The sequence below is a fragment of the Lycium ferocissimum genome, chromosome 7 (genome assembly GCF_029784015.1).
Source record: "Lycium ferocissimum isolate CSIRO_LF1 chromosome 7, AGI_CSIRO_Lferr_CH_V1, whole genome shotgun sequence".
Taxonomy (NCBI): domain Eukaryota; kingdom Viridiplantae; phylum Streptophyta; class Magnoliopsida; order Solanales; family Solanaceae; genus Lycium; species Lycium ferocissimum.
The window spans coordinates 25924751-25990466 of record NC_081348.1 but is presented as its reverse complement, the minus strand read 5'-3'; the positions used below and the strand labels follow the sequence as shown (position 1 = coordinate 25990466).

Below are 65716 nucleotides of genomic sequence, written 5' to 3'. Positions count from 1 at the left end.
ACTATGTGTATTCTAAAGTATGATGTATTAAGATACAGTATCTTTGTGTATTTCGAAATATGATGTGATACGAAGTCCGATATGATATATGATAACGTGACGATATGATGATCTTATTCGAGTCCCTCACTGGAGGGCTGGGACATGTTATATTTTATATGTATGGATTCTGGAATATGATCAGTTGGTATCAAACCCAGTGGTGGGACAAACCCAATGATGAGGCAAATTCCACATTGGTTTAGGCAAATCCCACATTGGTTTAGGCAAATCCCACATTGGTTTAGGCAAATCCCACATTTGGTTTAGGAAAATCCCCTACATTGGTTTAGCAAATCTCACATTGGTTTAGGCGAATCCCACGTCGGTTAATGTCGGCTCATATGATAGGTTGTGATGTTATGATGTGTTACGGTAAGCATACGATGATCATTTACTTATGTCACTCGGTCTTATTATGGTAGGATACGATACATGGCATTGATACGCATGATTTGTATTTCGGAGTAAGCATTTGGCATTCGATTATTATAATTGTCTTCCGTACCTCGATGTACGATTTGTGTTTCGTATACAAGCATTTTGGTATACGGTTATTATGCTCACTTTCTTCGTACTCCTTACTTCGGTTATGACCTCGTTTTCGTATGCCATGCTTTACATGCTCAGACATATTCCGTACCGACCCCCTTTTCTTCAAAAGTGCGTTTCACGCGCGGTATATACGGTATAGTGAAGATGTCCACTGGATTGGCGAGCTCCACTTCCTCCCGAGATCCGCCGAGTCGAGTGCTTATGTTGTGATATACGGAGTTATGTTAGAGACTTTGCGAACTTACATGCTGTCGTGTGTGTAAGATGTCAGTTTTGTAAGCGGTTATGTAAGCCGATGTATCAGTACGCCTTATGTTACAGATTTGTTATGATTACAGATTTTATGTGATTTGATAAGCTGAAAGGCATGTTTGTTTTCGGAAAATTTTCATTATGTACTTATGTCATGTTTTGCGGGCCCAGTATGATTATGAGTATTACGAAAGTCAGCGGGTTCGCCAAACCCTAGGTTGGGGTGCCCATCATGCCCTATTGGAAATTAGGTGTGACGGAAAGGTATCAAATTGGGACTAATTTCCAACAAAGTGAAGAATTCGCTAGGTGCAAATCCACCAAAGCTACTTTGGAATGTTGCAAAATCACCACCTCCACCAATAATATTATAATTGCAAAATTAATAATTGAAACTATAATAAGACTTTATAATATTTAATTGAGAGAAATTTAAAGTGGCTAATTGTTGCAAAATAACTATAATTGAGAGATTGAGAGAAAGAAAAGAGTGAATTGGTGTGGATTAAAATGGAAATGGAGAGGGTTTATATAGGGGTGGGGGATGGGTTAAAGTGTTAAAAAAAAAGTTTGGGGGGTTGGGGGGGCCAAAATGTGGGTTTGGGACCGTTTGGCAACGACCATTTTTGCAAATGGACCGTTGGCCAACGGTCCAACAAAGCGACAATCCGCTACATTTAAAAAAAAAAAAAAAAAAAAAATTCAATTCGACTGGTTTTACCGGTTTAACCGGTCCAGTTGTAGTTTTACCGGTTTAACCGATTTCGATTCCAAAAAAATCGAAATTGGACCTGTTCAACCGGTCCAGTTGTAGTTTTACCGGTTCAACCGGTTCAACCGGTTCCGGTTCCGGTTTTACCGGTCCGGTTACCGGTTTGAACTGGTTAACCCGAACCGGTTGACGGGTTTATCGATAACCGACTAAGTTTCTATCTCAACTAACAATCATGTAACTAACTGCCAAGGGTACCATACTGAAGAGCTGCACTGCTCTCAGACTGTTAAACGAAGAGTTTGGGAACTCCTTGAACTTGTAAATCGTGAACTCCAAATCCAGTGCCAAAAGAGACAATCCAAATCTTAATTTATATTGCATTCTTTTGATCATTTGAAACATTGCAAATGTCTAACGTCATTTCATTTTATAAAACAACCGTAACAATTTTCAAGTTTCAAATGCATATTTACGATCAGATTACATTTTCAAGGATCACTTAATATTTTTCTTTCACAATTACTAAATATATATGTTAATTAAAATCTTAATTTTTAACGTCCAGCACAATAAAATAAGAGAGGAAGGGAGTAATAATAGAATACTCCCGCAGCTTTATTTTATATGACAAATTTTAATTAGGTACGGAGCTTCAGAATAAAGATTTTTAGAATTTATGAAAAATGTAATGATATTTCTGTAGCTACAAGTGTTTCTGCATTTTTTTAGAACAAACTAGTGAACTTTGTCGCGCTTCACGCGATCATAAGTATTTCAGTAGATTCATGATTGAATTTCATCTAATACTCAGAATGGTGAAATAATCACAAATTATATTTTGTGAAGTCTAAACTTTTAAAAAATTCCTTTCATAAGATAACTATATATATAACTTAGATTCTCAAAAAAAAAAAAAAAAAAGTAAAAACATCAGCTACATACTTGGTGAAATTAACAAAGAAGTAAGTAGTTAGTATCAACAAAAAGCCTAAAGCAAAAGTCTATGTCAAGAGAAGAAGCCCTGGCATAACTGGTAAAATTGTTGCCCATGTGATCAGGAGGTAACGGATTTGAGCTGTAAAAATAACCTCTTCTTAAATACGAAGAAGATCGCTGCATTAATGGCCTTGTGATCCACCCTCCCTGCACATGAGACTTAGTGCATCAGGCTGCAATGGTTAAGGTTAGGAAGTGGTGTTTCAACAAACATACATACTTGTATGCGAATTTTTTAGTTGGATCACAGTAATAATGTAGAATATGAGATTTTCCTTAAATGATTTGTAGAGTTTTATGATTTACATCAATCATATATTTAACTTTATCATGTTTATTGTGCTCAACCACACATATTTGTGCCATGGTATACTTATTGATCTAAGTAAAGTAGTTATTTTGCATGTTCAATGTAGTTGGATCTTAGTTTCATGCTTAACTTATCTCATCCCCGAATAAATTTTAATCTTTTTGTTTTTTGTTATAATATAGAAGAAATAGTTGTCAGTGTCATACTCCCATTTTTTTCTGAACCAAATGTATGTTTCCTTTCATAAATGTGTCTGTGCATAGCTATACCCTTACGTATCCTAATATAGTACTAATATTTTTCTTAAACATTAAATTTGTCGATGCCAACCTAATAGTATCTGTTTTTTTCCTTTTAAAAAAACAAATTAAATAAAGAAGAAGTGGTAAAACGAAAAGGACAAATAAAGTAACTCTAAACATCAATTTCACCAACTCTATATATGGAACAAACTGAATATGAATTATTTTCTCCAGAACTTCAATTTCGGCTAACTTTATAATAGAACTTCCCTTTCCTTTCTTTTTCTCCTTCCTTTTCCTCTTTGTTTTTATTTCCCTTTTTATGCCATACATTTTCTTCCTAAATTTATGCCAAATCCCCAAAAATCAGTATTTTCCTGGAATACTTGTGTCATTTTCCCCTATAAATTCTAACTCTTGGTTTTGTCTAATACATAAACGTACAATTCTTCAATAAAAAAACAAGGGAGGACAGAAGAAAAGATTAGAAAAACACTACATTCACAAAAGTTCATGCGGAAAAATATATCAATGGTTGTAGCTTCAAAAAAAATCTTCTATAAAGCTTCGATTCCTGCTTCCTTTCTTCTTGTTGCTTCACCCTATGATATCCGTCAAACACGCCTGTCTCATTTCGCCATGCCTTGAAATTAAAGATTGGCCTTGGATTGCTAATGGCTTGGTCTCTTGACGTCATTCATCTTAACAATAAACTTATTTGTGCTGCATTGTACTGCACAAAGCTTGGATATGGTATGTCTGTTTATATAGTGATGTACAAAATATAATGGTTGATTCCTTTCAAATTCTATAATTAAGTACTGATGCATGTATACTGGTGTAATTGAAAGAACGTGGAGAAAGTCATAAGTACATAATGCTATAACTGAAAGAATAATTAATTTTATAATGACCTTTATGTAAAGTCTTTTAACATCAGAAAGGGGGTGATTACATGAAGAAAAAGAGGAAAAAATAATTAAAATTTAATAAAATAGATATAAATAAAAAATGTGGCTCAGGAGACGTGCCATAATGAGACATTTATTCCTATTAGGAATGATTTGAGTAGCAATAAATGGGACATTTATTCTTATATGAATAAATAGAAAGCACCACATTAAATTGGATAGGAAGAAAATTAGGAAAAAGATGAAAATATCAGAAAAAAGATAAATATGAATATTTGGTAGAAAGGGTGCTTTGCAGACATACATCTTGCCCAACTTTATATTATATATACATATAGATATAGATTAAAAAGTATAGTGTGCCGCAAATAAAAAGGATGGGGAAAAAGAAAAGAAAAAAGAAACGGTGCCTCTTGTGGAGGGATATCGGTTTCTCAAAATCAGTGTCGTGCCATTACTCAACACAGAAACGCATATTTGTATGCTGTGATGAAGGCGAATTATAGCCATTGAGGAACCTGCGCTCCTCTGGGTATGTCTTTCTAAGTACCCTTACCCATTACTCACATTCAATCACCGACGGATACATGTAAATTCCGATCCCTTCATATATCTATTGCATATACTATAAGGAACTAGTACAATTATTAACCAGGCTTACAGCGGTAAAGCCATGAGACTCGTAGCGGAGTTAACTCTAAGCTAGAGGATTGGAGACAGACGTTAGAGTCTAAAGGATTCAAGTTGAGTAGGACCAAGACAGAGTACTTAGAGTGCAGGTTCAGTGGCGTACCTCAGGAGGCTGACGTGGAAGTGAAGCTTGGTACCCAGGTCATCCAAAAGAAAGGAAGTTTCAAGTATCTTGGGTCTATTTTACAAGGAAATGGGGATATTGACGATGATGTCACACATCGTATTGGTGCAGGATGGTTGAAATGGAGGCTTACTTAGAGTCTTTGTGTGACAAGAAAGTGCCACCAAAACTTAAGGGCAAGTTCTACAAAGTGGTGGTTAGACCGACTCTGTTGTACGAAGCAGAGTGTTGGCTAGTCAAGAACTCTCACGTGCAGAAGATGAAAGTAGCGGAAATGAGAATGCTGCGGTGGATGTGTGGGTACACTAGGAGAGATAGGATCAGGAATGAGGACATTCGGGATAAGGTGGGAGTGGCATCGGTGGAGGACAAGATGCGGGAAGCGAGGCTGAGATGGTTTGGGCATGTGAAGAGGAGAGACATAGATGCCCGGTGCGGAGGTGTGAGAGGTTGGCTATGAACGGTTTTAGGAGAGGTAGAGGAAGGCCGAAAAAATATTGGGGAAAGGTGATCAGGCAGGATATGGCGCGGTTTCAGATTCACAGGGACATGACCTTAATAGATAGGAGGTTGTGGAGGGCTCGGTTAGGATAGAAGGCTAGTAGGTAGTCTCGCTTTTCTTTCGCACTAGTAGGCGTAGTTTTGCTCTACTTGTTTATTGCCCTTTGATTCATGCTTTTATGTGTTGGGTCTTGTCTTTTCATGTTTGTTTTATCATGACTTCTTTCTTTCTTGTTATTTCCGTTTTCGCATTACTTTGATTTGCTTGTACGTGTCGACTCTTTTTCCTTGTTTTCTTTTGAGCCGAGGGTCTTTCGAAAAGCAACCTCCCCTTCCAAGGTGGGGGTAAGGTCTGCGTACACTTAACGCTCCCCAGACCCCACACTGTGGGATTCAACTGGGTATGCTGTTGTTGTTGTTGTTGCTTACAGCGGTAAAGCATGCATTTTTACAGTCATTTGGTGTGCCTACCATGCATTTTTACTGCTATTGATCATTGATGTAGTTACCACTTACCATTACATAATGCGGATATAGAATTTAAAGGCATTGGATGCACCTGTTAAATATACATACATATCTTTGAAATATTGTTGTTAATTTTCTATGTACATGTATAATAGTCCAAGTCTTAAACAGTTAATGCACTTACATCCACTGCATATATGTTGGATCCACCTGTCTACATCAGGAAGGGCTTTGTATATCCAAAGAGTTTACTAGGAGCAGTAAATGCTTTATTTGTTTAGTTTTTACATATCTTTTTGCATTATTAGTGGCTGCGGGGCCTAAACCCCGACAAGCTTTCCATAATATCCACTTAATCTGCTGGTTAAACAGCTGTATGGGACTTAAGTTAGACAAAGGCGTAACGAATGTTTATTCTATAAAGTAAAAGGAATAATTTCTTTGCATTACAGCATGGTACTATCAAAAACAAGATTAGACTATCATGTTGCCTAGCATTGAACTTCTATGTCTCTTGACTATGTTTACAAATGAACAGGACTGTGCCTAGGTCTATATTCGTCTCAAAAGACAAAAAAGAAAAAGAAAAAAAAAAGAAGAAGGAATAATCCCTTAACCCCATATCGATTCGTCTGCACTGAAAGTTGATTATGAGTAACTAGTCCTGTTTGATGCAATCCTAGAATGCTGCTTTGTAATATTTTGTATCTTTGTGAAGGTTTGATGTATAGACTGCCTACTCTTTGTACTGTTCCTTCACTTATTACTTCTTGTTCATGGAGCTGACTGCTATCTTTGCCTGCTAGCACCAAAATGTTAATGTCTCCTTGAAGATGTGAGACTGCTTCAGACTAGTGTTACTTTCCCCATCTTCATGCTCCTCCTGTACTTGTCCATTAATGAGATTGAATTATTTTCACATAAATCTCATGGTGATAAGCTATCATCATCCGAACTCCTTCCTTGTTTCACATTATATCTGTTTAAGACTGGTAGTGGTGCACTAGCAGCTATTCTGAATGATCTTGCACCACCTACCACTGAATGATCCTGCATCCGCCTAACATCTTTACACACATTATCCAATATGGAGAGGAAGTCTCGCACGATCACGAATATTCTGAGGGGATGAGCTTCCTCTTTTGCAGCATCACCATGAAAGTATTCTGTTACCTGTTTGACCATAGATAAGGCCTTTCTTTCTTCTGCCCTTATCCTCACTATTCCATCTTCTGCCTCCTTAAGAAATACTTTCATCGATTCAAAAGCTACCTTGCATACCTTCCGTTTCATATTGCAAAATTGATCTTGCCTTATCAAGTCCTACTTCAAGCTTCAAGACATAGCTTCCCAGCACATCTGAGTCCATTGCTGCTGCTTTTTTGACATTACCAAGCTCTCTGCTTAATCCAGAAACAACTTGCAAACCTTGCTTCTTGAAATCCACCTCTTTGAATTTGATGTCTACTTTATTAGAAAGACCGTCGCCTGGGGTTTCAGAATCCAGCTCTTCTGACCTGATAATCTCCTGGACCACAAAGTGAAGCAAGGTCGTCTTCCCATCTGTTCCTTTTATATCCACCAATTTCAAAAGAGTGTCAAGTTTGAAAGCTCTTGCATCACCACGATAAGTTCCAACATTCATGCGGTTTCCTGTCCTTAAAACAGCTTCAAGTAGTTTGAGGAATAGTCTACTATTCTTCAATTCTTCACTAGCTACCTGTTCATATGATGTGCAATGCACCAGAGTTATTATGATTCTTTTAAATTATTGTAAGGAAAGTCTAAATCCAGGTATAGGTGCAGAAAGAAATTTTAGCCTAGCTAATGTATTTTAGGTAATTAGTGCAGTATTTCTTCAAGAGTGGCTCAAGTTTACCAGTGGAATAATTTGTTGTAGTCAAGATTCTTAGAGAGGTAATCCATGCTAATAATCTCAGTGAAAGTGTTAAATTCAACTCTAAATTAAGGCACAAAGAATGCCAATGTAAAAGTTTTAGTGCAGTTAACCTGGGACATCAATATATAACATATTTATGTCCCACCATTCTGAGAAATCACAGTCATGAGCCATACTAATACTTGTTTAAAGGAGGAGTTTAAACGAGATAATAAAAGGATAAGGGTACATCTGAACAATTCTTGAGGTATCATAGTCTAATGGAGTCAATCTTAATGTACGTTGGTGGAAGAACTTGCCATTATAACGGTTATGTGGGTCGCATATGGAAAGTCCTCGTTTAGCAAACAAGCATCAGAATTTTGTCCTAATCAAAATATTGATGTATTGTTAACATGTGAATACAAATGACTTTTAAGCTCTTCGGAGACAGTACAAAGTTAAATAGATAGTCGATAGTACCTCCAAGGTTTGGAAGGATTTCCTCAAATCATTTACTTCGCCATCAAAATTTGCTCTGTAAAGCATGGCTTCTACTCTTTTGAAGGCAAAAGGTATATCAAGCACTGTCTTGAGGAATCGTTCTGCAGGCCCTAACTTTGAGGTGTCTTCACTGTACTCTCTTAATTTTATCTCTTCTTCTTTTGTTGGAGCCATCTTGACCAAAGTCTCCAGAAGCTCAGGCCCTAGTCCTTCAGGATTTCCTGCACCACCAAAAGACATTCCATGTATGATGAAGCTGAAAAAGTTCTTCCTGAGTGATAATGTACTGGTGTCATAGGTAAATTGTTTTGGCATATAAAGAACTGAAAAATATGCAATTAATTACTCCTAACTATTAGATAATTAGCTTCGTAATGGCATATGATGTCCTCTGGTGCACTTGCTGTGATTAAGCCTCTTTGTTCAAAGATGGCACAACTTGAGACAATCTACTGATGGTCAATGTACATGCATGTCTTAAAAGTTTGGTTCAGCAAAATGCTGTTAGAGTTTTCAGGGAGATTTACAAAGTCATTAAGTAAGAATGAAAATAATATGCTGCTTCTAGATAAAATTGTTTATTAAGTTGGATACATATTTTCTGACAAGATGAAGCACATATATGTTTTCAGGAATACTGAAAACATTATAAAAGATGAAGGGATGCTCTGTCAAAATGCTTCAAAGTGTTTATTGAATTCAACAGGAGCTTGTGTGTTTGGATATCTGTTGTTTTCTGTTTTCTTGCTCTTCTGAAGAGGTTGGAGTTATTGTAGGAAAGTTTTCACCTTTGCAATAGGAAAGCTTTCTTTATTTCTGCTGAGATAATTTGATTATTCTTGAGACACCGAATGGTATTAGGAAACTCTTGAGACTACTATGGATTGGATGCTTGAACTCTATGGTGCAACTGCCATTAGGAACTTACAGTTGGAGAACTAGAAAGATATGCATTTGAAATGGCTTTCTCGTTACACTAGAGAATGGAAGTAGGAAGGAAAAATACCATATGAAAAATGCAAGTTCTCACTGGCTATTTCTAGTAATGGACTTGATTCAACTTTCTAAATGTTCTCCAATCTAAAGGTTCAAAACAATTTAGAAGCTAAGCCTATGCTTGTTATCTACCAACATTTACCCATTTCTACATTATGCAGAAAAAGATTGCACTTTCACTTGTTTGGACAGATCCTGAACTATGTTAAAGATACTGAATACCAATATGAGAGATTACATACCATTTAGAAGGGCTTCAGAAACCTCGTCCTTAGTTACATTCAATGCTCGTAACATTATGGCAATATTCTGTGACTTCTTGGGGTCAAGTACCTTATTCTCCCGCTCTACTGGAGGAAGGACTGATTTTCTTGTTGCTTCATTTGGTACAGAATTTGCTGAATTACATCCAAAAAGTGACTCCATCATGTCCTCATTCAATCTGCAATACAAAAGGTACTTCTTTGGTAAGATATTAGTGTTGCTGGTAAATCGAACCATAGTATATTTGATCATCTACTTACTGAAAGGAACTCGATTTTAATTGGTCCCACACTGTGGCTCGATCAGAGGTTGCTCGCACTTTATCCCAGTGCAAAGGCTTCAACTTGGGCTTGGATGGATCTGTATCGCCGGAATCATGTCTTTCTAAAGAACTGACACCTTCATTTTGTTCTTCAGAAGAACTTGTCTTCTCACTCCCTGGTGTTGATTTCGGAGTGGGACTCCTTGATTCTGTCTTGACCATTTGAGGGTAAGCTGTTGAAGGAACATTTCTTTGTGATCCTTCCGGTTTACGGGGTGTTGAGAATGGAAGTGGGGGCGGAGGAGGAGGAGGAAGAGGTGGTGGTGGTGGTGGTGGTGGTGGTGGTGGTGGTGTTTTTGATATTTGTTGGGCTTGGTTGCTTATCAATTGGAGCCTTGTCATATCTAGTGGAGGAGGTGCTGATGAAAACTTAGCCCTTTTTGGCACATATGGCAATTCCGGCTTAGTATACTGCAAAGGAGGCTCAGGCGGAAGTTGTTCCAACTGACCCCCTTGTTGTTGCCGCGGTGGAAGTGGAGGAGCTGGAGCTTGCTTAATGGATGGTATTATAGTATGTTTTACATCAGGGGATGAATCAGAAAGGCGTGATCTTGGAGAAGTTCTCTTTGAATAAGGGACATAATTCTTGTTGCTGCTTGGGTAACTCGGAGTGTAACAATAACCTTCTTCATTGCTAACAGAGGAGCCTTGTGGAGTATGAAATGCAGTGTCATGACTCTCCTCATCGGATGATGACATTGCAGTTGGTGAATTCATACCAGGAGGGGCTGGAGGTTTGCTCAGTGGCGGAAGGGGTTGAAGGTCAGGACTTGGCCTATACCTAGTATCCAATCTTTTTACAGAGCTCAATTTTCGATAAGGTGACTCATTAGCATCATTGGACTCAGTCACAGATGATGTCTTGGCGGGTGGCTCAACTGTCCCAATGTAAAGGAAAGTAGAAGGTGGCATTCCTGATTCCTCATTGATCCTCTGAGAATTGCCCCCTACTAGCTTTTGACTTTCATCAGGGTGCTTGACGTGGCGTTTGTAAAGGAAAAATGCCAAGGCGGATAACATTCCCAAGGTAACAATTCCAACTGATATTGCAATTGCCACTTTCTTGACTGGCTTTGCAGTCTGCGTGGCAACTGAGTTTGACACTGGATTTCCATTAGCTGGAGCTGATGGTGGTTGATGTGTCTGATCTGGTGTAGTCCCAGTTGGGACTTCTGGAAAAAAAGGCTGTTCTGGACTGGAACTGACCGGCTCGGCCGGCGGCGGCGGTGTTGAACTAACTGGAAAGAGTGGTTGATGCAGAATTCTCCTGGTGTTTTCCTTGGCAACCAAATCTTGAAATTGAGATGTGAAAGATGAATGCAGTGATAGTATGAAGAAGATGCTTAGAGCTACTGCTCTCATGGTATTAGTTTGAAGGTCTCTCTTCTATTATGTTCTTTTCCCAAATTCATCTCTGATTTTTGTTCCACATATAATTCTCAAGAGAGAAAAAGACAGTAAAGAGAAGCTTCTGTTTGCTGCAAGATCTGGTTGTTGTAGTGTGGACTGGGGTGGGTGACGTGAGCATTAGCCCGCACTTTCTATAATTATGCACTGGAATTAAGATTTTGTTATGCTTAGTTGTTTACAGTTAGTTGTGTTTAACCGGATATGAAATTATAAAATGTTAATTCAAGTTGAGTAGGAAAATAGATAAGCAATTTGATTTAAAATGAAAATAGAAATTTAAACGTCTGAACTACGGACGCATAAAGGCACAGAATGTCACAGGGGTAGTGAGAATCTACTTTTATGATATTGGGGGCTTTTTTCCACGTTAATGGAACGATGATGAGGGGATATGACAATTACTGCTGGGGCTATAAAGATCACGTTCCATGTTGCTTTTAAATTTGTCCATATAAACTTTTTAAGATTTTGTTTTTTTCCCCTAAACTTTGCCTTTTTCGCGACAGAGTGGAGGGGACAAAATAACGTTCCATCCTTTCTTCTTGGTGTACTGTTAAATATGTAGTCGAATGATGTCAATTTTAGCTTCAAAAATGGGTAATTGAAATTTATACTATTTACCTGTAATAGTCATCCCATCCATTTGCATCTCATTTTCATGTGTTTACACTTTACACGTGTTGTCTCGGTAATGAACAACTTTATTACACGGCTTGGATTGACGGGTAGCCTTCCATAGTGGAGAAAATATGAACTCTATGGTGTCTCCTTGTTTATTAAGGCTGTGAAAGTCGCCTTCACAATTGATTTAGAAAAAGCAGGCAAAAAATTTCTAAAAGAACGGCTATGTAATTCGTATTATAGTATCAATTACTGTTGGTCTTATTTAATTTTTGTTCCCGTAAGAACTGTGGTTTCAATTATCTCTCCTTTTTCTTTTTCTTTTTTAAAAAATTAAAGTGGATACCCCGCCTTCAAAATTGATTTACAGAAAGAAAAAAAAAAAATGAACAAGAAAGAGAAATCCTCAGGTACCTTGCCAAGTGAATGCTAGAGCACTTTCTTTAGATAAAACGTATCATTATTGTTTTAAGTAATTTCCCAGAAATTTCAAGAGAATGCTGGAGTACAGTTTTAGCCAACAATAACCATCACTGTAATTAATTAAGGGGACAATGGTCGTAATTTGAAAGAGAAAGTTAACGTGCCTTGTTAACGTTATTCTCCTTTTTTCCATTTTCTGACAGCTAGATCCACCGACGACTTATACATTTGATCGAGCTAATATTTTATGGGATAAAAACACGTCCTTCGAGCATATGCTTTAATCCTTTCTTCTTGCCAATACCTTTTACTTTTAGTTGTTCAATTATTTATTGTGGTTAGATCGATCTACAAGTACGCAAACGACAGTGCAATCCTTTTCACCTACCACACCAAATTCTTTTTACTGTTTCGGTAATATTGCTTATGATCTATATCTTTTATTTACATTAAGACCAGCCTCATGACATGGACTTTAGCTTCTGCTTATGATTTTTCCATTTGTACATTTGTAACGAGATATTAGAATTTTCATTAAAGAAATTTAAAATATAAAAAAATTAACACATGAAGAAGTTAAGAGAATTTATAACTTTTTATATATGCATAAAAAGAATCTTTTTTATATATACAAGATAATTAAAAAATTAATTCATTTGAACCCTTGCGCTCAATTCCGCCCTTGTTATAATGTCCCAACGAACATTTTAGTGGCAATTGCAATATTCGAATCGTAGTGAAATTTGTGTTTAATGGTATCACAATTGATCAGCATTGTCCAATTTACTTTTTCCTACTTCCTATTAATTATGTGGAAAGGGAAAAGTAATTTAATTAATAGAAAAATTCTTTCGGATAAGAAAATTATTTTGTGATTTGTGGGGACTTTACCATCGCTGGAAAGAGCAGTGAGGATCCATGTATATTTAGTGATTAGTGTTAAACGTTACTCAACCGTATGATATAATTAACCATGTCGACCATTTCGTAAAATTTTATAATTTCTATCTCTCATCATAATAACTTTCACTAGAATTTGCCCCATTTTTTTTTTCTTTTCTATTACGCCAAATTGGGCATAATCATAACAAGCTCATGGTTTCCCTATTCGCAAATGAGTACTATCCCCACTTCTTTGAATTTCTTTTCCTGTTGCACTTGTAATTTAAATTACACTTTAGTGTAAACACCATACCCATTAGTCGTATGTAGAATGCAAATACCGTACACATTGAATATTTTTTCACTTAAGTTTACTTCATCTTCAAAATTTGCCAAACTAACCCACGTTCAGAAGTTAAAAATATTTGCTTGCTTGCAGATTTTGTTTATAGAAAGAATTTGAGGAAGGGAGTTGCCTAGTGCAAAATTGAAGTGCGCTAATTTAATTAATTTGGACTAAACTCCAAAAACGCAAAAACTGTCGGCGTTTAGTTCAACAAAAGATTACATAATTAAGAAAAAGGAAAGCTTACCCATTTTTTTCCAACTTAGCTAGGCTACAATACATTATTTATCATAGGGCCATAATTCAACTTAAATTATTTTGATTAGACTTTATCAATGACACACTGATTTCTCTTTCCATGCCCAATAAAGCAACAAGCTTGGCCCAACTCCTTAATTACCATGATTCATAGATTCTCTTCTCCCCCTAATCCCTATGCATGAGAATCTCAAACCTAGCCTTATATTTACGACTCTGAAAAACATAAATTGAGTTTCAGCATCACGTAGAAGAATACAGTTGTTGATACACGAAAACTAGCCTATTTCTTTTTACATGTTGTATAAATTTATTTTCAACTAACTATTAGGAGTACTTATTTAGATCAATTTCCTTTTTTACTGTACATTCAAAAGTTACTGGTTTGCAGTAAATGAAACTTATGATTGATGGCTTGACAGATGCCCAATCTTCTATTAATAAGTTTGGACTTGCTGGACTATATATGATTGAGAGAGACTGACATTTTCGATTGTTTATCAGCCTTTCTGATTTCTCTCTTTAAATCAGGAACCACACTTAGATTGTTCAACTGAACTCATAGTTTAACTCATAAAAGTCGTCCTAAATACGCCTTTAAGTATATAAGGTAACATGACTCCTAACAGAAATACTGAGAACCAAACAAGGTGTAATTTGGAATTCTAACGGATGAAGATATTATGCTAGATTACAGTGGCGTATTTACATAGGGTAATGAATGGTCGTTAAACTTCATTCATTGAAAAATTATAGTCTTTACATCGATTTGTGTGCAAGACGTCTTACCATTCAAATCGAGAGTCGACGGATTTAATATTGGCCGTGAATTTAGGCATGAAATTTTTATGTTTTTTTAAAATAAAATTTACATATTTGAAAACTACGTAAAAAACTATGGTCATAATAATTATAATTCAAAATATTTAAAAGATAAATAAAAAAAATAATCGAAAAAAACTTTTTAAATATCGAAATCAAACGATCGCAACATAAATTGGGACGGAGGAAATATATATATGTATAGATAATTAAACCTTAAATATTCTTAGCAGAAACTTGTAGCTTTGTCATTGTTAAATTGCATTGTTTCACGAGTAAATAGTAAAACCATTGAGGAATACCAATTTGCCAGGCAAACCGAGTCATTTGCCCGATCGTGACACACACGTTATAAATGAATGCTAGCAGATGAGGTCTGTGGTGGGGCAGCAAAATTACTCAGTACGATTAAGGGCGACTTGACTTTAGACACCTTTGAAATATTTGTGGTTTTGTAGCTTACTTGCCATTGCAACATTTGATACTTGTTTTGCGAAAACCGTCCACTGTCCTTTGACGTAACGATCCTGGGCCCAATGATGACCCCAGGACAAAAACAGGAAACAAGGAATCTTATTATCCTATTACTTTCAAATGTTTTGTTGAATATTACTACTTCTGATGGATGATGAAGATATATGATGTTTGGTGGTCAATATTCTTTGCATTAGACGGTACTTAGACGGAAACGAAGGAGAGTAAATTGTACGGGAGGTATAATATAAACTAGAAGAGAAAGTATAACAAAATATGGTGCTAATTCTGAAGTACTCATACTATAATATTAATGACATTAAATTCTATTTACTGATGATGTAAAAAATAATTACACATCTAGTTGCTTTATAGCCTATAGGTAAAGACATATAAATTTTTTGATAAACATTAATTGGTCATGGATAAAAATGATAACTAATCTGCTATCATATTAAAGTTCCTACTCCATTATTATATAAGAAATTATATTATCAATGCAATTAATTTAAATTCAGTATATTAGTTTCGTTCAACCATAGAACAGACAAGTGGAAAACGTTTACGCATATGACTGACTGTACTGAAAATATTTTTCCTCGTTTCCTTAAGAAAGGCAGAAGAAAATGGGCTGGACTGCATGTTAAATCCGGTCGTAGTAGTATCAAACCCTTTGAGATGGCCCTTATTCGAAAAGTGGAACTAACCTATATGGGAACCTTAACGGAAGATGTGTAAATAAAAAATAATGTAGTATTTTGGAGTTTCAATTTTTACATGAGAAATTTCAGCATATTATCATAGAATTTCATTTGTAAAATTTGAAACTCCGGCATAATGATTATTTTGTTATTATTTATAAATGAGAAAGAAGGACGAATACTGCTGCAAAAGTTGTACCATGTGCAGCACAAAATGGTACAAACAGGGATATTGTAAAAAACTGTCAAATGTAAGATACATATGGAGCCCACATGTCCAGGGAATACTCCAAAAGCCAGCAGGAAAAGCAAGTAATTAGGTGGGGCCCAAAATTTCATAGAAAGCTGTCAAAACAAGAAATAGTACATACATGACATATTGAGGTACAACAGATTAAAAGCATATAAATCTTGAATTTCCAAAACTACCCTCATTAGCAAGAGCAAAGAACGTAAGAAAAGCCTAAACTACCCTGGTAGAAGCGCATATGTCAACGAACATGTGGGTGCTTCTAGACTCTTATATTAAGTACTAGATGATGGAAGCCCGTCTAAAGATGGCCAACATAAAAAATAATATCACATTTTTTTTTTTGGTGAATTATGTAAATATACATATTAACAAGAAATATTTACGAAACGCGACGATAGTTTTATTTACAAAATATAACATTACAAACCCTATAACAAACATATTTTTTAAAAAAAATATTCTTTTTTTGTTTTAAAAAAAATATTTTTTTATTTTTTAAAAAAATATTACTTTAAAAATATAGTTTTATTTTTATTTTTTTCGCTCAAAAATTTATGTATGAAATGTGTATATCTCGCTCAAAGTTTAAAAAGTTCACTCAAAAAGTGTATGAAAACTGTATGAAATGTGTATATCTCGTTCAAGGCTTAAAAAATCACCTCAAAATTGTATGTATGAAAACGGTATGAAATTTGTATCTCGCTCAAGGCTTAGAATTTCGCTCACATTTTCGTGTATAAAGTTCATGTTAGATTTCTCTAAAATTAATACAACTACAACAACATTGTATACAACTTTAATACAACATTCAAGACTTAAAATGATCACTTAAATTTTTGTGTAAGAAATATGTATATCTTGCTCAAAGCTTCAAAAATTCGCTCAAATTTTGTGTATGAAAAATGTATGAAATGTGTATATCTCGATCAAGGCTTAAACATTACGCTCAAAATTTTATGTATGAAAATGGTATGAAATGTGTATATCTCGCTCAAGACTTAGAATTTCATTCACATTTTGTATATGAAAAACTATATTAAAAATTTCGCTTTCACATACACATTTCATACATTTTTCATAGAGCTTTCATACACTAATTTTTTAAGCCTTTGAGCAAAAAAATAAAAAAAAATATAAAATTGTTTTTTTAAGTTTAAAATAATTGTTTTTAAAATAAATTGTTTTTTTAAATAAAATTATTTTTTAAAAATAAATTCTTTTTTTAAATAAAATTATTTTTTTTAAAAATTATCTTTTAAAAAAAAAATATTTTCTGAAAATAAAATTAAAAAACGAAAAATATATGAGAATCCGTCATGTTTCGTAAAATATCGTTATGTTTTGTAAATAAGGAAAAATATCATCACGTTTCGTAAATATTTCTCCTTAACATGTATATATACGTAGCTTTCCCTTTTTTTTAGACTGTCTAAAAAAATGATATATTTTTATGTTTAGAAATCATTTAACTTGAAATTTTCCGTTTTACCTTTAATGAAATGATTTAAATTCACACAAATATCTATGATTTGTTTTAGACCACAAGTTTCAAAGATCTTTCCTTTCTTTTTTAAACTTTGTGCTTAGTCAAATTATGTCACATAAATTAGGACAGAGAAAGTACATTTTAGTAATATAATTATGAAAATTTTATTACAGAAAGTATTATAATTCAATTAATTGAAAATATCAATAAATAATTTGACTTAGTCCGCTTCTCCCATATATGACTTTCCTGGTTTGGTTCTCCAACTGAAAGATTTGAAATACACCTTCTCCTACCGAGTTTCATGCCATCATCTCTTTCTACTCAATAACACTGAAAAGCGCTTTCATGTGTCAGCATCTGTTGTAGTCTTAGACTTTTAAATATAGACAAACTTCTTCATTTTAAGAAAATATGTGTATACGTTTCTTGACCGTTTCTATTTCGTCTTCTCGATATTATTCCTCGTTATTTGTGTGAGACGTTTGTGTCTAAACTTATACCTTGGGTATAAGTTTTAAATCTTTTGGTTTTATGACATCTTTAGCGGTTTTTGTGTTCAATTTAAATCGTTATTTCTTTTTTCCTGAAGTTCTCTTCTTTAAATTTTCTCTGAGCGTACCTTTATCATTTTCTGAACTTATTATCATTATTTAAATGTCCTATTTTTCTCTCTCTCTCTCTCTCTCTCTCTCTCTCTCTCTCTCTCTATATATATATATATATATATATATATATATATATATATATATACACATATTATATGTACGTTTTTAATATATGTACGTGTCAATATCTCTTTGGTTATAAACTTCTTCACGTGGATCCCATCTTAATTTTTTTTTATCTCTACTATTATGGAAGAATGGGCCTCACCTTAAATTTGATTTTTTTAAAATTTCTACTATTATAGAAAAGTGGAGCCTAACTTAACTTTTTTTTTTTTTTTAAATTCTACTATTATAGAAGAGTGGGCCCCACCTTTTTTTTTTTTTTTTTTTTTAATTTACTATTATAGAAGACCGTTTATATTTCGATTTCTTGATGTTATTCGTCATTATTCGTGTGAGGCGTATGTGTCTAAACTTATACCCAAAGGTAAGGGTATAAGTTTTAAATCTTTTGATTTTATGACTTCTTTAGCAGTATTGTATTCAATTTAAATCGTTATTTCTTTTTTCTCGAACTTCTCTTCTTTACATTTTCTCTAAGCGTACTTTTACCATTTTTCTGAACTTATTATCATTATTTAAATATTCTATTTTTTTTGTTGTTGCAATTGTCTCCTACTTCTTCACGTGGACCCTACCTTAATTTTTTTCCAAGCAATTGTCTCCTACTTCTTCACGTGGACCCCACCTTTTTTTTTTGTCTCCTAATTATTCACGCTGACCCCACCTTAATTTTTTTTAATATGTGCTGTTATACAAGAGTGGGCTTCACCTTAAATTTTTTTTTTTTCATTCCTACTATTATAGAAGATTGGGCCCACCTTAATTTTATTTTTTTAATAATTTTTCTACTATTATGGAAGAGTGGGGCCCACTTTTTTTTTTTTTTTTAATGGAGTGACTGACGACGAACTATATAGAAACTCATTTTCTATATAGTGATAATTATAACTAGTAATAGTAACTAAGCACTTGTACCAAAAGCTATATAAATTGTACACTTTAACCAACTACTTTTTTATCCCACGTGGACATATGTCATAGCACTGAATATTTATTCTCTTCTCATGTATACACGTATACACTTCAATTTTAATTCTTCGACACATTTATTTCCTCCGTGCACTTTTACTTGTTCACTTTTGACTTTTCACGTTCTTTAAGAATTAATAAATAAAGTACTCCTTCCGTCCCATATTACTTGGCCACATTACTAAAAATTTCTAATATATATAAGTGTTCAAGAGGGGCGAACACGGCAACAAGAAATTGTGCAAAAAGTTGTCTAAGTTGTACACTAAAATTTGGACTTATTTCAATTGTACTTGATTTCTTTCCTTTTTTTCCAGTCGTGGGTCCACTTCATTTAACAAGTACTGCTACTTGGTTTGCCACCTATTCTCTGTACACGTGTATTCCACTTTTAAGTTATCATATTTCTTTACTTCTACACTTCATTTTATTACTCTATTATAGAAATACATGAAATCGTACTCTGCAGAATCTAACATGTGTACATTTCAGAAGTTTAACATTAATTCTACCTCTTGTGTGTTTACTTTTTAAGTTCTCACGCGTCCGCAGTGTCTCGATTTTCCTTCCATTTCCTTCATTTGGCATATAGTCCCTCTATCTCAATTTAAGTGTCTAAGTTTGACTAGATATTGAGTTTAAGAAATAAAGATAGACTTTTGAATCTTGTGGTTCTAAATTAAAAATATGTATAATATAATAAAATATCCTTTGAATCTTGTGATTATAAACTTGACGTGTAGGATATTTGAATTGTCGACTTACTAAATATAAAAAGAGGAAGACAAATTTTAACAACAATTGATAAATTAAGGGGAAAAATAAGAGGAAAAGAAACAAAATACTGCTTGGTGGTTCATATAGTTGGTACTCTAAATTTGAGATCTTCTTTTAATTTTTTCCGTTTAAATTAGAGTTTTGCTATTAATTTTGGTGAGTTTATTCTACAAATTTCTTTGTTAATTAGATGTAACGCAGTGTCTCAATTGTCCTTTCATTTGGCATATACTCCCTCTGTCTCAATTTAAGTGTCTAAATTTGACTAGACACTGAGTTTAAGAAATAAAGATAGATTTTTGAATCTTGTGGTTCTAAATTAAAAAATGGGTATAATATAATAAAAGATCATTTGAATCTTGTGCTCATAAACTTGACATATAGGATATTTGAATTTTCAATTTACTAAATATAAAAAGAGGCGGACATAACCAAAATAAGATAAATTTTAACAACAATTGAGAAATTAAGGGGAAAAATAAGAAGAAAAGAAACAAAATATGGAGACTCACTAAGGAAGGTTTTTTGGTGGTTCATGTAGTTGGTACTCTGAATTTGAGATTTTGTTTTAATTTTTGCTGTTTAAATTAGAGTTTTGCTATTAATTTTGGTGAGTTTATTGTACAAATTTCTTTGTTAATTAGATCTAACGTAGTGTCTCAATTGTTTTTCATTTCCTTCATTTGGCATACAGTCCCTCTGTCTCAATTTAAGTGTCTAAGTTTGACTGAAATTTTTAAGTTTAAGAAATAAAGATAGACTTTTGAATCTTGTGGTTCTAAACTAAAAATGTGTATAATATAATAAAAGATCATTTGAATCTTGTGATTATAAACTTGACATATAGGATATTTGAATTTTCAACTTACTAAATATAAAAAGAGGCGGATATAACAAAAAATAAGACAAATTTTAATAACAATTCAGAAATTAAGGGGAAAAATAAGAGGAAAATAAACAAAATATAGAGACTCATTAAGGAGAATCGAGGTATCCTTTGCAAAATATACAAATCATAAAGATTAACTAAAGTGAGTAACTAAATTAATTATGTTGGGCTCCGTGCATCGCACGGGCATAATTTGCCAATATCAATTATAAGGCTGAAAAATGACTAACCTACGCTATTATAACAGGCTTAATTTTGCTGGGCCAGTTTCAAGGCGGTCATTGGAAAAAAGGCCCTCCCTAACTTCTGCATTGTTCGGCCCAGTTCCTTTTGTGTTTTATAGCGTGGAAGCCGGCGCTGTTATCTCTTTCTGTAATGGATAATCCACACTGCAAATCATTTTTTTTGCGCGGATTACCCTTCTTTTGGAGTGGTCTTTAAATTTTGCCCCTCATATTTGTGGTCTTTAAATTATGCCCCCCATATTGCTGGTCTTTAATTTTTGCCCTTTGCGTTGCAAACCCGAGCGTTCACGCATGAGGTCTCGGGTTCGAACCCCCGCTTAAGCATAAATTAAATAAAAAATTGCAAGGCAAGATTTGGGTCGCGTGTATGCAACGGACCGCATACTTGTTATGACAAAGGGCGGACTTGGCGTAAGTATGCCGGTCCGCATAACTTTGTAATTCATTAACAAGTTTATGCGGTCCAAGAGCATAACTTTGATAATTCCAAGTTTAGCCGGTCAGCCATATTTACGGACAAACTTTTAATGGGACCGGACTAATTTTAAATCATAACAAACCAATAAAGAATGTAGATGTTTGTTCTAACTAAATGTATCTTAATGCATATTCGTGTCTAAAAATGTTGCAAAATGTATCTCGGTCTGCTAGTATTTACTTACCAAGTTGTGTAAATTGAATACATCTACGATGCAGGTAGATAAAATATAAAAACAATATCGGCCTTTTTATGAGCATGCTTTGTTTTCGCCAATGTATGATTCGTTTTTCCCTGCTATTCATTGATGTTAAGTTCAATTGGTTGCCAATATGCTAATTTGAACTAACCAAATTTGGCTTATAAAACAAAGTATGTCTTAGGAAAAGTTATGCATTATGGGGCATACTTTAGTTATGCCTTGACTAAAAGTATGCCACATAAAGCATAACTAGGGAAAAGACTTTTAGTTAAGGCTTAACTAAAAAGTTTGCCCATTAAAAGTTTGCCCAAGTACGCCGGATCCGCATAAACTTGTGAAGGAATTACCAAGTTATAGCCGATCTAAGATACTTAGTAAGTCGCCAATAAAAGCATAAGTATCTTGGTCCAAGATAACTTTTTAATTCCTAACAAGTGTATGCAAAGGGTATAGCGAAATTTAAACTTTGCCTTGCTAATTTTTTAAAATTTTTGAGTGGAGGTTCGAACTCGAACCTACGGGTTTTTAATGAAGGACAAAATTTAAAGATTTCAAATATAGCTGAGGCAAAATTTAAAGACCACCCGGAATTCGCATTGCCCACTGCAAATCAACTTCAACTGCAGTATGTTTGTTTTGGGCCTTGGCTCTACAGTAACACACAATTCCCTGTGGCCCAATTCGTTTTCTTCCTTTACTCGCTTGCCTATTTTTCATGGAGAACTTACATAAATAGCTACTATTTATAGGCACCTAACATGATATAGCTACAATCACGATTATTGCATTTCTAGCTAGTATCTACCAGCTATGTGTGTATTCCTTTGTTTTTAAATGCATGAATATAAATTGATGTATCCTTTTATTTTGAATGTATTCGAGCTCCAATCAGCAATGTCGTCGGTGTTGCAATGTCCGGCAGCGACCAGATCTGAAACTGGTTGAATGTATTCGACTATAGTTGAATGTATTCTAGTTCCAAAATAAAAGTGATCATCGGCGCATTCACAACGATCAGATCTCGCATCCGAAAGACACACCACCGATGTATTCAACTATGTTTTGACTATATTTGAATGTATTCGAGCTCAGATTAAAAAGAAAAGGACGAGGGAGAAAAGAGCATTGAATTAGGCTGCATTCAAACAACAAAAAATAAAAAATTACACGAATATTCGGCTGTATTCAAACAACAAAAATTCAAAAAAATACAGAGATTTAAAATACAAGCAAAAATAAAAAAAAATATACTGTATTTACATTCAAAAATGCAAAATCCACTCAAATCCGGCTATCTGAAACACCACAGCATCGCCACCATGTAAAGCGCCACAGCGACACCATCAGATCCGAGATATCACGGCGACACCACTAGATCTGAGAAACACACTGTTTTTCGGCGCATATGTTACCTTTTAGGTCATCTATTCTCTCCATTCCAAACCCTAACTAACGTCCACCCCCACCTATGACTTCTTGTGACAACGATTTCTCTCTCCTCAGTGACGATAACGCCACTATTGTTGGCGCCGTCAGTGAGGAGAAGAGAGAGGGGTGAGGGAGAAGAGAGAAGGAGAGATGGGAATTAGAATACACAAAATTAAAGGAATATAGCTACGAGTGGTAATATATGTTTTGCTATAGCTATGTATGTTAATATATTTAAAGTGTAGTTATTATACTTAAATACCTCTTATATGATAGCTGCAACACGTAAAAATTCCATTTTTCGTCTCATGGCACGATGAAACTGCTGCACTAAGGCCACAAATTTAGCTATAATTTTCAGTCTCTAAATTAGAGTATCATTCTTTTCTAGAAGTGCTTTGATTTATACATACGTTCACACAGATACATACACATATATATATACGTGTGTGTGTGTGTTTTAACTAGTTACAGCAGCTAATTATCTCATATTTTAGGTTAACAGGGTTACTATATTTCATCTTTTAAGTGACTTAATGATTATGTAAAAAAAAAAATTACACTGTATTCATACTGAAGTTTAACTAATACTGCAATAGTTATTACTAGTAATAACTTATTAGTATATTGCTTTATATTTTTCTATGACAAGCATCAAACAAGGGTAATTCTTTATCTTGACTTCTGCCATATTCCTCTACAGAATGTGTTTTAACCTAGTTTGTGGATTCAGCTACCTCAACTAAAATCCAAAGGTTTCGATTAGCGTAGCAGCAGTATATAAGTATGTTATTCAGGACCACAAATGCAGGGAAAAAGATATAGTCCTACTAGTTGTAGGACGGTCCATACCTAATTAATTACCTATGGAGTATAGGCCTCCCTTTTACAAGTACTCCATATATTAGCTAGCTCTCCCACGCCAAACTCCTTCTGTTCCAAAAAGATTGTCATCATTCTATATTTAGAAACAATTTAACTTCATGAGATGATTTACAGTCACACAAATATCTAAGGCTTATTTTGGACTACACATTTTAAAAGCCTTCCTTTATTTCTTAAACTTTATGCCAAGTTAAAAAAGGACAATCTTTTTGGGACGGAGGGAGTAATATTTATATCCAATGAGTGGGCAGCTGCCAAACCTCCATAATCGTAGGCAATCCTATAATATTGATAGGGAAAGTAATTGACTGCGCCATAGATAAATTACTTGGACAAGTACGTAAGTGATGGCGGTAGCTTTCACTTGATGTAATGCAAATTTCAGCTCAAAAAACGCAGTCAGTCATACACAACTTCTTAAAACCAGTCTAATATATAGTTTAAGAGAGCTCATTGTTTAAACCATTCAAGCTGTACATTAATCAATTAAAGTGCTCATTAATTTGTAGAAACTACAATTGCCATTTGAACAAGAAAAAATAGAAACGACTTGTAACGACGCATATGTACTCGTAAATAAGTTTGGACCTAAATTGATGAATACTAAAAACACTGTACCAAGACTTATAGAGTTGGATAGTATCAATGAACGTTTTTTACACAACAATTTGTCATATATATAAAGTGGAATTGTCTTATAATGGGCGAAATGAGTTTGAAGGCTTTATATATTAAAAGCCTTGATATTTTCCGATTTTATTTAAAGCTTAAATTAAAATGGACAAATATGAAATTAAGATGATTATCAGAATAGTCACTTTTTCAAATTTTATAAATTAGTTTTTCCTCTGTGAAGTGGCATATAGAAAAACTTGCATATATATGAACTTGACTTGTTATATCCTTATACATGCATCTTTTTTAAGGGAAATTGATTTTATGTCTCAAGCCTCTTTTGTTTTCATTTTTTCCTATTTATTAATTTCTTTTGACACAGTAATTACGAGTTTCAATCTTCCATTTTACTTCCTCTTCTTTTATTTTTGTCGTTCGAAGTAATAAAATTTAAAATAGGAAAGACTCTTTCCAATAACTTTTTGGTGTTTCATATCGCTATTGAAGAATTGTGAACACATTGGCCAAAATCATGTTTCCTTAGTGTTGTAAACACATTCATGAACTGCCACATATACATCTAGAGCACCTTCAAAATATATGAATAAGTTAGCGTGGGTAATTTGGTTTTGATTCAACCATTTTTTAGCAAGTTAACGGAATATATGACATCATGGTCACTTTAATTTTATAGGCTTAATATACTGTCATGGATTCCTTTAGCTAGAAACTACCTGTTTTTTTCATGACATGTACATGCGATGCAAGTTTTCTACTTTATTAATTTAAATGCAAATATAAAGCCACTTGTCTTAGTATAGCTGTATTTTTAGTGAGAATTTAATTAATGTACTTTTTCTTTTATTTAAAAAGAAATCATATCTATATAGGGCAATTATGGAAAGTTTTTATCTTTTACTTAACTAGTTGTCAATTTGAACATTAATGTTTTATGCATGCACGTTTCACACTCTGAGGTTCTTCACATTTAACATTAAAAATCACGATTACTGCTAACCGATACAGAAAACAAATTCTTAAAGAAAATTCTTCACCTAGTAAAAGCAAATAAAATAAAGTGAGCGATATAATATTTATTACATGGTCTCCTACATCATTCATCAGATTCTTTGCTTTGACAATTAGTGCATATATAGCATCTTCACTTATTCTCTCCCAAATATTGTCTAGCGAGTATCTGACATATCCTTTCTAAAATTTCTAAAGTATCACCTAACTAAGATCTGCTTGTTGTTACAGGGTACAAATATCTCTCACAAAATGCAAATTAAAAAGAAAGAAAAAGAAAAAACAATCTGTCGAACGTTTTCCCAGCAATACTTTCTTAATTTAATTTCTTATGCTTTCTTTATTATAAAGTACCAATATTTCTCAACAAAAATAAAACAAAGAAAGTGTAAAAACAATCTGTCGAGTGTTTTCCCAGCAATGCATTCTTTCTTTAGCCTTCTTAATTGATGGAGGAATCCTTCAAAAAAAGGAACTAAAGATTTCATGGATTGAGTATCTTCTTGATATTATGATACGCACATTTGATTGAACCCTCTGCTTTTTGTATATCATACTAGTGGACTAAAATATAAAAGGTGGTCATGTCCTATTACAATGAAGTAGAAGTTTTCGTCTGAATGGAACCGAACTTTTACTGTTTTCTACCCGAGGTTTAATTCTATATTGCGACCCAATTAATTTAAATTTGTGTCTCATTAAAAGGGGAATGATCCCTACCACATGAGTTTTCAGTTCTCAAAATTGTAACTCGAGATCTCAGTTCTAACTCTCTCGACAGTGTGATAATAGGAAAAGATCTGTTGTGCACAGGGGCGGACTTTAAATTACAGTGTATATATAGGGTAGATTTTTTATGTTTATATAAATATATTAACTTTTGAACATCCTGAACATATGCAAAAGGTTAGCTCAAGCGGTCCAAGGTGTTCAAAATTGTCTATAGCATCTTGGGTTCGATTCCCATCAACAACATTATTTTTATATTTAGCTTTTGTTATTTTTTTCGAACCCCTGAGTGAAATTTCTGGATCCGTCACTGGTCGTGTACAGGCAATAATTTACATTACAAAGCTAGTTATGCCATTACAAACTCTTGGTGACTCACCACCAGCAGGCGGCAGCTTTGGATTTCTTAATTTGGTCTTAAGAACATTTTTTGACTTTTCGAAAAGCGCTTTTTCCAGTTTATTGATAAACGTCCAGTTAATCTGTGGTTTGCGGTTGAGCCTTAAAAAGTTGATGAACAAGGCTGCCTAATTCTCGCATATTCATTGAACCAATCTCGTTTCCTTAAAGAAAAAAAACCCTAATATTTTAGAAGTATAGCAAATCGTGATGATGCGTAATTGATAATGATAAAGAGCATAATGACTATGCATGTGAGCTACAAGATTTTCTTATTCTGTTGATGACGCTCATCGGACTTTTGAACTCACTAGCCCTCATCATTAGGGGTGGGTATGGTATGATATGGTGCGGTATTTAAAACTTCGATATGATAACTTCGATTTTCGGTTTCTAAAATTACTATACCATTACCGTACCAAATTAATTCGATATGGTTCGGTATTTTAAGGTTCGGTTTCGGTATTTTACGGTACGGTAAATCGGTACCATAGTTTGCCGACTTTGACTTACATATACTCCTATCGTGGAGAATTATAACTTCTGTTACTTAGGAAACGTTTCAATTATTATGTACTAAATACCTTAAAATGTAAAAATATTCAAAAGAAAGTACAAGTAATCCCCTTCGTAAATCAATTACACAAAAAAGACATTTAAAATCAATAGTGTAGTCAAAGTTCTAACGTTTAAACAATTAGTTTTCTAATAATACTAGTTTATATGTATGTCAGTATTATAATACTAAGATATATGAATTGTATATGTAATTATATACTTCGATATTTCGGTATTTTCTTTATGAATACCGAATACCGTACCGAATATCAAACTTTTTAAAAATGCATACCAAATACCATATCAAATGCCATAATACCAAAACTGCGATATAATTTTTTTGATTTCGGTATGATAATTGGTATCTACAGTACCATGCTCACCCCTACATCATTACAAAGTGAATTTCACTGCCATTGCCTTGTCTACTAATGCAATTCATGTGAGAAAAATATGACTACATTATTATAGCGGATAAAATCAGATCGAACGTAAAATTAGTTTAAATTAAATATTTGAAGTTTAATGGAAGTAAAGACAGTTTAAGAAACGAGTTAAAGAACCTTAATGTGCCATCGAAATAGTTCAAATAGACCTTCTGCTGAACCATATTAGGTTGTTATTAAGCTTAATTATTGAATGATTTTCCAAGTCAATTATATTGATTCTGTCATACATTACAAGTACTTATATAGGTGTTTAATGTACATATTGTCGAGCTCAGATTATAACCAACTAAACACAACATTATCTCTAACAAAATACATAACCACGAAGAGCAAAAATTTTAAAACTACGAAGGCGAAAAGAACATAAAGCTGGGACCTTTGGTTGTTGAAAGACGCATGCTTACAAGGAGTAGTAAATAAACATTTCATTCAGTTAACTACGTCTTTAATCAGTGTCAAATTAATAGGAGCAGTTGTTACTTGAATGAAGCATACGGGTATGTATTCGATCTATCTTTCAGAGGATTCATCATAATTTTTTGATGAATACGGGTATTCGTATTAATTTGCGCGCACTTGATTGACTTTTGTTAATTCCCACCAGCATATGAACGTAATAACTTTGCCCATCAAAATTTAGGTAAAATGAGAAGAAATCACTTACTCCCTCCGTTCTATAATAAGTGATTTTTTAGGCTTTTAATTTTTTACAAAATAAGTGGTGCTTTAGGATTTCAAGAATACTTTAGACAGATTCTTCCAAGATTACCCATTTTTAAATAGTAAAGATTCATTAACTAACTTTTCTTTTTCTAAAAAATGGTAAAACTTGATTAGGGGTAGGTTAGTAAAAACACTCCTAATTTTCTAGGAGTAAGCAATTCGTAAGGGGTGTGCATGAGCGTAAAAACCACTTATTATGGAATGGAAGAGTAATATTCTTTGCTTCGGATAAAGACACTACAAGAAAAAATATATTTGGCAACAAAATTATTTTTGTTGCCATAGATTGATTATTGTTGCAAAAAGTACTTTTGACAACAATTTTTTTTTTTGTAATAAACTTTTGTAATTTATTGCAACAATTTTTTTTTTTTTTGCAAAAGTACTTTTGCAACAATAATCAATACTTATGGCAACAAAATTAAATTCTTTGGCAACAAAAATTTTCTTTGCCAACAATAAAACTATTACTTAGCCAAATATTAAATTTTTTGTTGCGCGTTTTATACTTTCTTGTAGTGAGATGATTCATCTGCTTGCCAACTAACTATTCAATTTCTCCTTTATCTGAGATTTGGGAAGAAAATAGTACTCCTACCAAATTTCATAAATTCCAAAAAATAAGAAATTAAATTCCTTTTTCCATGCATGTGAAGAAGGAAGGGAGAGACATCGAGAAGTGCATGTGAAGCAAAGCGCACTCGTGTGATGGGGTTTGTTAGACCAAACATTTTCAAGTCATATTGCAAAGAAAACAAAAGGAAATCTTAGACATCCGACCAAATGTCGTGGATGGTATCTTTCTCACGATTGACTCTAAAATCTGTGTCAGCTTACCCCAATTCTCAATGCTACTATACATTTTCAAACGCACCTTTGCATAGATCTTATTGAAGAAAAACTATAATAGGAAGACCAAAGAAGATTTATATATAGTATAAAAAGAATGTGTTGGGTGAAGAGGTTCCTTACACAATGTTAGAATTTACATTAATTAATTAATTTAGCAATGGAGCATTATCATAGGGAAGTGTAAAAAAGCAAAGAATATGGCATGTCAGAAAATATTAATTTGATTTTAGGTGACATTGGAAGAAGAGGAGCTTGGAGTTTGGGACATGGGCATGTGAGAGGTTTCGAGAGGAAAAAATTAAAAACAAAATGCTTTTTGGATAAGAGAAAAGGGATGTGGTCACAGTTTGTCCATAAGGAATAGAGGGGATGCCCATTTTTTTGATTGGACTATTCCTTGTCATATATATAGAGTTAAAATACCATTGTCCTAAATTGTTTGGAACTTTTAGTTTATTGCAGGTCCATTTAATCAAATTTTAGAGTTACATTTCTTGAAAATTTATACTCTATTCAGAAAATACACTAAAATGTATTTATGCTATACTCCATATTTCTCATAAGTCATATCAAGATGACAACACAAAAGTTTATAGAGGATCAACTTATTTGGCTCTTGAGAACCACAAGTAAATGAGTGATACTAATTAATAGTAGTTTGTTACAACTACTAGCTCAGTACATAAATGTAAAATTAAAGTATTATAACTTCAATATTTACCATCCACTCTCTTTAATGAGAATTCTATAAGAATTTTAGAAAAGATTTTTAAGTTTTGTCTTTGGGAGAAGTTGTTGACCATTCACATGGTACGTGGAAATCACACTGAAATGGTTCTTTCTTCCTAAGTCTTCTGGGTAATAAAAAATGTATATTTAAAGATCGTATATGCCTTAGTGATTAATGAAGTGTCTTAAATATTATGTGGTTTTAGGTTTAATTCCAACATAACTAAAAATTATTACTAGTAGATGTTTTTAATCTGTCAAAAGTTGAATGGACAAAATTACCTGATATATGTACTGGTGAGATGTAATAAATATCCCACGAAACTAATCGAGTTGTGCGTAAATTAATCGTATACTAGGATTATAAAAGAAAAACGCAAAAACAAAGTATACTTAAATTTAAAAGCGATGGCAAAGTCTAATGATCTAAAAGAAACGCAGTCCTAACTCCAAAGTTAGAAGCCATGAGTAACCCATGTGCCACCCACAGTATGGCCAGTCCTTAATTCATACTGTAACAAATTTACTGTCTTGAAATTTACTTTTAATATTTGATGTAACGGTGTCCCAATCAATTAACCATTTAATCATTTTACAAAGTTTTTGTTTCATGACATTCGTGTGAACGAATTTGCACTCAAATTACCGTTACTTGCTATTAGTCAACTAACTATGCTCAGTTTCAAATTTAGTTGTGTCCAGTCAATTATTTGAATTCCTCGTATTCATTTGGTCATAGATTTTGGAAGTATATTTTGAAGATTTATTTTCAAATTTTTATTTGGTCATAAAATTTTAATAGATTTTGAAAACAAATCTTTAAATTCCCAAATTCTGGCTCAAACCTATTTTTGGGCCAACATCTATGTTTTGGCTTTTTCAAAACTACCCCAAAATTTTGTATTTTACAAAAATAAAAAATAAAAAAAATAATCTATTTATGACCCAACTAATTCTACTACTATGTTCCTCCGATCCATTAAAGTCGTATCTATCATGTTTCCACAATTAAAGCAGCATCTTCTGTAAAGTGAAGATTGTTCATACAATGTGGGAAGATTATATTAAAGAATAGCTAGTTACTACCGTTGGATTTTTCATTGTACGGATGGATCTTTGTATTGTAATTTGAATTGTAGTAGCTAGTAAGTGTGTTATTAGCAATTGTTGTTAAATTATCATGTTCTGCATAATTTGGGATTAAAAAGACAGTCAAACCTCTCTATAACAGCATCGTTGGGTCCGCAATTTTTTAGTTGTTATTAGAATGGTCATATACTCCCTCAACAAGATTGGACAATTAAATGATATTTCGCTGTTATAGGCAAAAAAGATGCATATATCTAATTTTCATTTTTAATTGTCAAATTATAAGCTTAATCACACTTTGTATAACGAAAGAAAATCATTTAATGATATATATATATATATATATATATATATATATATATATATGCATATATCTAATTTTCATTTTTAATTGTCAAATTATAAGCTTAATCACACTTTGTATAACGAAAGAAAATCATTTAATGATATATATATATAATATTTTTTTTGTTGTAATAGTGTATTAAATGATCAAATATTTTATCAAAATCTCTACACTTATTATTGGTAATCATAGATATTCTATTTTTTTTAAAGATGGTTAATTATTATATCACCAAAAAAAGAAGATAGCTGTTATATGAGGGGTAATTTTACAAAGAATGTACTGTTATAAAGTTGGTTGTTGTTGTTATAAGTGAAATGCTGTTATAGAGAAGTAAAATATAACATAAAAAATCGGTTCTAAAAAAAGTTGGCTATTATAGAAAGGTGTTGTTATATGCGGGTGCCGTTATAGAGAGATCTGACTGTTGTATGTTTTGTATGGTTGGATATTCTTGATAGTTTTTAGAACTTATAGGTATAAGTAATGTTTCATGTTTTGCAAAATAAAAAGTGAAATATGTTTTAAAAAACTATGATCAAACACATTTTCAAAACTTGAAAAACTTCACCCAAATCAAATTTTTCAATTTTTTTTTGGGGGAATCTATGGCCAAACGCTAGCTTACTGTCTTGAAACTTACTTTTAATAGTTGATGTAGTGTCCCAATCAACTAACCATTTAATCATTTTACAGAGATTTTGTTTCATGACATTCGTGTGAACGAATTTGCACTCAAATTACTGCTACTTTCTATTAGTCAATTAACTATGCTTCAGCTTCAAATTCAGTTGAGTCAAGTCAATTGTTTGAATTCCTCAGATTCATTAGTAACGTCAGTTGACTCAACTATTTGACTCAACTATTTGAGTTCTCATATCCATTAATGTCATGAATCTATTTTCGTATGTACATAATTCCAGAATTTAACTATATATACTGATAGCATAAAGGAACTTTCATTTTGTGTAGCTTCCTCAGTTGTAGCAAATCATTTTTGAAATTTGCAGGTACTAATTCGTGCTTATTTTAACAGTTACTTGTAGTTGAATTTTAATGTTCTCATATATTTTTTTGACACTATCAATATATATATATATATATATATATATATATATATTTTTTTTTTTTTTCTTAATGCAGTAAATCCATGCGGTGCTGGGAAATTTAATATCAACTCCTACCTTATGACTTATGAGGCGTACTACTTATCATTTAAAAGATACTTACACTTTTCACCCAACTACTAGTGTAGATTAAAACAAGTTCAGTAACTATAATTGTCATTCGTTAATCTATGGTGCTTAAGATTAACTATATTTTGGTGCTCAACAAATATAACCCAACCTTACATTATGTAAGCAATATTTCAACTCGACCAAAGGCCAAGCCTATACTACTACTACTACAAAAAAAAAAAAAAAAAAAAAAACAAAAAAAAGCAAAAGAAGAAAACTTAAAAATAACTGTTCTGAAGTGATTAAAATCAGTTCTTTTTCATGTAAGATAAATGAGATGGAAAGCAGTGTTATAAAAGTAAGAGAAGGAAAATGGAGGGGTCGTTATCTTATTGCTAAAACTATACGGGTAAAAGAAAGCTTAGTTTAATTGGGAAAGTGTAAGGCAAAAAAGTGGACTATATGTCAGATTGGCGTGCGTATCACTGTACCAAATGCTTAGAAGAAAGAGGGTATAATTAGAGTTTTGAGTATGATGATTCTTTACACCTTTATTTGCTCAAAAAAGAAGCGAACCTCACTTTCCAGTTTCAAGCATACACAGCAAAAAAGGAGCTAAATACAGCTATTTTGTGAATTAGTAGGGAGAGTAATTTTCTTCATAATCTGTACTGGTAATTACATAAAAGTGGGGACAGTGGTGCTGATTCTAAAGAGATTGATAAGTTTGTTTTGGGAACATTGTGAGATTGGCTTTTAGTGAATACACGGTGTTGCTTTGGTGGCTAGCATAAGATTAGGGACAAGTCATCTCTTTCATGGTTGGTTTTTGTGGTGTTGTTTCTTGATCTTTTTCTCATAGTCTTTGGAATGTCTTCTTGGTTTTGTCCCTTCAAAGTTGTTCTGCTTTTTCTAGTGCGTTTATACTGTTATTTACGCTCTTGTGTTGCTCTGTTTGGATTGATTTGCCTTGCCTTCGAATGAAATTTTGTAGCTTTTTATGGTGAGTCTTGGCTTGGAGATCACTCACTCAAATAAAAATCCCTTCTTTGCCTCTTTGTTATATGTCTGAAAATGCACCTTGAATTGGATTTGTTTGGTATTCTCTGTAAAGATACTTTCTTTTTTATTTTTCTGCAATTGGATTCTTCCTAATTTGTTGTATTTTTCAAGAAAATATGGATTTGCTGTATTCAAGAGTCTTTGTAATTGTTTTGTTGGTTTGCTTTGTAGCACGTTTCTAGTTTGATTTGTGTGTTAAGTGATATGTTCAATGTGATGCTTTGTTATAGGCAAATTTGCTTCGTTTTCCTTTCCAGTTCAGAACAAATTTTGGGTATTTGTACATGTTTGTTCACGTATATGCGACCTTCCAGACAATTTTGGTTGTTGTGTTCTTGAAAACATACCTAAGATGATGTTTCTTTGTTGTTACAGGTCCTTCAAATTCATTGGTGAGAGAGGATTATTGAGTGGAGGAATGTGGATTCTGGTGTTTGCTTTTCCAGAGAAGGCAAAGGAAGTTGTTTAAATATTTAGTAGTACTAAGAGTAGAGGAATAAACAATTAGAGAAAGGGCGGTGGCCTCTGGTTTTGAGAGCTAAAAATTTGCATATTTTGAGGTATTAAGTCGGTTGGTTGTATATCTTGGATTGGCATTTTGTGGTTGGTTGTGGTTGAGCTTACAACTAGAATTAGTAAAGAAGCCAACTCTCCTTATTGAAAGCTTGTGAAGTTTGGAAATATAGACACTTCTGTGTTGCCCTTTACTTTTTCCTTACACAAAGATGAAGTTTATGAAACTTGGATCCAAGCCTGATCAGTTCCAGACTGAAGGAGATAATATCAGGTCAATAGTTCGTCCATCTTTGTGAATTTAGTTTATTTCCTTCCTAGCATTGTGCATCCCTTTTCCCCATTGTTCTAGGTAGGTATGTTTCTATTCTTCATAAATGTCTTATTTTCCGGATTATATACTTTTATTAATTTGTAGTGCTATACCTGTTTGAATGTGTTGTCTTTGTTCTGGCCTGGTTTTCCTCTCAAATACTATGAGAGAACTTATACTTTACGCCTAAGGATGTATGTGTGTTTGAGTATTGCCTTTCTAAAAAGCTCCTCCTGAAAATTTTCAGTCACTTAATTATTCTAAAGCAAGTTGTTCACTAGGGGGGATGGGTGTGGATCATTGTTTAGGCAGCTATATTCTTGTGCAGAAAATGGCTGAGAAGAGTGAAGATAAGTATTAGAACAAACAAGTTTCTTAGTTGCTTATTGTTGCAAAAGGACTTAAGTGCCTCAATCACTTCTTTTTGATTCCCCTCCTCTTGTCAAATATCACATATGTATGTGCAAAGTAAGATAGAGTGAAAGACCTTGTGCTGCTCATCAATTTATACTCTGTTTTTGGCCAACTGATTCTTTCAAATCCGCCCACCTCATTTTTGTGGTTCCAATGAGATTTTCCTCTATGAAAGGATATATTGACTATTCTAAAACGAGAACTGACACCCCCCACCCCCACCCCCCCCCGTCTCTCTCCTTTAAACCTTTACATTCTAAAACGAGAACTGACACCCCCTCCTCTCTCTCCTTTAAACCTTTACACAAACCTTATTCCAAGCACTTTGATCATATACCATTTACACTACCTCGACAAAAGCTGGCCTTTCTGTGATAGCTGATATCAGATTGCCCTTTGCTGAGGCAGGGAAAACCTCCATTTTTTGTACCAGCTACTACATATTAATTATGCGACTATGGAGGGGTGTTTCATCTCAATTTTTTACTTGTAAATGTGGTAGCAATGTGCATATTATTGAGTTAACATTGTTTGAAATGGTTTCATCATGAATATGATGTATGAGCTTCCTATTCAGGTATGTAGCAACTGAATTGGCGGCAGACATGGTCATCAATGTTGGAGCTGTAAAATTTTATCTCCACAAGGTATGCTCTCCGTTTCAAGTAGTATTTGTCACACTCTTTTTTCTCCATGTTAACTAAAATTGTAATTTTGAAATACATGCTTAGATATTGATTGACCTGATTATTCCAGAAATAGTACTATTAGTTATCCTGTTGACATTGGACATGTCTATACCAATTATCAAAGTGGTTAATAGACAAAATTGAATTTAGGGTGTCACCTTCAGCGTACATCAACCTGATATTAAACAATCTTACCTGATAAAAAAATGAAGATAAATGCGAACCATACTCATGTTCACGTTGTGTCTGCTTATTATCTTATCCATTCAATGCATTACTTGTTAATACTAACAGGATTACACTTTCTCCAGTTCCCCCTTCTGTCCAAGAGTTTTCGCTTGCAGAAGTTGACAGCACATACAAATGAGGAAAGCAATGATGAAATCAACATCGACGATATACCCGGTGGACCTGCAGCTTTTGAAATATGTGCAAAGTTCTGTTATGGTATGACAGTTACTCTGAATGCGTATAATGTGATTGCGGCTCGTTGTGCAGCGGAATACCTGGAAATGTATGAAACTGTCGAGAAGGGTAACCTTATTTACAAGATTGAGGTTTTTCTTACATCTAGCATCTTCCGTAGTTGGAAAGATTCAATCATTGTTCTCCAAACAACAAAATCTTTTCTTCCCTGGTCCGAGGAATTAAAAATTGTTAGTCATTGTCTAGACTCTGTTGCATCTAAAGCGTACATCGACACCTCAAAGGTGGACTGGTCTTATACATATAACCGCAAAAAGCTTCCATCTGAAAATGGAAGTGATCCGCTATGGAATGGTGTGAAAAAGCAACCTTATGTCCCAAGAGACTGGTGGGTCGAGGACCTTTCTGAACTTCATATTGACTTGTATAAACGGGTTATAACTTCAATAAAAACAAAGGGAGGAATGTCTTCAGAAGTAATAGGTGAAGCATTGAGAGCGTATGCCTACAGAAGGCTACCGGGATTCAGCAAGGGTGCAATCCAAGGAAGTGATCCTTCTAAATATCAGTACTTGGTTGATGTGATTACTTCTCTGTTGCCCACAGAGAATCGTAGTGTTTCCTGTAGTTTCTTGGTCAGATTGTTACAGACGTCTATTTCTTTGGAATGTGGAGAAACAGTAAGAAGTGAACTGAAGAGGAGGATCGGCCAGCAGCTTGACGAGGCATCGGTAGCTGACCTCCTCCTTCGAGCACCAGCTAATGAAACTATTACATATGATATTGACATAGTACATGAGTTTGTTCAGCAGTTCATGCTGCAGAAAAGGAGCGGTCAGAGTGATTTTCCTGATGATAATGAATTTCAGGAGATGTACCCTGCATTTGCATCGGAAGCTTCGAAGGTTAAGGTGGCAAGGGTGATTGATGGTTACCTTGCTGAAGTTTCTCGAGATCCAAATCTACCTTTGGCGAAATTTGTCAATCTTGCTGAAATGGTGTCCGGCTTCCTGAGACCTTCCCATGATGGAATTTATCGTGCTATTGACATGTATCTTAAGGTATCCTTTTGAATATCTCTTTTTCAAACAACACGTTATATAATTTGTAAGATAGTTGAAAAGAAAAGGAGGAATATTTACTTCCTGTGTCCCAACTTATGTGACACTCTTTCCTTTGTAGTCGTTCCCAAAAAGAATGACACCTTTATTTGGTAACAATTCAACTCTAAACTTCCATTTTAACCTTAATGAAATGATTTACGCCACACAAATATCTATGGCTTGTTTTAGACCACAAGTTTCAAAAGTTGTTCGTTCATTTTTAAACTCCGTGCCCAGTTAAACACCTTCACTTAAATTGGGATGGAGGGAATAGTGAAAACTTCTCTGTCAGCTCCTCGAGGGGCCCCAGAAGTACATTTGTGTGACTGGTTTATCTTGAAGGATTCTGAATGATCGTTTCCTTTTGGCAGGAACATCCTGGGATCACCAAGAGTGAAAGAAAAAGAATTTGTAAGCTAATGGATTGCCGGAAGCTATCAGCTGAGGCCTGTATGCATGCTGTGCAGAACGAGCGCCTTCCTTTGAGAGTAGTTGTACAAGTTCTGTTCTTTGAGCAAGCCAGAGCGACAACATCATCTGGTGGTGGCAGCACACCCGATCGAGCTGGAACAAGTAAGGCTTTGCTTCCAGGTGAATCCCATGGGAGCTCAAGATCTGCTACAACAAACACAGACGAGGACTGGGACGCGGTCCCCACTGCTGAGGAGCTTAAAGCTTTGAAAGGGGAGCTTGCTATGCTAAGGTTGAGGGACAAGGATACTAATTCAATAGACATGAAAATGGGTGCTGAAAAAGTTGGAGGTGGCAAAGCGAAGGGTTTAGTCATGTCCAAGAAGATTTTCTCAAAACTGTGGTCCAACAAAGATAGACTAAGTGAGAACAGCAGCTCGGATACGTCAGAAAGCCCGGGATCTTCCAATGCCGGGGAATCAAAGTCCACCCCATCAAGAAGTAGGAGGCATTCACTCTCTTAATGTTAGTTGCAGATTAACCAATTTCTCATAAGTTTATGTAAAAGTTCCATCCCATGTTTTATGCTAGGATTGGAAGAAGTTAAAGTCTGCCGCTAACCCTTGAATTGGTAGGGAGAATTCCCCTAAATGTTTTGAGCATTTTGAAGAATGTATTTGCAAGGTTAGATCAGCTTGGGAATGAATTGGATCCTCTAGTTTGATAGTTTTTCCATTGTACTCAGTTGTTCCCAAAGAGAAATATAGGTGACTACCTTTGTTTTAGGCTCTCTTTTTACAAGATTGGAATTGGTTTTAGACCATTAGCACAAAGTCTTTATGATTCAGTGTGAGAACCAAATTGCTTGGACTTTGCATTCATGTTCTTTCTTTCTTATACGGGTGGTGAAATAAATCTGATGGAATCTGAAGGGAGCAATATGGACACGAAAACATGAAAATTCTAACTGTGAAGGGAATACAACAGGTGTTTTTGTATTATGAATCTGGCATTACAACTTACATTTTGAAGTACGAAATATTATATGTATAGCCTGAATTAATCTTAACAAAAAAATATTTTCAGAAGAAGCATATAGTGGTGATTGTCCAGAAATTCAAATTGCCTATACTACTATTCCAATACATAGATCTGCTGGAGCTAGGTTCTTTTTCTTCTCTGAACCATCTGTTTTTACTTTCTACTATATGAGTCTGAATAAGAGTAAAGATTGTTCGTTACGTTCAATATTGTGGCCTTTATTGAGTTTTTGTTTGTTTGTTTGGAATTTTGATAATAACTACCTTTTAATTTATTTATATTTAGTAGCTGCGTAATTTTGTAAATTACCATTCGTAGCTACACCAAAATACATAAAGTTGGAGTGGTACGAAGTGGTTATTGGGCGAGGCTCTCACCCTGCCCGCCCAGGTTCGAACCTGGCCAACAACATTATTTGTCTTCATATACATTCCGATACAAGCCAAGAAGCGCAAATACATATGAGATGAGTGTATTTGGCCTGAGTGTCTTAATGTATATGAAGCCAAATACATTCAGATACAAGAAAAGTAACTCAAATACATATGGGATACAAGACATATGAGCCAAATGCATATGACATATATTCAAATAAGTTCAAATACACGTGACATCAGATACATGTGACATCAAATACATATGATGAAAATACACTCAAAATACAAAGAGAAGAAGCTAGGAAAATATGTAAGAAAAGTGATGTTGTTGGCTAGGTTCGAACCTGGGCAGGCAAGGAGAGAGTCTCGCCCAAATACACGCGAATACACAAAATACTCATGAAATACACAGCTTTTGCTTAAAAATAAGCTACGAATTGTAATTTTAAAAATGGTAGCTTCTAATGGTAAGATCCTAATAGAAGGTAGTTATACTTGAAAGTTTGCCTTTTTTTTTCAACCTTTACTAAGTTCCAAAAGTGTAAATTGGGAGCTTTGGGACAGTGTTAGGCCTATAGCTATGCAAGGGTCATTCGCACAAATGCCCTATTTCGGGGGTGGTCTTTAATTTTTGTCCCTCAAATTGTTGGTCTTTAATTTTTTCCCTTCGCCTAATACCCCGTGGTCTGGGTTCGAATTTTTTCCCTTCACCTTAAAAAAGGAAAAAAAGAATTTTGCAAGGCCAGGCTTTCGAGAAATCTCTGCCTTAAGGCCTAACTTTTGCCCGAATAGACCTAATTTTGGGCAAATGTTAGGCCTTAAGGCAGAGATTTCTCGAAGGCCTTAAGGCAGAGATTTCTCGAAAGTCTTGCCTTGCAAAATTATTATTATTATTTTTTTTATTTTTTTTACTGAGCGAGGTTCGAACCCAGAACCTCGGGGATTTTCACACACTTTTTTAAGCGAAGGGCAAAAATTAAAGACTAATAATTTGAGGGACAAAAACTAAACACCAGTGCGTTTGAAGGATAATCCGTACCAATTATGGTAGCTGTCAAGGCCTCAAAGGTCCGGTTCATAAACTGAAGCTTAACTAATAATTTTTGTATAACTTGTCCAGGAATTGGACCGAAATAATGGGCCGAGATGTAAACGAGGGTATGAGCCTTCTCATAATCTTAGTCAAGTTGAAGCATTAGCCTGAAGCTTAATAATTCATTTTTTCGTGCGGATTGTCCTTCAAAGGCACAGGTCTTTAATTTTTGTCCCTCAAATTGGTGGTCTTTAATTTTGTCTTTCGCCTAATACCCTAAGATTCTGGATTCGAACTCAGTTCAGTAAAAAAAAAAAAAGGAGTTTCGCAAGGCAGAGGTTTGGATTCCCTTAAGGTAGAGTTTGAAACTCTGTCTGAGGTAGAGTTTTACATTCAAAACTCTGCCTGAGGCCTAACTTCCGGCCAAAACTTTGCTACGAAACTCTGTCTTGCAATTTTTTTTTTACTGAGCCTGGATTTGAACCCAAAACCTCACGATATGGCGAAGGACAAAAATTAAAGGTCACCAATTTGAGGGATAAAAATTAAAGACCAGTGCCTTTGAAAGGTAATCGTGCAAATGACCCCTAATAATTTAGTTATTGGACTAGGCAATGAACTGCTTGCTTCTTTGTTGTTTTTGAAAAAAAAAAAAAATTAGAAAACTAGATATCATTAATACTTCTTCTAGCTTTAGTTTTTAGTGACTGTAAAATTGGCTCATGAAAACATGACTCGTCTAATTTATTCAATTTGAGCGAGTTAACGACCATCTAATTTATTCCCTCAACTCATTTTAATTCATTCAATTTAACTCAGTTAAAAGTAGGTTGATGAGCTAAATATGTAGCTCAATTGGCCCGTGAGAAACATTGGCAAAATATTAATAAAAGTCTTTTTTATTATCTGACATGTTATATATTAGCCATAACAAATAAAAAGTTTAGTTACGTAATCAAAAAAATTATAAGAAAATAAATAAAAATTAAAACTTGGTAAGAGTTTGATAGGTTCGGCTATGACTCATTGTTAGCCCATTTTGAACCAGCTCATCTATGTCCAGCTTTTGACCCATCTAGTTAACATCCATAATTGTTCTTCATGGCCTTTTGTTTAGGTCGAACTTTATTTTCATATTATTTGATGGATTATTATGACGTGCTAGATATATCTCCTACCCCTTATTTTATTTGACATTATTAGTTATTACTATTTGGATTCAAACAAATCCTTCTTTATGCTGCTTTCTGAAACAGCTCCCTAGCATTACTATTTTCTGAAAATTGTGTGCTATAAAATAAAGAATATAAAATAAATACACCAGAGAGAAGTATATATGGAGAAACTAATTGTGTATATAAATTCTTCAAATGGCCACTATTTATAAGAGAAATACATGCTTGATGGCCAAGCCATTTAAGGAAACTTGGTGGCCACGTTACTTGGTCTCTAAGTCCTTGTGGACATCCACCAATAAATGTTTACAACACTCCCCCTTGGATGTCCATTTAATAGATTATGTGCCTCGTTAAAACCTTATTAGGAAAAACCCTGTGGGGAAAAAGTCCTAATGAAGGAAAAAGAGTATACATATCTAGTAATACGCTTTGAGAGCCGAAACCCAAAATGGGACAAAACCTTGGTCAAGGGAAAAAAAAACGTGCGTATTTGCTCCCCCGATTAAAGCATCACATAATTCTTGACGATGATGTAACAAATCTTGTATACCAACTTATCATATCTTGAGATTGAGGGAATTACATATCCGTCAAATGATCATTTGACTCGGTGATGATCCGCATCTTCCTTTCGCATAGAGCCGCATCATCGCCATATAATATTGTTGCAATCAGACAAGTACATCATGACTTGCTTCATAATCGTTGTTGTCTTTCTACGATTTGACCGTCATGACAATAATCCTTCATGGAAATAGATAACACATCTAGATGAACTCTTATGTGATCAGATGAATGCCCCGTATGTCCAAAGCACTTGACAATATTGGTTAGGACAAATACATTCATGTGGCTTTCATTTGTAATATCTTGATTGATCTATTTCAATAAATCCATGTTGGAGTAAATTATATCATGCCTGCGGTTATAGCAAGATATATAAATGCATCAACTGCACAAATATATGGTACTTCAGGACCATTTCAATTTTCTCATTTCAACCTCTTAGGCAGATATAATCAAGTGCTTTCGGAAACTCTTCAAGAGCTCCAATAATATTCAAGTCATCAACTTGCATAATAATATGAAAGGTTCTGATTATCATAAAGATACAAGGGTAATCAGAGTCATAATTGTACACTTCACCAATGAATATTCACTGAGGCGATTCCTGCACATCTACGTCGATTCATTTTAAGGATTATAAACAAGTTTCCCAAGAACTTTTATATGCTTCAGGCATTTTGAATCCTTAAGAAATTTTCATATAAATTTTGTCAAGTAAGCCATATGGACTGTGACAACATCCATCAGCGTAAATAGTTTGACATCTTATGATGTCTGGACTACAGGTCTAATAAGTTTTACGCTTAGCAAGATGTATCATATTACTAGGTAATTATTTCTATGTCAACATGCTTTAAGAGACGTAGAACTCATAGCCTCACAATCTTATACAATATTGTGCGCCATACCATATCAAAGATATCGTCGATGAGATATCATCTCGTATCGGTTCGACATAACTTACCGAGATCTCATCACTTCATTATGTACCGAACCTCTTATAAGGTTTATGAAGTGTTATGTCGTAGCTCGTCAAGAGCACATTGCCTCCTTATTATGATCATTTGCTCCTCCCTTTTTCAAGGATTATTATATTTGGAACCGATTGGTCTACCATGCTCCATGCACGCTGTAGACTTTGTCCTTCAGGGACATTAAGAGCATTTTGCAGATGAAATATGAAACAGTTGGGTCAAGAACAATGCTTCCAAGATTTGACTTGAATTATCCGAGGATCATACCGATGATAATTCACAACATATTCTTAGTCGCTTATTCTCCCCATTTTAGTGACATATGTCCCCATTTTCTTTCAAGAAAATCCATATGTGTGCATCATGGTATATCCATTAATCATGTACCGCACATCAAATGCTAAAAGATGGAAATATCTAGTTCGACCTCGAACCAAATATGAGGAGAATTTATCAAAATTTATTTCCGAAGCATCAAGTGTTGTTGTATATATATCATATCTGGACCAACATCCGAAACTCGTTCTCATAAGCAATGGTTTAGTTGTATTATGGAGGCATCTAATGCCAAACCAATTTAGATATAAACCGCATTATCAAGATGATTGTCTTGATTACATATTTTTGTCTTTAACTCAATCATTTGACATACTTCGTAAATGTGCTATTTGACAATAAACATCTTCAAGATGCATCTATTTAAGACATCACATCGTAGGAAGGGCCCATATTCACCTTTATATTTTTCGTAATCTTTAGGGATTCACCCCAACATTATTTGGTGTAATCAACTTATCACGAACAAACAATAGAACAAATTCTTGAAGAATCTTCTAGTTCTTCAACATAGAATACTCAATTAGGTACCAAAATGGTCTTGTCAATCGATAAAAATTATCTGTGTTACACCTTGGAAAATTTCGCGTTTCACCATGGACGATTTAGTAGAATGAATAGTTACACTCGATTATGGATTTAAGATTATCATCCGCACATACGAGAACGTATATATGACATTTGGAGAGTGTATGGAGTAAACGGTTAAGTGATCACTCGATGATAGCTTTCGAAACCATGAGTTAAGGTGGGGCCCACATGTCGAGATTTTGTAAAGGATATATTAAAAGTGATACAAGTAGTACGTGGAAAGTGAGCAAGTCCTAAGAAGGACCCATAAGCCAAATATGGACATAAGCCCTCCGAAAGGACGATTTAAGAAAACGTTTTCGGATGATCCGACTTGGAGGGCAAAAACGGCATTATAAGTTTGGAATTTGGAAAACCACCAAGAATAAAAGTTGTATATAATTGAAAGAGATTTCCAACCATAGGTCGTGGGCCCTCACACGATGTCGGAATCAAGAGTTATGGCCATTTTAAGAGCAAGACCCCATCAAAATGCCCCACATGAATAAGTCGGTAGAACCGACCTAGGGGGCTATAAATACCCCATCAGCCCTTTTTTTCAGCATATTAACATTCCAAAGAGTCCTAGAAGCCTCTCAAAACATCTCCCAAATATTATAGTCCGATAAATCAAGAATTTAACAAGATTACGTCAAACTAGTCCGTGAAAGGTAATTGTTCTTGCTTCTACTTAAGCTCGGCGTTGGAGAAAGTTGATGTGGCTGAGTTTCTTCAAGTATAAGGTATTTTATTTATCCCATCTTTTATGTTGAGTTTATTTGAAGGTTTAGCAAGCCTTAAAAATGAAACTAGTTATGGAGAAAATAGAGTGTTGTATTGTAGTTGTTGTGTTTATGGGCTATTTTGAACGTGTTGTGGCCGTGTGGATGGAATGATTTACGCATATAAAAATGGCATCTAACATTGTTGGCGTATGATGAGATTATACTCCTCCCTTGGGATGGAAGAAAGTGCATATTGTTGTTGTATGTTGAAAAACGTCGTGTGGGATGTTTATGGAATATGTTGGTATGAATAATAGTGTTTTTGATGTTGGTATTATTGTTGTTGTTGTTGGTTGTTGAATTGAGAATTTGGGCTAGGCATATAAACGGGGAGCATTTTCTACAGAATATGAAATAGTTTGATTTGAAACTTGGAGTAAGCGTGCTATAAAGAGGCTAAAGTTAGTGTCAATCCTCTTAAATGTAGACTTACGAGATCGGACGAATAAGCGTAGCCAATAAGAGGTGGGTATGTAAAGCTTACCCTTTCTTTCTTTTGGCATGTCTTAGATGTAAGTAAGATATGATACGAGTCTTGGGTAACTCTATTCATAAGATCCGAGCATGTCTACGATTCTTATTCACTTCTTGATGTTAGCATTCCCGATATAGTCGAGCTATGGTCCTTGTGTCTTTTTGTACGATTGGATAGTAAATGTTTGTGTTTTGTTCCTAAAGGATTCATGTCGAATAAGGTCCCTAACTTTCATAAATCGGATTGCCTTGATTCGTTCGTAAAAGATTCTATAGCGAATAATGCGTAAAAAGATCGGATTGGTTTGATATATGTCTACGATTCCTAAGACTCTTTTTTAACATAGTCCTAATGGCATTTAGAACGGATTTACATGACTATCGTTTGATACTCGAGCATTGATTTCTTACTTATCTATCGAGTCTTAAAAGATAATTTATATGCATATGGTTTCTCACTACTCGCTCGTGCGAGCCGTTATTACTTCTTTCACCGCGTCCGGGCCATTCATGTATTCGTGCACATCTCCACCGCATTATTCACCGCGTCCCTCGCTGGGGGCCGCGACATGTTATATGTATATGTATACGATGATACGATGATACGGGGGAGGCGGCCGGGATGGCATACGATGACTTCATTCACCGCGTCCCCTCGGCTGAGGGGCGGGGCACGTTATATGTACATGATATGATGATTTTATTTATCGAGTCCCTCACTGTAGGGCCGGGACACGTTATACGTACATATGTATATGATGATTATTTGCTTATGTCACTTCCATAACGGGTTAAGTATGATATTGACATGCATGATTTATGTTTCAAAGGCAAGCCTTACGATTTTCTATACTCCTTATTTCGGTATGATCTTCATCGTATTTCATGCTTTACATGCTCGCACATACATGCGACCCCCTTTCTTCGTGCGTTTCATGCCACGTAGGTGCATCTATTTAAGGACATTAGTAGAAGATATTCCAGTGGATTGGCGAGCTCCATTTCCTTCGGGAGTGCCGCCGAGTCGGAAATATCCATGTTATGGTATCTTGTTTTATGTTAGAGACTTTAGACAAGAGTCACGTATAATCGGTCTTGTAGCGGCTCTGTAAGCGATGTATCATTATGCATTATGTTACGATTTCATGTGATTCTGATTTTACTTGATTTGAGAAGGACGAAAAGCATGTTCTTTTGAAAATAACATTATGCATTCATTTCATGATTTAAGAGTCCAAGAAGATTATGAGTATCATGAGGATCGGCGGGTTAAACCAAAGTAAGGGTCGGGTGCCCATCATGCCCTATTGAAAGTTGGGGTGTGACAATCTGTACCCGTAAATTTCAAGTTTACCATGACGAGTGCTATTTATTTTAGTAAACTTCTGATTTACTATTGCATGAGATCTTATGTCATAAACTTCTAGTTTATCGTGAAATGTGATCCATCATGCTCAGGTAACGTTTCATATACGCATTTCTTACCCGAAATAACTTAAAGATATTTAATATTCCAATCATTTGTAGTCCCAATATGATAACCAATTTTATTGCTAGTAAACTTCAGGTTTACTATAATCTGTGTTCCGATAGTAACGATTACGATCTAGGACAAATGATGTTATCATATATATCCTCTTCAAGAGACTTTTAATTTATTTATCATAATCAGATACTATTTGGATACTGCTGGTGTCAGGATACTTATAGATAAACAATTAGCTCTTCTGGAGCCCTTGATCATTAGTTTTCACTATCATTTTTTTTTTAAGATACGTCTGGTATCACAAAAGAAAATTTGGCTAGACACTACTGGTGTGATGAAGGAAAACTGTAATAAAATGAAAATTTAAAGACAAACTATAAATTACAAAAAAGTAAACATTAAGCTCTAAACTTCAGTATTTTAAACATCTCCTTCAGGGAGATTCATCATTAACATCTGAACATTTTGTATCAAAGAGGCAACCACATAGTTATTAATTCCTTCAGGGGAAAATACATTAATTGTTATTTCCTTCGAGGAAATCAATAACAACTAACCATAATGTATTAATGTGGTTATAGCAAAATCCATTCTACTCGCTCCCTTTTCCTTAGAATGATACTTTGATAAAATTATTCAAGATGTTTCGCGTACAAAGTAAGTGTTGCTATGTCTTAATTTCATACCACAAAAATAACATGTATATTCCTTGTATTTTATCTCACCAGGAGACAGGTTGTGGTATTTCTTCATTCACTTCGGGAAATGAAACCTGATTATTTAAATGTGCTTGCAATACGACGTTCATCAATAACTCGTTATTTTGCTCAAGCACAAGAAGATATTGCTTCAAAATATTTCTCAGACATATTACCAATTCTTTCTGCTTCAGGAGTAAAGTTTACAGTTTTACCACTTCAGGAGTAAAGTTTAGGTAAAGTTTAAATGCTTACTACTTCGAGAGTACATTTCAAGGTCTTACTACTTCAGGAGTAGATTTCAATATTTGCTACTTCAGGAGTTGATTTCAATATTTATTACTTCAGGAGTAAATTTCGGAGTTCTAATACTTTGGAGTAGATTTCGTAATATTTACTACTTTAGGAGTAAATTTCAGAGTTCAACTACTTCGGAAACAAATTCTAAGTTTGCTACTTTGAGAGTAGATTTCTGAGTTTACTACTTCGGGAGTAAAGCGTAAAATATGCAGAATATTACTTTTCAATTATTCTACCTCTTCTGGAGATGAGTCGTGATATTTTCACAACCAAATGCACTTTCATATTTATAGGCTTTACTACATACTATTACATTCACTTCAGGGAATGAATATGTATTTGCAACATTTATCAAATTTTCTCATTCTTCAAGAATGAAATATAATCATCTGAACGTGCCTTAAGCATATCAAATTGTGATATAGTTTATAACCTCTTTTAAGATAATACTACTTGTGTGCAAATCGAGGCATACATATGATGTATAGAATTTTTCTCTAACACATCTTCAGTTTTAATCACAAGAAGCCTATGAAAATATTACCACTTCCGGTGATTACATACATAAATGAATTTAATCATAATGAGACTTGAGAAATATTATCACTTCTGGTGATCCTATATTTCTTGTAAAATCTCATTCTTAGCCATTTAAGGAACACGAAATTAATATCATAATTAAGTCATCTTATTAGATTGCTTCTGGAACAATTTTAGGCATGACCCACCAAGTGAATAAATTAAGTTTCCGTTATTCAATAATCAACATCAATACCTGTCCCCTGGATATTTGATAATCGTTATTGTTGAGACTTGTAATTGATGTATAGCTGAATCAAGCAATTTCTCGACTGTTTTCCAATTCCACATCCTTCGTCCAAGAATTTTTGTCTTGATTTCAATTCCAATCGTAAGGCAAGGAAGTGCTCATGCCTTAATGCTTTCCTGGAGTGATTCTCCTTTCCACCATATATATTCATACGTGGATAAGAAAAAACAAGTCGAAATATTGGTTAACAGAGAAAGGAAATAGTAAGCCAACTCCTCTGTCTAATTAATACATATGTAACAAGTATTTACTTTCGTGTTTCTTAATATTAAAACACATAGGAATCTAATACTTGTTATAACAGGAAAAACGATTACTGTTCTTCACACCAAAAGTCCTTACATGACTTGGAGAAATTTCAAGAAAAACTCCTTTTCCGTAAAGCAATTTTGCTTATGGCAAAATAGATGCCAAAGTGTTAAAGTGACTTGAAAATTGATTAGAATAGCAAACTGTGATGGCCGTAAATATGCGCATCTTAATCTGTTTTTGTTAGACGGCAGTAGCACATCAAGTAAGCTACTCAAACAAGGTCTCAAGTGAATATAAAAAGAAAGATACTACCTGGTATATTTTGCCTTTTTCCGTAGGTTTGTAACACTTAGTCTTTTTAAAATAAGTGTTCAAGGCAGTATCAAAATCTGATAACGTCTTTATAAAATAAAGAATATAAAATAAATACACCAGAGAGAAGTATATATGGAGAAACTAATTGTGTGTATAAATTCTTCAAATGGCCACTATTTATAAGAGAAATACATGCTTGATGGCCAAGCCATTTAAGGAAACTTGGTGGCCACGTTACTTGGTCTCCAAGTCCTTGTGGACATCCACCAATAAATGTTTACAACAGGTTTATGCTACTTTTTAAATGACGTTTTTAAGTACACAAACAGTAAACAGGTTTATGCTACTTTTTAAATGACGTTTTTAAGTACACAAACATACAAAATAATCCTCGCTATCAGACTTCTATTTTTCATTTTTTAACAGAAAGTAGTTTTTAGTTGACTACGAAAAGGGAGGCGCGGAGTGTAGTGGCTTATAAGATTTCTTAGAGTTCATAGCATAGTGTCATAAATTTCTTAAGATTCCTCAGAGCTGATGCTATTAATTTTAGACTTTTGAAACTAAAGATTGATTTTAACATATCTCATATGTGTCTCTATAAACCTAAACAGACATTTTGAATTGACAAGATTTATGACGTTGCTACTATACAATAGAAGCAGGGCGATAAAGTTAGCCCTTGAATGTATGATTCGCTCAATTAGCTCAAGTTCATTTATTTGTGGTCTTTAATTTTTGCCCCTCAAATTGATGGTCTTTAATACTTGCCCTTCGCGTAACACCCAGATGTCCTGGGTTCGAACCAAGGCTCAGTAAAAAAATAAAATAAAATAAAATAAAAATCGCAAGGCATAAGTTGGATTCGCAAAGTAGAAGTTGGGATTCGCAAGGCATAAGTTAGACCCCAACTTATATCTTAAGGCAAACTTTTACTCAAAATTAGGCCTTAAGGCAAACCTCTGCTTTAAGGCCTAACTTTTGCCCAAAGCTAGGCCTTGAGGAAGAGGTTTGCAAAAGGGAAAGGACATTGTGTGTCCAATAGCCCAAAGTAATCCCACATTTGGCCAATATTTGGGCCTAATACCCCCAGGAGTTCGCTCGGCCCAAAATAATGCCAAAAAATGGCCGGCCGGCCCAAAATAATGCCAAGCGCTGGCCGGCCCAGCAGCCCAAGCGCTTTAAAAAAAAAAAAAGTCAGACTTTTTGTGGCGACTTAAGGCCTGCTACATAAAAATCAGGCTTTTTAGTGGCAATTAAAAAAGTCACCACTAAAGGTTAAATATCCCAAAACATGTATAATATGTGTATATTTAGTAAGAAATATCCCAAAATATATATAATATGTGTATATTTAGTAGTATATACAAGAATGATACAGTTTATATACATATGCTGAAATTATATATACACTTTATATACAAGAATGATACAGTTTATATACATATGCTGGAATTAATTATACATTTATTATACACAAATTATACGTTAATTATACATTTATTATACACGTATTATACAATAATGATATGATTTTTTTTTTACATATACAATAGTGATACATATTATATACCACAATGATACGGTTTCTATGATACATTTTTTTATACGTATGATATACTTTTTATACAAGACTGATAGAGTTTATATAGACATGTTGGAATTATATATACACTTTCTATACAAAAATGATACATATTATATACAAAAATGATACAATTTTCTATTCTATAATACACATTATATACACAAATGATACATATTATATACAAAAATGATGCATACCTTAGTGATTCATATTTTATACAGTTTCTATACATTACAGATAGGTACTGATACATATTTTTATACATAAATAACAGATATTATATACAAAAATCGCCTCAGAGTTTTTTGGAATATTTCTTACAAAAATATACACATATTATACATGTTTTGAGATATTTAACCTTTAGTGGCGACCTTTTTAGTTGCCACTAAAAAGCCTGATTTTTCTGTAGCATGCTTTTAGTGGCGACTTTTAGTCGCCACAAAAAGTCTGACTTTTCCTAAAAAGGCGCTTAGGCTGTTGGGCCCGTCAGCCTTTAGTGATGACTTTTTAAATCTTTTGTGGCGACTTTTAGTCGCCACAAAAGTCTTGCTGCAGATTTTGGCTACCGGATGGGAATTGTTTAGGGGCTAATTTGTGGGTTTGGGAAAACTTGGGCCAAGGCGTGAGTTTATTTTGGGCCCAGCGGCCATTTGTGTCCTTTTCCCTTTGCAAAATTTCAGCAAAACATTTTTTTTTTGTTTGCCTTAAGGCAGAGTCTGAAACCCAACTTATGCCCCTGCGAATCCCAACATATGCCTTGTGATTTTTTTTTTTTTTTTTAACTGAGCGGGGGTTCGAACCCGGAACCATGGGGCTTTTAGTGAAGGGCAAAAATTAAAGACCACCCCCAGCGAAGGGCAATCCTGCAAATTGCCCGCTCAAGTTTGGGCGGGTTAATGACCCGTCTATTTGTTAATTCAGTCTGTTTTCATACATCCAATTCAGTTTATCTAAAAGTTGCTTGATTTAGGCTAATTATATAGCCCAAATTAATCTACGAGAAACCTATCGAAATATTTTTTAAACAAACTTTTCTTAATACGTTATATATTGCCATAATTGCAATTTCTTTGTTGCGAGACAATGGTGAGAAATTGAGGACAAAGACTATGCTCTAAAATAATTTTTAATGTCGAGTTGTTAGGAATATTATTTATGAATATTGGTATTGTGGAAATGTTGGAAAAGGTCAAGGGTAAAAAGGAAAATTTGCAAAGTGGCATCATGGGAAATATTGAAAAAGGCTAGGGGCAAAATGGTCATTTCACAAAGTTCAAGAAAATTCAAGAAAAGGCCATGTGGCCGTGTAGTATGTGTGGTGTGTGCCACATTTTAATTAATAAGGGTAATTGTGCATGTGCATGGATGAAGCTTGCAAGAGAAGACAATTGGTCTTCTTTGACCTAGTGAAGAAATTCAAGAGAAGAAAGGAAAAATCAAGAAAATAAAAGAAAACTCTAGAAGAGGAAGCAAAGGGACATGAGGCCATACTTGAGGGACTAAATAATAAATATGGAAAGTAGTAGGAGACATGTATATATATATATTTAGAGTCATCTTTTTAAGTTGAAGAAATAAGAAAGAAAACAAGAAAGAAAGAAAAAGAAGAAGAAGAAAGAAAATAGGGGTGCTCGGCCAATGATGGAGAAAAATTGAGCCATGGAGATTGATGGAGAAAAATCATTTCCTTCTAGTATTCCTACAAATTTGAAGGCCCTCTTTAACATGGAAGAGTTGTTGGAGCAAGAAACCCCTCTTTGTTGCAAGTTCATGATCATAATTAAAGGAGAAGTTGAAGGAAAAAGGTAAGAATCCAATCTTCTTATATGTATTATGGATGGTTATGCATGTTGTGATGTATAGAAATGAATGAAAAGTATGGAAGTGTTATGTGTTGTGTTGGCCGAATGATGTGTTGTTATGTAGAAAAGATGAAATGATTTTATTTACTAGTTTGATGGTTGGGTTGTGAATTCTATAATGTAAAATGGATGAGGAACATGAGATCATGCATGTTAAAGTTGTAGCTATGTGTGTGGTGTGGTGGCCGAATGGCATGGTGTTGTGTGGAGGTGATGAGTTAATTTTTTTATTTAGTAATATAATTGTTGTGTTGTGGATTTCTTGATGAAAAATGAGAACTTAAGGGGTTAAAAATAAAGTTGTGTTTGTTTGTGGATTATGGAAGGAGTTAGTGTGACTTTGGTGTGGTTCCTTATAATTGCATGAATAATATTGTAAATGTGTGGTGGTTATATTTCATGAATATGGAAGAAAGGAAACGTCGTTGGATTATGTAAAAAGAGTTACTAATGTTGGAATGTATGTTGAATGGAATATTAATGTTGTTGATAAGAATTGTTGGTATTGTTGATAGTTTGGCCGGGTTGAATTCCCGGATTGTTGTTGATTAGAATTGGCCAAGTTGAACTTGGTGGGATGGAGTATTTACAGGGGAAATCTTTGCCGAAATTTCGGTAGACAAATGTCATCTTAAGGTTCAAATTCGAAATGCTCTAATTAAGTTTTGGTAAATATGACCAATTTGTAGATTTTGGCGGATTTGCAACTTGAATTTGGAGTAGCAGAAGGAGCGGAAAGAGGTATGTAAGACTTTACTTTCCTTCTTAGGCATGTCTTAGACGTGTTTGGTGTGGACACGGGCCTCGGGGACAATTCCTTTCCTCGAAATCCAAGATTGAAAGTAGTCACTATTCATTCAGTAGAATTGAACTAGAAATTGTGCAAAATGTTGGAAAAACTTCCTAGACCTCTAGAACTCTGCACAAATAAGACCGGTTACCCTAAAGCTCTCATAAGTAACATCATGAAGTGTATTATACGTGAAACGTGTACACCACCTCATTTGATCCGAGGTGGGCCCACTATTCCCGAATTCCCTCCCATTGTCCCATTTGGTTTATTTTCGTACTATAGTTAATGGAAGCTCTTGGTTATCATTCCGACTACCAAACAATAGTTGTTTTAACTAAACCAGTGATCCCAAGGCATGTTCTTCCTTCCTAAAAGCTTACGAAATGTCTTCTAAAATATTTATTTTTCTCCAAAAACTAAGTTTTACAATTTTGGAAGTGATAATGACTAAACGACGATTAAGGTTCTATGATGATAATGACGATGCCAGATATGAGAAAAAGTATATGATGAATGTGCCTAGGACATGTTCTTACCACGAGCATGACGATATGGAATGTTGAGCTATCTTTGGATAATGACTACTTCAAAGATTTTAAAGTATATGAAATGTTGCCTTATGGTCCTACTCTATGTTTGCTCGTGATGTTACTCTCCATTGACAGTCTCGCCTTATTGCTCGTTCCTTCAAGGTGGGACAAAGTGACCATGAGTATTCCATAATGCAATCGGAGGTCCCCGACCTTACGTCACTCCGATGGATACATGACTTTCTTTGGGGCTCTCATGCATGCCAATTGTATGACATATGTATATGAATGTGAATATGTATAAGATACATGTAAATGTGGGGAATGGGGAGGGCAACTGTTTCCACCTGATTCAGCTGGATTTCATCCCGGACGCGGGATGCCCGGACGCGGGATATGGGAGAGCCGGATACGGCGTCTGTATATATATATATATATATATATATATATATATATATAATGTGTTGGGATATACATTCGGGGAGGGGGGTGGGAGAGCCGATGTACTCGGCGTCTGTGAACGTAAGTAAAGGCCACCGTTTTCTGAAATGTTCTGTTTTCTGTATATGTAAATGAGAAGTACCGTTTTCTGGAAAGAAACTAAGCATGCATGGCATCCGCCTGAAAGGCACTCACATGTACAGATTACCTCTACCCCAGATAAGCTCCGTATGTTTGTGCCGTTATTATTCGTACTGTATATGCCTTTATCATGTTACTATTCATGTCTTACATACTCAGTACAATGCTCGTACTGACCCCTCTTCTTCGGGGGCTGCGTTCATGCCGCGCAGGTACACCCAGACAAATTGAAGCTAGCATACAAGATGTTCCAGCGGAGTTGGTAGGCTCCACTTGTTCGGGGTCTTTGCCGAGTCAAAGTATATGAGCCATGATGTTTTGTTCGGTGTTAGAGACTTTGCAGACAGAGTCGTGGGTATAGAGTGTCAGCTTTGTGGACGGTTTCGCCGGTTAATATGTTATTATGTTTCATGTCACGGGTCCCACATGACGATAGACTTTACTTATAGAAAGAAAAAAAAAATTTGAGTCTACTATGTATTCTATTCTTAATTGATACAAGAATTTATCTATGTAATAAGAGTCAGAGGGTTCGCTCGGCTCCAGATATAGGGTCGGGTGCCCATCACACCCTGATCAAGATTGGGGTGTGACAAAGTGGTATCAGAGCGAGGTCGGTCTAAGGGCTGTCTGCAAAGTCGTGTCCGGTAGAGTCCTGTTTATGGGTGTGAAGCCGGCCACATCTATAGACAGGAGGCTGCGGGGCATCTAGGAAATGTTGACCTTCATTCAGTCTTAGATCGTGCGATAGAGCCAAGCCATAGGAAATGAGATTTCTGGTACTAATCGTTAATTTTCGCAGACGTCCAATAGCGACGGAAAGAGGCGAATGACGATACGGTAAGACACAGAGGTAAGTTGGGATATTTGTTCTGTTACTTGGGACAGGAAGTTCTGAATGGCTGGGAGATGTCATACAGCCGTATGTTCGGTAAAGTATCGTCGATAATTGTTACGTACAGACTGTGAAGAGTAGGAATGGTAAAAGGGGATTCTGTAAGAATGGATACGCCTAACAGAAAGGCGCGTGGAAAGGAAATATTGCAAACCGGCAATAGGCGAGATGTGTTGTCCCAGAAAGGTCATGAATTCGGTATGGCAACGGAGGTGTGAACGTTACTATCGAGAATCTGGAAGTCCAGGACAGGGGGTAGCCATATACACAGGCGGAAGGTGAACACCGGAAATCAAGGAGGGCAAAACGGTAATTATAAAAGAAAGGACGTATTACGAAAATGTTTCGGAGCCTGTAAGACTTCGACTTGCCCCATGACAGGTAATAAAGGTCAGGTGAGGGAGCTGACGCGAAAATATCAGCATTAAGACACCGAATTCCAGCAAAGTTTTTGGGTTAAGCGTGCTCAGATGGGAGCAATCCTATGATGGGTGACCCCCTGGGAAGTTGACAAGAAATTTTGTAAATTGAGACATACGAGATAAATGAAAAGTTAGGGTAATCTAAGGAAAACTAGAATAGCCTACGTGAAACTACGACATATAAGATGGCTGGAGACCATAAGAAGACATGTAGAACAAGGCAGACTAGATTGGTGAAGAGACAGAAAGCACGACATAGCTTGGGAATTAGAATAGGCTTGAATAGTGTTGGGAAGTACTTTGTGGGCTAGTTGATAGTAGAGGCGTATATACATAGAGACGAAATGTATACGGCATTCGGAAAAGAAAAGAGTGAGCCGGTGGAAGGCAAAGAGATCAAAGTATCGGAAGGAGGTAAAGGTAAGGAACTTCGGTAAGTAAAGTTCCTGAGAGAAACCATCGGCAAGGTACGAGATGATTTAGGTAACATGTGAAAAGGATAAGTGTGTAGTTATAGTAACATAATTAAAGGTCGATGAATGGGGATTGAGAGAGTGAAAGCTGTAAGGAGGAATTGCGAGCAAGTGAACTGAACAAGTGAAAGGACAAGTAGGGGATGGAAAAGTATAGGAAATGTGGACAAAATGATGACATGGGCCGAAAGTAAAGGAAGAACTTAGGATAGGGAATAATTAAGTTTAGGGACGATGAAAAAAAAATGAAGCAAGTACCGTAGGTGAAAATATTCAAAGACTGTTGGCACGTAAGGAACCCCTTATAAAGGGGGGGAGACCATACTATATTAGGCTTAAAAAGGGAATTACCACAAACCCAAGTGCCAGGGAAAGGAAATTCATTGGTTCAGGTCCGAAGATCGAACCATATCGGCATATCAAATGGATACATGAAAGAAGTAGAAACGAGTTGGTGCAGTGGATTAGGAAATCTACGACACAGACATAAGGAGAATGGAGTGAGGGATAAGGAATGGGCACGAGGAGAAGGACAATTATGAAACGGGACTCCCCCGAAGTGCTACAAGACCCCATAAGATCAGTTGAACATTCGAGGACGAATGTTCTAAAGGGGGGGAGGATGTTATAGCCCGTATTTCGTGCGTCTGGATGTTGCGAGACAATGGTGAGAAATTGAGGACAAAGACTATGCTCTAAAATAATTTTTATGTCCGAGTTGTTAGGAATATTATTTATGAATATTGGTATTGTGGAAATGTTGGAAAAGGTCAAGGGTAAAAAGGAAAATTTGCAAAGTGGCATCATGGGAAATATTGAAAAAGGCTAGGGGCAAAATGGTCATTTCACAAAGTTCAAGAAAATTCAAGAAAAGGCCATGTGGCCGTGTAGTATGTGTGGTGTGTGCCACATTTTAATTAATAAGGGTAATTGTGCATGTGCATGGATGAAGCTTGCAAGAGAAGACAATTGGTCTTCTTTGACCTAGTGAAGAAATTCAAGAGAAGAAAGGAAAAATCAAGAAAATAAAAGAAAACTCTAGAAGAGGAAGCAAAGGGACATGAGGCCATACTTGAGGGACTAAATAATAAATATGGAAAGTAGTAGGAGACATGTATATATATATATATTTAGAGTCATCTTTTTAAGTTGAAGAAATAAGAAAGAAAACAAGAAAGAAAGAAAAAGAAGAAGAAGAAGAAAGAAAATAGGGGTGCTCGGCCAATGATGGAGAAAAATTGAGCCATGGAGATTGATGGAGAAAAATCATTTCCTTCTAGTATTCCTACAAATTTGAAGGCCCTCTTTAACATGGAAGAGTTGTTGGAGCAAGAAACCCCCTCTTTGTTGCAAGTTCATGATCATAATTAAAGGAGAAGTTGAAGGAAAAAGGTAAGAATCCAATCTTCTTATATGTATTATGGATGGTTATGCATGTTGTGATGTATAGAAATGAATGAAAAGTATGGAAGTGTTATGTGTTGTGTTGGCCGAATGATGTGTTGTTATGTAGAAAAGATGAAATGATTTTATTTACTAGTTTGATGGTTGGGTTGTGAATTCTATAATGTAAAATGGATGAGGAACATGAGATCATGCATGTTAAAGTTGTAGCTATGTGTGTGGTGTGGTGGCCGAATGGCATGGTGTTGTGTGGAGGTGATGAGTTAATTTTTTTATTTAGTAAAATAATTGTTGTGTTGTGGATTTCTTGATGAAAAATGAGAACTTAAGGGGTTAAAAATAAAGTTGTGTTTGTTTGTGGATTATGGAAGGAGTTAGTGTGACTTTGGTGTGGTTCCTTATAATTGCATGAATAATATTGTAAATGTGTGGTGGTTATATTTCATGAATATGGAAGAAAGGAAACGTCGTTGGATTATGTAAAAAGAGTTACTAATGTTGGAATGTATGTTGAATGGAATATTAATGTTGTTGATAAGAATTGTTGGTATTGTTGATAGTTTGGCCGGGTTGAATTCCGGGATTGTTGTTGATTAGAATTGGCCAAGTTGAACTTGGTGGGATGGAGTATTTACAGGGGAAATGCTGCCGAAATTTCGGTAGACAAATGTCATCTTAAGGTTCAAATTCGAAATGCTCTAATTAAGTTTTGGTAAATATGACCAATTTGTAGATTTTGGCGGATTTGCAACTTGAATTTGGAGTAGCAGAAGGAGCGGAAAGAGGTATGTAAGACTTTACTTTCCTTCTTAGGCATGTCTTAGACGTGTTTGGTGTGGACACGGGCCTCGGGGACAATTCCTTTCCTCGAAATCCAAGATTGAAAGTAGTCACTATTCATTCAGTAGAATTGAACTAGAAATTGTGCAAAATGTTGGAAAAACTTCCTAGACCTCTAGAACCTGCACAAATAAGACCCGGTTACCCTAAAGCTCTCATAAGTAACATCATGAAGTGTATTATACGTGAAACGTGTACACCACCTCATTTGATCCGAGGTGGGCCCACTATTCCCGAATTCCCTCCCATTGTCCCATTTGGTTTATTTTCGTACTATAGTTAATGGAAGCTCTTGGTTATCATTCCGACTACCAAAACCAATAGTTGTTTTAACTAAACCAGTGATCCCAAGGCATGTTCTTCCTTCCTAAAAGCTTACGAAATGTCTTCTAAAATATTTATTTTTCTCCAAAAACTAAGTTTTACAATTTTGGAAGTGATAATGACTAAACGACGATTAAGGTTCTATGATGATAATGACGATGCCAGATATGAGAAAAAGTATATGATGAATGTGCCTAGGACATGTTCTTACCACGAGCGTGACGATATGGAATGTTGAGCTATCTTTGGATAATGACTACTTCAAAGATTTTAAAGTATATGAAATGCTGCCTTATGGTCCTACTCTATGTTTGCTCGTGATGTTACTCTCCATTGACAGTCTCGCCTTATTGCTCGTTCCTTCAAGGTGGGACAAAGTGACCATGAGTATTCCATAATGCAATCGGAGGTCCCCGACCTTACGTCACTCCGATGGATACATGACTTTCTTTGGGCTCTCATGCATGCCAATTGTATAACATATGTATATGAATGTGAATATGTATAAGATACATGTAAATGTGGGGAATGGGGAGGCAACTGTTTCCACCTGATTCAGCTGGATTTCATCCCGGACGCGGGATATGGGAGAGCCGGATACGGCGTCTGTATATGTGATATATATAATGTGTTGGGACACTGTTGGGGAGGGGGGTGGGAGAGCCGATGTACTCGGCGTCTGTGAACGTAAGTAAAGGCCACCGTTTTCTGAAATGTTCTGTTTTCTGTATATGTAAATGAGAAGTACCATTTTCTGGAAAGTAACTAAGCATGCATGGCATCCGCCTGAAAGGCACTCACATGTACAGATTACCTCTACCCCAGATAAGCTCCGTATGTTTGTGCCGTTATTATTCGTACTGTATATGCCTTTATCATGTTACTATTCATGTCTTACATACTCAGTACAATGCTCGTACTGACCCCTCTTCTTCGGGGGCTGCGTTCATGCCGCGCAGGTACACCCAGACGAATTGAAGCTAGCATACAAGATGTTCCAGCGGAGTTGGTAGGCTCCACTTGTTCTGGGGTCTTCTTGCCGAGTCAAAGTATATGAGCCATGATGTTTTGTTCGGTGTTAGAGACTTTGCAGACAGAGTCGTGGGTATATTTATCTTATTTTGGTTATGTCCGCCTCTTTTTATATTTAGTAAGTTGATAATTTAAATATCCTACATGTCATGTTTATAATCACGAGATTCAAAGGATATTTTATTATATTATACACATTTTTAATTTAGAACCACAAGATTTGAAAGTCTATCTTTATTTCTTAAACTCCGTCTCTAGTCAAACGCAGACACTTAAATTGAGATAGAGGGAGTATATGACAAATGAAGGAAATGAAAGGACAATGGAGACACTGTGGACCCATGGGGACTTAAAAAGTAAACACACAAGAGGAAGAATAATGTTCAACTTCTGAAATGTACACACGTTAGTCCCTGTTTGGAGTACAATTTCAGTTGCTTTTTGTACAACTTATTGTTGTTGTGTTCGTCCACCTTGGGCATTTATATATAATAAGACTTGGGCGTTTATATATAATAGAAATATAAAAAAATATAAGAAAAATATAGAATAGAATTATAGACATATATTTTGAGTAATGTGATCAAGTAATTGGGATGAAGGGAGTACTTCATTTATTAATTCTTAAAGAACGTAAAAAAATCAAGTATAGTAATGTGGTCAAGTAATATGAGACGAAGGGAGTACTTCATTTATTAATTCTTAAAGAATGTGAAAAGTCAAGTAATGTGGCCAAGTAATATGGGACGGAGGGAGTACTTCATTTATTAATTTTTTAAAGAATGTGAAAAGTCAAAAGTGAACAAATAAAAGTGCACGGAGGAAATAAATGTCTCGGAGAATTAAAATTGCAGTGCATACATGTATACATGAGGAGAGAATAAATATTCAGCAAGAACGTGAAAAGTCAAAAGTGAACAAGTAAAAGTGCACGGAGGAAATAAATATGTGTCGGAGAATTAAAATTGAACTGCATACGTCTATACATGAGAAGAGAATAAATATTTAGTACTATGACATATATCCACGTGGGATTTATTAATTCTTAAAGAATGTGAAAAGTCAAAAGTGAACAAGTAAAAGTGCACGGAGGAAATAAATTTGTGTAGGAGAATTAAAATTGAACCGTATATGTCGCATACGAGAAGAGAATAAATATTCGGAAGAACGTGAAAAGTCAAAAGTGAACAAGTAAAAGTGCATGGAGGAAATAAATGTGTCGGAGAGTTAAAATTGAAGTGCATAAGTCTATACATAAGAAGGGAATAAATATTAAGTACTATGACATATGTAAATATTCAGCAAGAACGTAAAAAGTCAAAAGTGAACAAGTAAAAGTGCACGGAGGAAATAAATGTGTCGGAGAATTAAAATTGAAGTGCATAAGTCTATACATGAGAAGGGAATAAATACTAAGTACTATGACATATGTAAATATTCAGCAAGAACGTGGAAAAAGTGAACAAGTAAATGTGCATGGAGGAAATAAATATGTGTCGGAGAATTAAATTTGAAGTGCATATGTGTATACATGAGAAGAGAATAAATATTCAATACTATGACATATGTCAACGTGAGATTTATTAATTCTTAAAGAACGTGAAAAGTTAAAAGTGAACAAGTAAAAGTGCACGGAAGAAATAAATTTGTGTAGGAGAATTAAAATTGAACTGCATACGTCTATACATGAGAAGAGAATAAATATTCAGCAAGAACGTGAAAAGTCAAAAGTGAACAAGTAAAAGTGTACAGAGGGAATAAATGTGTCTGATAATTAAAATTGAAGTGCATACGTCTATATATGAGAAGGGAATAAATATTAAGCACTATGACATATGTCCACGTGGGATAAAAAAATAGTTGGTTAAAGTGTATAAGTTATATAGCTCTTGGTACAAGCATTCATTGCGTGTACAATTTGTAAAGCTTTGGAAGCAAGTAGGTATTGTTGTTTTGGTCCTCCTTAGCCACTTATATATAATAGAAATACAAATACTAAAATGAGTTGGGTCATTCACACAAATACCCTATTTGGGGGTGGTCTTTAATTTTTGGCCCTCAAATCTGTCGTCTTTAATTTTTGTCCGTCAGAAAATTTTGTCTAGCATAAGTTTATATTTTTGTATCATAATATAACACAAGTATGCCGGAGAAGGATAAACTTTCAAAACTCAACATAAAAATGCCCAAAAACACATCAAACTCCACAAAAACAGGTAGGCTATTCAACTTAAAAGGATAAACAATATATGCCCCGAAAAGCATAACTCTAGTTTCTGAACACTACAACAAAATCTTAAATACTACGCAACTTATGCATAACTTAATTCTTACTAGACTTATGCCGAGCTAAGCAAAAGTTCAATTTCCGAATATAAATGTTATAGAACTTATCTTTGAGCGAAGCATGTCTAGATATTTGTATTAAATGAGTAGCATGAGCAAAAATTAAAAACCACAAATATGAGAGGCAATAATTAAGGACCTGTATGTTTGAAGGCAATCCATGCAAAAACTTCAATGAGTTGTCAAACTCAAATGTCTCAGCCTTATAAATTCGTACAAAGATATTCCCTCTTATATGTTCACCATAACTTTACCTTTAATCAGTGTTTTCAGAGGCGTTTTCGGGGCGAGTTTGTACCAAAAACGTTCCGGGGCATAAGTGAAAGGCATAGATCCATAGAGCGTATATCCTAGAATTTGGGGCGTAAGTCCCGGGCACAAAAGCATAAGCCCGGGGCGTAAAAGCGTACGCCCCGGGCGTTAAATTTGATTTTTATTGTTTTAAAAGTATTTCTGCTATAGATTATGATTTTTATTATTAATGTAATGATATTTATACTTTATGTTGTCGTGTTTTCATGTTGTAGTGATTTTCCTTGAAATATATAAATAAATAAAGCAACACTCATAGAAAGTAACACTGCCATAAATAGTTTTTTAGATAATTATGTGTGAAATTGATAGGATAGAGATTTCATAGCATAATATTCCTGAAGCAACTTTTTCCATTTTTTGTTATTGCTCTTTCACTTTTTACCCTTTTCCTTCTTTGAAATATATAAATAAAAACTGCAAATATTAGTTGACGGTGGGACGGACTAATAGACGTGGAGATTAATGATGAAGTTGATGAAGATTTCATTTTAAAGATTATCTAGACCATTATCATTTTTTGTGTTGTTTTTACCTTTCTCAAATAATAACTATAATAATTTTTTTATATATATTATTAGTGGTTTATTTGAATTTATTTGCAGATTTTAATGAAAATTTTACTTTTACTCATTTTTTTAGTAATAAAAATTATAAAATTGAAGATACATGAGACATACGCCCCGTAGATCCACAGGACTTACGCCCTGTGTCTCGGGGCTTATGCCTCGTCCCGCGCCCCCGTCTCTTAAAACACTGCTTTTGATAACTACATTTATACGAATATCCTATTTCCCAGGTGAATCCACACAAGGACAAAAAGATATAAATTTAACAAAACAAAATGAAGAGAAGATTTCTGCAAATATTAATATGGGCCACAAAATCTAAGTGCTAACCCCACAAACCCAGGCTTAATATGAAATAGAGAGGCCCAGACCGTACTTGACCACACACAGGAGATATGACACTCCAAAAAACCAAAACACAGCAAATGGAAGTATCCTACGCCTACCGACATTCAACTATGGTACTCTGTTTTCACATTTGAGTGTTATATTTGTTCATGATTTTGCCTCTGAAAATGTTTCTTCTCTAAATCTGAGTTGTTGTCATTCTTACCGTCATACCGTGTTCCACCAGATTTCAATTGAACTACAAGGACAAAAGCAATTTCTTTCAGAATATTGAGCTTTCACTTCAAACTGTCCACTAATACGTACTACTTTCAATCAGTCTCTATGAATTATGGTTTTGCATACTTTATCATTGCATCAATTGTAACACTTGCAAAGTATAGTACTGAGAGCACTTTTTGGTGTGGTCTAGCAATCAAATGAAATGAATGAAAAGCTATGAGAAACACGGGTTCAATCAAGCAGAGAGATTAAAAAAAAAAAAAAAAAAAAAGTCGATTGCTTTCCACCCGTCTAAATTTTGATGGACAGAGTTAACAAATTTGCCTAAAAAACATTGCTAGTGAGAGATTAGTAAGAAAATTCATGATATGAAAGAGATTTAATCCTTGACTAAGTACGTTGAAATATTGTAAAAACAATTAAGGCCGACAGAACTTGACTTATCTTAATTTGTAGTGAAAATTAATGCTGCTTTTCTCCCACCTTACCTAAACCAACTATCGAGGATCAAGCCAGGTGTGGAATTCTTTTCAGATTTGAACAATGTTGGGCACCGTTTTGTTTTTGCTGGTATTCTTTAGTTTAGTTTAGTTTATACGTAATTAAATATGATTAGGACCTAAGTTTCGCAGTGCACCGGTCAATATGCTTGCCTAATTCGTTTTCTTTTTACCTTACTGATACAGATAAGGGAATTATAACATTGAACTTTGAATGTAAGGAGTCTACCAAATTAATGATCCATTCAGCTCTGAGATTATTTTTGTGCTTAATTTGGTTTTGATAATCATGAAGTTGAAATAACAACCGACAAGAGAGCGAGGCAAAAATGACGTGGCATTGGGATTTTTTGGTACTGAAACCTACATTTTTGGTTTGGGGGGGGGGGTGTTGAGGGGTGGGGGAGTATGTTTGTTTGGACAGGGATCATTGAGTTAGAAACATAAATCTATGCCCCTCATTAAAGGATTCCTAGTCATCACCCTCATCTCCGCGCTAGACACTTATCTTTCTGTAGTTGAGCCAATCTCGTTGGGTGAGGTGATAGACCGTAACAACTATCTTTTGAGAATATTTGCATTAATTTTTTGTTAAAAGATATCTTTATTCAAATTTTTACTCTAGGTTGATGAAAGTATATGTTTTTCAAGTAAATACGGCCGTGTTTTAAGTCTTTTAAAAAAATTAAGAACATTTCAAATCCAAAGTAAGAGTGTGGATAGATTGGACCCTTATTTTTATTCTAGTTCAATGAAAATATATAGAATGTTTTTTCAAGTAAATATGGCAATGTTTTATGTCTTTAAAAATAAGAAAACATCTCTAATCCAAAGTAAGATTGTGGATGGATTGGACCCTTATTTCCTCCACGAAGCGTTCGCTTTTTTGCTTGAAAATAGATAGTTGAAATGGCAGTACATTAGGCTAAAGTTATTTAGGTGGATTATGTTGTCTGAAATTGACTATCCATAATGACAACACACACTTGATCCAACACAAAATATAAGTCAGCACCAAGTAAAGCAACCATATACCGAAAGTAGCCTTAAAGCCTCATGAACTGTGTGAGCATGTAACTACGTTCCAACTAGATAGAAAACGATTTCCCGTGACGACGTTTCACTATTTATATGAAACAGACATATCATTGTACGGGCAAGTTTCAATTCTTATTCTAGATTCCCATAATATAGCTTGAGAATGTATTACTTGAAGAAGTAAATTTAAGGGATCTATTAAAATATGATAAAATTAATTGTAAACTGCTTTCATGTATGTGGTATTATTATTATTATTATTATAACCATGCATTAAACTTGTTACTATTTTGAACTCCATCTGCATATAATTCTTATGAAAACCTTACCAATCATGACAAGAAAAGGTTTTAACTAGCATTTTCACACGGCACCTACCTTATCATAGGGTTTAAGTGGGAATTCAGGAGCTTCATGCAAGGAAAAAGATATGATCGGCTCTTAAGTATGAAAAGGTAGTTTGGTGCGCGAATCATTCCATGTTCAGGTAGGATCCGAAAAAGGCCTCACTCTATGAAGAGCATCTGTGGTTGATTCCACTGGTTAAACCCATAATCTATATGTAGAAAGACAATTTTACCGTAGATAAAAGGCTTCAGATCCCTCCAGAAACTTTTTCCTTCTACTAGTTATTAATATAATAAATATAACATCGAATGAATTATCAGGACAAAAATGTACAGTAGTTTTATATTTCAAGATATGATAGTGACTGATCATGTATAACAATATGATGGTCT

The 65716-nt window shown here is 34.7% G+C and overlaps 2 protein-coding genes across 2 annotated transcripts; one reads left to right on the top strand and one right to left on the bottom strand.

The window, feature by feature from the left end:
• Nucleotides 1–6204: 6204 nt before the first annotated feature.
• Nucleotides 6205–11467, bottom strand: LOC132064049 (formin-like protein 6). The gene is given in 5 exon segments (XM_059456910.1): nucleotides 6205–7070; nucleotides 7072–7523; nucleotides 8166–8407; nucleotides 9425–9624; nucleotides 9707–11467. Coding segments are annotated over 5 exon segments (2658 nt in total). The 5' UTR covers nucleotides 11131–11467; the 3' UTR covers nucleotides 6205–6730.
• Nucleotides 11468–33012: 21545 nt separating this feature from the next.
• LOC132064048 (BTB/POZ domain-containing protein NPY3-like) lies at nucleotides 33013–38548 on the top strand. The gene is made up of 5 exons (XM_059456908.1): nucleotides 33013–33568; nucleotides 34185–34596; nucleotides 35627–35696; nucleotides 36050–37225; nucleotides 37639–38548. Exons 2-5 carry the CDS (start codon nucleotides 34535–34537, stop codon nucleotides 38200–38202), a joined length of 1872 nt encoding a protein of 623 aa, XP_059312891.1. The 5' UTR covers nucleotides 33013–33568; nucleotides 34185–34534; the 3' UTR covers nucleotides 38203–38548.
• Nucleotides 38549–65716: the final 27168 nt, after the last annotated feature.

Coding starts and splice junctions, on each gene's coding strand:
- LOC132064048 (XM_059456908.1), top strand. CDS start 34,535: ATGAAGTTTATGAAACTTGGATCCAAGCCTGATCAGTTCCAGACTGAA. Junction 34,597..35,626: donor ACTGAAGGAGATAATATCAG/GTCAATAGTTCG, acceptor CTTCCTATTCAG/GTATGTAGCAACTGAATTGG. Junction 35,697..36,049: donor TAAAATTTTATCTCCACAAG/GTATGCTCTCCG, acceptor CACTTTCTCCAG/TTCCCCCTTCTGTCCAAGAG.